At 52.8% G+C, this 67,754-nt stretch overlaps 1 protein-coding gene across 2 annotated transcripts; it reads left to right on the top strand.

Annotated features, from left to right (window-relative positions):
• Positions 1-24,100: 24,100 nt before the first annotated feature.
• PMP22 (peripheral myelin protein 22) lies at positions 24,101-41,293 on the top strand. 2 transcript variants are annotated; one of them, XM_008499772.2, is made up of 5 exons: positions 24,101-24,187; positions 25,061-25,161; positions 26,390-26,489; positions 37,861-38,001; positions 41,008-41,290. In XM_008499772.2, the coding sequence occupies exons 2-5, from the start codon at positions 25,084-25,086 to the stop codon at positions 41,172-41,174; spliced, it is 486 nt and encodes a 161-aa protein (XP_008497994.1). In that variant the 5' UTR covers positions 24,101-24,187; positions 25,061-25,083; the 3' UTR covers positions 41,175-41,290. The 2 variants fall into 2 exon arrangements, with proteins under 2 accessions (XP_008497994.1, XP_030317552.1); XM_030461692.1 differs by lacking the exon at positions 24,101-24,187 and adding an exon at positions 24,212-24,249 and having other exon boundaries at positions 41,008-41,293.
• The last annotated feature ends 26,461 nt before the right edge of the window (positions 41,294-67,754 follow it).

The following is a 67,754-nucleotide window of genomic DNA, read 5'->3' as shown; positions in this document are numbered from 1 at the left end:
GCCCTGTCCTCCTTGCATTCCCAGAATTTTTCCACTGGCAGAGGCAGCATCCCAACAGGATGCCATCCATCATCCCCCCCTGGGCTGTGTGTCTGGGCAGGAGCATGGGGCTGGAGGTTGGGATAAGGGATGCCTCTGCTCCTGGACTCTGCAGGAATGCACTCATGGCTGCTGGAACAAAAGCTGCTGCTGGAATGGGCTGGACTGAGCCCCCCTGAATCCCCTGAATCCCCCTGAGCCCCCTGAGTGCTCCCAGCCCCTTCTGCCCTCTGCTCTGCACACACTCCTGGCATGTTTGCCAAGGACTTCAATCTCACTTTCCTTGTGCTGTTCTACTTAAAGTGCAGATTTGGGGTGTGCTGAGAGCTCACCTGGAAAATGCATTTCCTCCTCCTCCTCCTCCTCCTCCTCCTTTTCCTCCTCCTAATCCTCCTCCTCCTCTTTTCCAAGCCAGCGAGTTGGTGGCTGGCATCAGCCTTGAATAACACCCCCTAAAATGTCAAGAGCAGCAACCCCCCTGCTCCCCAGCTATTTCCTGCTGGTTTCCAGGCTCCTGGTGGCTGATGATTCAGCAGCACCCTGCTCTTTGATACACGGTGGCTGTTTGTGGGTTTTTTTTGCTGAAGCAGCGTTTCTGCCCTTATCTCTTTGCTGCTGAGGTTGGGTGTGTTGGCTGAGCCTCTCCTCCCAGCTCCGTGGGATCAGCTCTGCTGGGAATGGCTGGAGGTGCCCTGAGGAATGGCATGAGCATCTCCCAGACCTGTGCTGGGATTTTCCCAGCACCCTGGTTTGATGCCCAAGCCACCCCTGGGGTGACTTTCTGGAAATAAAAGGATGTGAAGGGAAGTGAGGGCATTGCAGGGGCTTTTCCTGGAGGGGAAAAGTAAAATTGTTGTGGCCAGAGGACAGTTTAAGTTACCCTGGGAAGTTCATGGTGAGAATGTTGGCTGTGGCTCCCTTCCCCAAACACTCTGATTATTGCACTGGGGTTCAGAAAGTTGGGGGTACCTGTTGCAGAAAGCTTTGTCCATGGAAATAAAGGGAGTGTGAAGGAATCAGAGCTGGGTAGGTGGGCTCAGGGCTCAGCTGGGTGCCCCCCATGTTGTGCAGGAAGGGCTCAGAGAAGCCCCAGCTGAGCCATCTCTGCCATCCCAGGGCTCTCTGACTCCTCCAGCTGCTCCTTCAGCTATGAAATAAACACCCCAGCACAGAGCTGGGCTGCTGGGCTTGGGACCTGCTCACCACTGTCCCCTTTGCCAGCACCTTGGGACAGGGTGATGCTCTGCTTTGGGGCTGGGTTTAAAAAACCTCAGAGCTCAAGCCAGGAGCAGGCAGCAAGGTGGAGAGGGGGCAAAACTCCTCTGCACAAGAGGCAAAAGTGACACTGGCTCTGGCATTGCTCCCGAGCCCTTACAGGGGTTTTTTTACATCTCCTGGCACTTTATGAGCCCTCCAAGTAAGTTGTGCCCAGCCCTGAGCTCAGACTTTATTGCAGGTTGGGCTCATAGCAACGTTTCTGGCTGTGTTTGCCTAACAGTGTCTATCAACTTTTTATTTGATGGTAATCTCACTGAAGCAGGGCCATTAGCTTCTACATTTTTCACGGTGTGTGTCAGCTCCCTTTTCTCTTTTTGGAAGCTTTCCAAGGCAGGGTTTAACTGTTGAGAAGAGCAGGGCTGGGACACTGCCCCTCGTACACCCAACCACGTCTGCTTTCAGCAAGGTCTGACTGTGTTTGAGGGAACAGAATCACCCAGGGAACAGAACCAATTCATGCCAGGATTTCTATCTCCCCAGGCTCCTTAGAGAATCCCTGGGCATGGTGCTGCTCCTCACCAGGTCTGGGTCCCCAGGGTCATTCCCCTCGTGCCCTGCTGGGGCTGTGCTCTTGGTGGCTTTGGGGGATGCAGGCAGAAAGGCAGAGGATGCTTTTATTCTGTTTTTGCTGCAAAATGGGATTTCCCTAGAGGCAGCTCAGGGTTAGGGCTGCATCCTGCTCCAGCCTTGGCTCTGTTCTCAGGTTGCCTGCTCAACAAACTCTGTCCCTTGCACCCTCATCAGCCCAGCCTTGGAGAGTGGCTCCTGCTTCTCCTTTCCCTAGGATTAATGCAGGAATGCCTGGGATGAGCTGCAGAAACCCAAATCTGCCTGGTTCCTGCAGAAGGGAAAGCTTTAGGCACTGACTGACAAGAAAGGTTGTGTGGAACCAGGGAAGAGGCAGAGTGGACACACCAGTGGGATGGATGGATGGATGGATTATCCAGGAGAGCTGTTCCTGGAAGGCACCAGCCTGCCTTGGCTTCACTCAACCTGACCCTGATAAAACCAGCCTGAAGTCATTTATTTTTTCAGGTGCAGTGTCTGGATCTTGCTATTGGGGAGCTCTACAAATGCCTGGGACTGGCAGCCAAAGCCCAGGGGAGGGATGGAGCACATTGGCTGGGGAGAGGGCCCCATGCTGAGGGGGCTGTGCTGAGCTTGGGGATGCTCTGAGCAGGGATCAGCAGCTGCATCCTCTGGTAAAATCCATCTGCCCAGCCCAGGGGAGGTGAGGAGCTGCCTTCTGGCTTCCCCCATCCCACACGTGTAGATGTAGGAAATGTCATCTGGGGCTCTTATGGGAAGTTGGGGCTCTCATTGCTGATGAGCCCCATGTTGTGTTGTGCCCAACAGGCTCTGGGTAGCTCTGCAGGAGCTCTCTGAGTGCCAAACATCAATAATTGCTGGAAGGAGGGACCTTGGTGTTGGTGCCAAGTGGCCTGGAACCCACAGGGCAGTGGAGGGGCCAGAAGGAGACACTGAGGAACCTCCTGGTGTCCTGAAAATATTCACTTTTCCTTGTGGAAGCTTCACCCTGTGTGTCCAGGGGGTGATACCCACCAAGCAGCCTCTGCTACCGAAACCCCTGTGGAGGCAGAGAAAGCAGTGGGTGCTGCAGAGCAGCCAAAAGGGGCATTTTCAGTCCCTGCAAGTCCTCAGTCTGCAGTCCCGTGCTGTGCAGAGGTGGCTTTCATCAGCTTTGTGCCCTCAGCAATCCCAACAGACAGCAAATCCCCCTCCCTCTCTGCACTCCCCTTTTTTTTCCCGTGTCTCCTTGTGACATCAAAGTATTCAAAAGACCCTGTGGGTGTGGATATCTATTTATATATCTATGTATACAAATTTCTCATCACGTTGCAGCCAGCAGAGTCAAGTCACATCAAAGACCTGCTGCACATTTTGTTGGTATAGAGGAGGAGAGGTTTTGCTTGTCTAACCTAGCAGGAGTTGGTTATTTAATCCAGAGTAGCCCATGGAGAACTGAATAGGAATGAAATTCCTCTAAGCTTCCCAGTTTTCTGCCAACTTTTTCAGGATTTGGAATACCAGGGTGGAAAAAATGGGGTCTCTGTTCCTGTCTTCATTGCTTGTCTGTTGGCACAGAACCTCAGCAAACAAAAAAAAAAAAAAATGGGTGAGAGTGTTTTGGGGATGAGTAGGATGGGAGGATCTGAGTTCTTAAAGCCACTGAACAATTATTCTCAGTGTAGCTTTCTGTATGAAAAAGCAGGTTAATTGAACTTGAGCCAGGCAGCAGAAATGTGCTGATTCCACCAAGATTTTTTAGCAGCAAAGAAGGTGTAGAAATATTTTGCTTGGACAGGATCAAAACTCCAGCAGAAGGCAGAACATTTCTGATGGGTCACTGGAATTAATTCCGTGTAATGTAGGTTGTAAATTTTCCTATTATATTGTCTGGAGACTGTATAAGGGCTCATGAAAAGAGTTAATGAAGTGAGACTCTGTGATGGCCCTGAACTGGTGGCTGGGAGGAAATGTTGGTTCTTGGCAGACTCAGGATTTTTAGCTTTTTATGCAGAATCAGAAGCAATCTCTCCCTTCATGTCAGGATTTCCCAAGTAATGGAAATTGCAGCTCCCAGCCAGCTTGGCTCAGGATGCAGCCTCTGGTAATTATTCATTGGACTCAGATATGATAGGAGAGAACTTAGAGGAAACCTGGGATAAGAGCACTGCTCCCAAGCTGTGTCACATTCCAGGGCTGTTGGGGACAGGGGCTGAGGGGGTGGCAGTCCCTGGGGAGGGAAGGGCTCCTCTGATGGGTCCCCTGGCCTGCTGGGGGGCAGCGGGTGTGCCAGGACCCTGGGGATGGGGGGTTCCACATGTCCTCTGAGACCTGGTTCCAATGCTACAACACCTTGAATAGAATCATAGAATACTTTGGGTTGGAAAGGACCTCTCCAGGTCACCCAGTCCAAGCCCTGCAGCCTCAGGGACACCCTCACCCAGATCAGGGTGCTCAGAGCATCCTCAACCTCACCTTGAACATCTCCAGGGATGAGGCCTCAACCCCCTCCCTGGGCACCCTGTGCCATTGCCCCACTGCCCTCCTGGGACACAACTTGTTCCTAACATCCCATCCAAATCTCCTCTTCTCTCATGTAAACCCAGTGCTCTCATCCAGTCCCTCTCCATCCTCCTGGAGCCTCTCCAGGCACTGGAATGTCACTCTTAGGATCAGGCTGAAGAGCACAGGGGTTCCCTGTGGCTCTTGGCTTGGCAAACCAACCCTGCACAGGTTCAGCTTGGGGCTGCTAAAGCAATCAGAGGAGTGATGGTTGTATGAAAGCTTTTCTGATAACACCACAATAAACTTGTGCTCATCTTGAGACAAGAGCAGCTTTTCCATCAGCAGTACCCTCCCAAAAAGCTTCCACAGAGGGAGACAACTCTGGGTTTCTAGTAAAGGTCTCCAACATCAGCTGAGCAGATTTTATTTTCATTTTTTCTTCTCCACAAAAGTTTCCATTGTGTCCAAACCCCATTTTCTGTCAAGACAGGGCCTCGGTGGAAAATATTTTATTAAATCTAGTTGAAACTGATCCAAAGTGTTGCCAAGAAAGAGAGAATGAATAAACCCTGTGGCAGCTGCTCAGCACCTATCACCCAAACTCCCAGAGTCTCAGGAGGGTGGTTGGGTGGTCCTGGCCCTGGGGCAGTGGGGTTGGGCACATCCCAGCCCCTGCTGAACAGTAACAAATAAATCTGCTTTGCTCAGCAGCCAGAATGGAGTCTTCAAACCGGGGTGAAGCTTTCTAAATATCATTTGGCATGTTTTCTGTAAAGGAAGGAAGGAGCTTAATGCCAGCATTCCAGCCCAAAATAGACATCTCTAAGAATAGCCCTTCCCCATTGCAGGGCAGGATGCTGTCAGGAGGAAAAAAAAAGGGTTGAGGGAAAGGAGAAAGGAGAAGTGCTGCTCCTAAACAGCCAGGCTGGGGCTGCAAAAGTGCTGGGCTTTGATCTGCCCACAGGGGTGATGCCCCCCAGAGCATTCAACCCCAGAGCTGCTGACAGCCCCTTGGACCAGAGGGGCTCCAGGGATGCCCTGGTTTGATGGAGCTGCTCCTGCTGGCAGTGGGGTTCTCCATCCCACAGCTCCTCAGGGCTGGGGGGGATGCAAATCATAGAATCATAGAATGGGCTGGGTTGGAAGGGACCTCAGAGATCATCAAGTCCAACCCTTGATCCACTCCCCCCGTGGTTCCCAGCCCATGGCACTCAGTGCCACATCCAGGCTCTTTGGACAGATCTCCAGACACGGAGAATCCACTACTTCCCTGGGCAGCCCATTCCAATGCCTGATCACCCTCTCCAGAAAGAAATTCTTTCTCATCTCCAACCTAAACCTCCCCTGGCACAACTTGAGACCCTTTGTGCCCTCTTGTCTTGCTGAGAGTTGCCTGGGAAAAGAGCCCAACCCCCCCCTGGCTCCAACCTCCTTTCAGGGAGTTGGAGAGAGTGATGAGGTCTCCCCTGAGCCTCCTCTTCTCCAGCCTCAACACCCCCAGCTCCCTCAGCCCTTCCTCACAGCAATTCTGCTGGATCCCTTCACAGCCTCCTTGCTCTTCTCTGGACCTGCTCCAGCACCTCAATCTCCTTCCTGAGCTGAGGGGCCCAGAACTGGACACAGGACTCAAGCTGTGGCCTCACCAGGGCTGAGCACAGGGGCAAATCAACACGGCTGCAGCAAGGAGCCTGTCCCAGGAGTGCTCTGTGTGTCCCTTGGGGAAAATGAGGTTGGGTGAGGTGACCCGGTGCAGAATTCCTCCTGTGATCAGGTTCTGCCAGGCTGGAAAGCTTTGGTGCAGGGCTGGAAGTGTCTGGGGTGGGGAAGGGTTTGGTTCCTGACTCAGTTAGAAAGTGCAGTGCTGGAGTGTGCCAGGTCCCTGAGGCTCAGGAAGGGATTGGATGGATGGATCCTGTATCCACCCCCTTTCCCTAGAAAACAGAGATCTGTTTCACTTGAACAGTTTGACTGTAATTTACCCCTTTTAGGGCCACATTTTCTATGTGTGTCTGAGGTTTAGAGAGGAAATCTTGGAGCAGGAGTTGAGTTTCCCAGCTAGCCTGATGGCCCCAGGAACTGTGACTTTAAGACAGACACTGATTTGCATGGAAGTGCTCATGAAACAATAAAACCTGACAGCACAGGCAGGTCCTTCCTTCCTCATTTCCTTTCTTTCAATGCTGGCAATGGAATTTCAGTCTCACCACTTTATAAACACCCCCAGATGCTGAGAGCTCAGCATCTCCTGGAGGTGCAAGCTGTTTCTTCCCACCTCCTATGTTGGACCTGGTCCTGGTCCATCCCTCCCAGAGCTGTGTTCGAAGGTTGGTGTCACATTGGAATTGAGATTTCTTTTCCCCTTGCAGTCACTCCCTGGGCTCAGGTGCCACTCAGCACTGATACACCATAATCCCAAGGTTTTCAGGAGCATTTGTTAGACCTTAAGCAGGATGGTATTTGCTTTGCAGAACTGCATCTTTGGGTTCAAAACCACCCTGGGGGGGCTGCTGGAGGGGTTCATCCATCCCAGTTGGTGTCTCTAGGAAAGTGGCTCCTTGGGAGGGGGTTGTGCAGGTTCCCTGGGCTATCAGGGGGCTGAAAGAGGCAATTTTGGGGCAGAATCTGCTGTGATGGTGTTCAACTTATAAGAAAGTGAATGAGCTGCCTCTGCTTTTATAGCCCAGCTTTACAGCTGAGCTGATTTATGTATTCAGGTGGGTTGAAAAATGTTGGCCAAAACCCAGGCAAAACCTATTGGGTTTGAGCAATTCCTCACTTCGTATTTTGGGCCCTTCTCAAATAAAACTCGAGGTGGGTGTAACAAAACCACAAAACCCCAAATCTGAAAGATAGCTTGCACAGGGGGTTCAGGGGAGCTGAATCTCACCCTCTGGAGAGAGAGGAAAAAAAAATAATAAGGTGGAAAAAATGTGAGTTCCACCAGGCTGCAAACCTGAAACCCTTTGGAGGTCGTTTGCAAAAAGTCAAGCCAAGCAGCCAAGCTCTTGACAACATTTCCAGCCCAAGCTGCCTCACACACACAGAGGGATGAATCCTCCACAGAGATGAGAGGAAAAAGAAAAATTCCTGCTGATAAGGCTTCCAATGTTCCTCCATGCACCCAGGCTGGGTGTCCATCAGAGGAGGGGAAGGGGAAGGTCCTGGCCTCAGCTCCACTTTGTGGGGATGTGGAAGTCTCATTTATTGTCTCAATTATGGCCCTTTTGGGGTATCTTTGCTCAGGATGCCCGTGGTGACAGTGACACAAGTCAAGGTGTGCTGTGCCAGTTGCTCTCTGAGAAGCAGCCAAAGGTCTCTGAGCCACGCAGGGCTCCTGCCTGTGTTTCAACTCAAGTGTGCTTGGGAAAGCAAGGACATGGAAGTGCCAGGTTCTCTCCTTTGATTATTTTCCCCCCTTCTTTTCTGGTTTTTTTTTTTTTTTTTTTTTTTTTGCTTAAATTGCTTGAATATGTTTGTCACTTGCAGGGGAAGAATCCTGTGGATCCAGCCCTGCTCTGCTGGGTTCTTTAGCAGGCACCAGGGGCTCCATGTGGCTAAGAGGACAACAGTGTTCCAAGGATAAAAAGGACATTTAACAGGAGATAAAGGATCAGCCAAAATACTTGGGAAATGAAATCTTAATGATAGTTCTGAAGGTCTGTGGTAAGGCACAGCAGGAAAGAAATGCTCCTGGTGCTGCCTTGTCACAGGGCAGGGACAGAGGGACAGTGAAAGACACTTACAGGGTAGGGGAAAAGGGGTTTTATTAGGGAACTTTGCCTTTTCTAGCAAAAAAAAAAAAAGATCTCAAATGATACCAAGTCATGTACAGGATCTAATCAGATCACAGCTGTCTTATTAGTTGTCAGCTTTCCATGGAAATGGTTTCCCATTGTTTTGAAGCAGTAAATGTCCTCTGGAATCCTCAGCCTCCTCTGGGTGCTGATGTGTGTAAAGCAAAGATCCACTCTGAGCTGAGCCCCCCAGCCCCAGTATCCCCCCTGCAGCTCCAGCACATCCCAATCCATCCAGATCCATCCCTCCCACCCTCTCTTGGGCTGCCACAGCTATGGGGCCAGTGACCACCCTGGTCAGAAAGCCCAATTTGCTGGAAGGACAAGATGGTTCAGATTCAGGATGCAGTTTGGGCAGGAGAAGTCGGCTGCTTCCTTGTCAGGACCCAGGAGTGACACATGGGGGGAGTTTTTCATATCCTGGATCAAAGGGGCTCTTAACCCCCCACCCTTTGTGGTTATCTTTGTGTCCCAGGGACAAGAGGAGGGGCAATGGGCACCTCCTGGGGAGGTTCTGGTTGAACATCAGGACAATTTTCCCCTCATGGGGACAGGCAGACCTTGGAATGGTCTCCCAGGGGAAGGGCTGGATATACCTTGAGTATTTCCTGAGTCTTTCCTGAGGTTACTGGGCACTGGGAGATAGTTTTCTCCCCCCTGAGCTGGATGGGTGGGATAGCAGTGGGGATGGGCACTACAGCCCTCTCCAGCACCCTGCTGGAGTCATGGATGTGTTGGAGCTCCAGCAGTCCCAGGGAGCTGCTCTCTTGGGATTATTTGGTGTTATTTCCCCATGTTCCCCCATTCCCTACAGCCTGGGAATCTGGGGTTTTCCCACCTGGCTCAAGGTGAGTGGGGAGCAAAGGCTCCTCCTGCCTCGTGTCCTGCCCTGGAGGGTTTGTGCCCTGGGATGGTGCAGGGGCATCCAACTTCCCAAACCTTCCTGCCACAGGGAAGAGTGGTGTTGTGACCATGGCAAGAGTATCCTGGGAGGGATGATGCCAGGGGAGCTGAAAAGTGAGAAGACAGAGATATTTTTTTTCTTTCTTCAAAGCAATTTCCGTGAAGGCTGTTTGGGTTTTTTTATTATTTTTTTTTTTTTTCCATCCGAGCTTTCTGGGCACTTCCACAACAAGGCTGTATTCATCCCTTGCTATTTCCCGTGGAGGCAGAAGCTGAGGTTGTTCCTATCAGCTCTGCAGACTTTGTGATCCTCTTGCTGTCTGTGAAAGAGGAGCCCGAACACAATGACAGAGGGGGAAAAAAAAATTACAGTAATTCTCCCCTCCCCTTTTCAACCCAAGCCCTTGCCAAAGCAATAAAAAATTTTAAACAATGGCCAGTCAGGACATAAACCAGTCCTGGAGCAGCCTGCCAAGATCCACCTCAAGAAAGTAGGTCTGAAAATAAACACTAACCTATAAAAAGCCCTAAAGACTTCAAGAGAGTCTTCTGGTGGAGCTCATTGCTTTCACATCTGGCTCAGCAATCAGGAGCATGGAGGGGCCACCAATAACCCCAGCAAAGCTCAAACGATGTGTGGGGCACCCATCACCTGAGCTGCTGCCTTCTCCTCAGCAGAACCCAGATGCTGGGGCTCAGTTTGGGGCTGTGGTGTGCAAATTGCAGTGAGATGATGGGGCTGGTGACCAGCAGCACCTGGTGGGATGGTTTCATGGGTGGGATGTTCCAAGGCACACACAGAGGAACTTGGGTTTGGGTTCCCCCTTCCAGCACTTATCAGGCCAGAGTGCTGGGGGTTCTGGAGTGGATTTCACCTGGCCTCCTCCTTAGAAAAAAAGGTGGTGGGGAGGTGCTGCCTTTGGTAAATCAAGGGCATCAAAATGGGATGTGCAGTGGCAACCAAGCTGGGGATGGTTTCCTGTAGAGAAACAAGATAAACCAGGTGCCTCGAGTTGCCAATGAGTGGGTGTGAGTCCACCTGTGCCTGGTTAGGGCAGGCCCCCTATTACCAGGGGGCCAATAAAGGTGGGACACACACCCACAGAGCTCAGCTCACTCTGGTGTGAGGCAATGGAGAGGCCAGCAGCTCATCGAGCCTCTGGAGCAAGAAAGGCTCCTCCTGCTTCAGTTTCCTAAGGTTTTCCTGTGTGCTGAGGGTGACCAAGGAGATGAGCTGGGAAGCCAGGCTGAGAGTTGGGGGTGTTCAGCCTCGAGAAGAGAAGGATGCAATGGGGAGACCTTAGAGCAGTCTCCAGTCCATGAAGGGGCTCCAGGAAAGCTGGGGAGGGACTTGTCACCAGAGAGGGCAGTGACAGCACAAAGGGTTATGGTTTTAAACTGAAAGAAGGGAGATATAGGTTAAATAGTAGGAAAAAAATCTTCACCATGAGGATAAGTAAGACTCTGGAATAGGTTTCCTGGGGAGGTTGTTGATGTCCCATCCCTGGCAGTGTCTCAGCCCAGGTTGGATGGAGCTTGGAGCACCCTGGGCTGTGGGAGGTGTCCCTGACCATGGCAGGGGGTTGGATCTTGATGATCTTTAGGGTCCCTTCTGATCCAAACCATTCTGTGATTCTATGTGATCTTGTGAGAACATGGCTGGAAGAAAAAACTCCTGTCAGGCTTGCAGCAGACTCCAAGGAGCTGGAGATGTGGTGGGATGCTCTGCATCCTCTGCTCTGGGCTTGTGTTCCTTGTTCTCCTGCCAGCATCCAAGCTCCTGATGCCAGGGATGCAGTGTGTAGGGCTGGCTCCTGCTTCCTCACACACTGGTGCAGCTGGTTGAATTCTAAACCAGTTTGGCACTGGTTTGAGCAACCCTATTGCTTGGTGGATGCAATTGAAACCTCACTTTTCCCCCAGCCTTGGGTTTTGCAGCAAGTAAGACCCAGATCCCCCCATTGGGTATTGAAGCAGCTACGAGGACACTCTGCCCAGAATCACTGGTTTGGATTTCTGATAGTCCTTGGGCAGTGCTGAGAACACCACCAGTAAATTATTACATTTTCTGAGCTCATGATTGCTGTGATTATGTGAGTGGTCTGGGTCTTAACCTTGTGGATGTGCAGCATGGCCTGCCCTGAGCATCTGTGGTTTGGTGGTTGTGACTCATCAGGAGGGCTCAAGGAGGGATTTGTAATGATTTATTCATGCCACATTTATTGCTTGGAAAGCTCAATCAAAGACTGCTATGGTCGGGCTAAATAATTCATCTACCAGTCCTCTTTCTGATCTTGGTTTCTCTCTTTCTTAAAAGCATCATGTTTGGAGGTGCAGATCCCCGAAGTCTAGAGGCATGTTTCCATGCTTGATGTCCTTGGAAACTGAAGTGTTGAGGTTAGATTTTCAGTCAGTTTGGCACTGCTGAAGGACTGAGGATGTTTTCAACAGAGTGTGGGGGTTCCTCTGCCCTGGGTCACGTAGATGTCTGGCTCTGGCTCTTGCTTGCTGTGTCTCTCATAGCCAGCTGCAGAGGTGCCTGCCAGCAGATGGAGGACCTGGATTTCTAGGAAGCCCAACCAGGAGGATTGTGGCATTTCCAGGTGCTGCACAGGGCTGTGGAGGAGCCAGCACAAACACTGGGGCTTCTCCAGCCATGCCAAAAGGACACAGACCCTCCATGGGGCTGTTGGCAGAGGAAGAGAGAGCCCTAGGTGATCTCCAGTGGTTGCCCGTGTCCAAAGCTGGCTCCTCTTCCTTCCCAATGCCCTCAACCTCCTCTCCCTCTCCTCCAGGTTTGGTCTCCAACCTCCCAATCCTCTGCCTCCAGTCCCAGCTCCTGCGCAGCAGCTGGGGGAGGACACGGTGATGGCCACAACCATCTATTGCCATGAGCCACGGGCAAAGATCAGAGTAAGCCAAGGACTTGAAGGTCCTTGGGCCTCTGTATTTTATGGTATTTTTCAGCAGAAGGCAGGAAATCCAAAAAAACCTTGGAAAATCTCAGAGGTTTCCCAGCCTCACGAAGGCTCCTGCAGGACAGTGCCAGCGGCTGGAGCTGAACGTGCAGCTCCTTGTCCCTGGGAGCCAGGCTTGGCTTCACAGAGAGAGAAAATCTTGAAGGTCTGAGTCCCTAAATTAGCCCTGGGCCAGACAGGAGTGTGTACTGCCTGGGAGCATCCTTGTCCTTCAGCAGGACAGCACAGTTTAATTTATTTTTTTTAATCCTCAGTGACTTCTGACCAGCATCCAGCTGCTGCCTCTCAGGCAGGTGCAGTGGTCATAGCAGAGAGAGGAACACTGAATATTTTGGGTATGTGTAGATGCTCATGCAGATGCTATAAAAGATCTGGATCTGGGTGTTCTCAGCGTGTGATCCAGCACAATGCTCTGGGGATGGACAGCAGGAATGCAGAGCTGTGCCAGCAATGCTGCCAGCTCCTGGCAGGAGGCTCTGTCCTCAGAATTTACACCTTGAAGGTTCAGTCAGCTAAGCTAAACCTGGGGTGACGTGCTGAAAATCAGCAGCCCTGCTGAACATCAGCCTCACGTTTCCACACTGGTTTTGCTGGTTTGATCCTGAGCTAAAATGATGGAGGTTTCAGGATAAGCCATGTTCTCACCTGCCCATCCAAACTGGCCGTGCCCCACCAGAGCTGGGAGTGGCAGGTTTGGGATGTTCATGGTATGGTGCTGTTGGGCTGGTAGTCATGATTAAACCCCCAGTTTGATTAGCTGAATAAATGGAGGTGATGTGAATATTCTGCTTTATTGGGTGCAGTACCCAGACCAGGAGGGCTTTGGAGACCACTGTCTTGGTGCAGTTGATGCCTTCTTGCTTGAGGCTTGCTTAGCTTGTGAATTTGACTGTTCTTCTGCCAGTTCTTGGCTTTGCAGCTTTTAGGGATGACATTAGCCCTGCACTTGAAAAGCCACTCCAGAGCTTCATCCATTTTGCTCTCCCCTGCTGTCCCTCTGCACCACTCTGCTTGGGGGTAAATCCTGCTCTGTGTGCTTTGCAGAGCACCCTTGGGCCATTTGCAATCCAGTCTGATGATTATTGCTTAATTTAGCAAATACTTCAACCCCCCTGTGGCTGCCTACACCAATTAGTAGTGTCCCTCAGTGATTCATCTGAACCAAATTAACTCTGGGCAGGGAGTGGGTGTGGATGGAAGCTGGAGACACCCAAGGACCAGAGAGGGGCTTGTTCCAGGCTGTGTGCATGCCCTGCCCAGGGCTAGGGGCTGCCTTGCCTTTAATTCAACTTATTTTATCTCATTGAGTTCCGGAAAAGCAACTTGGATGCTGATTAAGTTGATTCTTTACCCACCCGAAGCAAGACAAGAGTTTCAAGTGAAATCAAAGTGTGCTGGTAGATCAAGAGAGGCATTTCTCCCAAAAGAAAGCAGACTGCTCGTCCTGAAAACTGTCTGGAGCAGGGCTTCAAACCAGCAGAGCAGCCCAAATCCCCCAGGCTGCTGGAAGTCTCCAGGGAAGGAACACCAGTGCTGGTTCTGGGGTGCCCAGTGAGGACACTGGTTTGCCCCTGGGTAGCACTCAGTTCCCTGGGAGTGGCACCAGCACGTCCAAGGGCTGTACTGGGTCACCCATTGATGTCACCGGGAGTTTCCCAGTCGGATCAGCAAAGGCATTTGGTTGCCTAAAGGTAGCACTGGGTTCCCCAGCTGAGGCCACTGAGTTCAAAGGACCAAAAAAAAAAAATCTCAGGTTGGAAATGATCCTTAAGGATCATCAAGACATTGCTCCACCTGCAAAGAGCAACAGCATCCCCAGTGCTGTCCCCAGGGATTGGTACCAAAATCCTCCCTGGGGCCATTCCTCCCAGGGCTGCTGCTTATGAGCAGCTCTGAAAAGACACCTGGGGATGTCTCCTGTCCCAGAGCATTTATTTTGCAGCAGGTAAACCCTGGAGATTTCTCTTCCTTTTGTCAGCCAGAAGAGGAGGGAGCTTTGGCCCCTCTTCTGATGGGCCACCCAGAGGCATTCCAGGGCTGAGGAAGTTTCACTGCAGCTCTGTAAGGCCTGGGGAGTTTTTATTAAGTTAAGTCAGTCCTAAACAAATCCCTTGCCATCTGCTGCATCCCCCATCAGCACGTGCTGAGAACAGTGTTTACTTAACCAAATATTTTCATAAATATTCAAAATCCTATCCAGGGGGCCAAAAGCCAATGGCTTACTATGAGGCTCTGGGGAGGAGAGCATCAAGGGTGCCACACGTCCCTGAGTTGAGTTGTGGTGGCACCAGGGACACGTGTGATCCCTGGGGTTGATTTAATGCTGATGTTGCAGCTCAGCTCCTTGGTGTCAGCCAAACCCTGAGGGCTGCTTTCCCTTGCTGCCATCTCTCTGCTTACCTATAATTTCTTTTCTTACGTTACTTGAGGTGGGGACTGTGATGCCAGCACTGATGACATGTCCCCAGTGGGTCCCTCAGGAGTGCTTCTGTCACCAGGAGAAAGAGGATGGGAATCAGCCTTGTCCATGGTGAAGTGGAGGAGCAGCTCTTGGCAGTAACCTGGGCAGCTCAGACCGTGTGTGAAAGTTATTTTTACCTAACCTGCCCTGAACAGGTTTTGCAGCCTTGTTGCCTGTCTGGCACATGTGTCACACCAAGATCATGTGTCCTTCCTCCAAGCAGGTTTTGGGGCTGTCCTGCCTCCCAGAGCCCTGTGGGAACAGGATCTGCAGGTGTCTGTATCATACACCTACATCTCCATCACGTCCAGGGATGGATAGAGCAGGCAGAGAGTGTCCTTGCCTGCATCTCCCAGCTCTGTTCCTTGCTCTCAGGAATGTTATCCCACCTCCCCCAGTTTGCTTTGCTCAGAGTAGGGTGGGCACAGCAGGATTGCTGCTCCATGGGCAGTGTCTGGGATAGAAACCCATCCAGCTATGCTCTCCTGCTGCCTTCAGACAGCTTGCTCTGAACCAGCAAGAGCAAGCAAACAGGACAGGAGCTGGCAGAGCAGATGGGATGCTCAGGCAGGCTCTGGTGACATGGGGTGACAGCAAAGGCATGGGGAAGCTGGGAGGGAAATGGGACTGAACTGTTTTTCTTCAGAGTAACTTCAGCTCCTGGAGCTTGGGTTTGCTGCTGCATCACAGAATCACAGAGTGGCCCAGGTTGGAAGGGAGCTCAGAGCTCATCCCCTCCAACCCCCCTGGGGCTGGGGACTCCTCTCATCCAGAGGATTGCTCAGGATCTCATCCAGCCTGGCCCTGAGCACCTCCAGCTGGGAGCCATTCACCCACAGCTTCCCTGGGCAACCCGGGCCAGGGTCTCACCCCCTTTGTGGTGAAGAACTTCTTCCTAAGATCCAGCCTAAACCTGTTCACTTGAAAACCATTTCCCCTTGTCCTGTTGCTGGACACTTTTAATGAAAGGTCTCTGTCCAGCCTTTCTCTTGGGTCCTTTCAGGTACTGGAAGGCAGCTCTGAGGCATCCCAGCTGAGGGCAGAGGGATTTTCCCAGGAGATGCCAGGTTCTGCTGGGCAGAACCCCAGAGAGGCTGTGCTGGGGTTGGTGCCAAGGGGCTGGCAGGCTCCCTACTCCTCTGGGTTTGCTGCACAGGACCCCGTGGCTTTGCCAGGCATAGGAAGAGGAGGTCAGGGCTGGGCAGCAGGAGCTGGGGGGGGTCTCATGGGAAGCATCCTGCAAAGTGCTCAGCACTGGATTGCTGAGCTGGGGACAGACTGGGCTGGCAGCTCTGCAGGCTGGTGCCACCTCCTTCAATGAGGAGCCATTAAAAACTTCCCCTCTGATTGCTGCTATTGATGGATGGTGCAGTTCCAGGAAGCAGAAGTTTTGGGAAGCTTCTGGGTCAATCGATCCATTGCTGCTCCAAAGCCTCGTCTGCTGTGGCAGCCACAGCCAAGAGAGGCTTTTCCCTGAAGAGGAATTGCTGCAGGAGCTGTGCCTTGATATGTGGCTGAGTGACAGGAGTCTGACCCCAGGGTCTGATTACTGAACTTGTTGGGGTTTTTTTTCTGCAGACAGACAGGAGACAAGGGAAATGTTGTGGTCACTCGAGAATATATTTTTTAATTTCTGCATATGTTTTCTTCTCGTGTCAGACACTGCAGAAAATGTTCCAGCTTAATATGAGCACAAAAGCCAGCACCCAAGTTGTTAGAGAACAAATGTCTGAGCTAAAAGACTTTTGGACCCAGCTGGATGGGCTCACCCAGAGAGCAGTACTGGGAGGTCAGGGAAGGCAGGAGCATGGAGCTGGTGGGCTCCTTCAGGAGTCACTGGTGAGGGGGCTCAGAGGCATCAATGGATGACAAAATTATTATTTTTTGTTTCTAAATACTTCCAAAAATGTGCAGATCTAATCCAAAGCAATGAGCAGATGTCCCCAGCTGTGGGTGCTGGGTACAGCTTGGTGGCACTCCACAAGGGGAGGCATTTTCCCTACTTGGGTGTCAACCTCACCTTTTGTCCTGCCTGCTCCCCAGTGGCAGGGTGTGCAGGGCAAGCCCCTTGCTCTCTGACAGGCTGGCACTGAGGGCTCCCAGCTCCTTCCTTTGGGGATGCTTCCAGCTCCCAGCTCCAGACAGAAATCCTGCCCTCCCAGGGGCAGCTCCCAAGAGCTGTAACCTCTGCTCAGCTCCTGCCCTGACCTCAGAACCATGGCAAGATCATCACAGCAGCAGCCCCTGGCAGGAAATAATTGTCTGTGAAGTGTTTATTGTTTGTTTGTTTGTTTGTTTGTTTTTTTAATTATTTAGTCTCATGGAGACTAAAAATAGGTTTCCTTTTTTTGTGCCTACCTTGGAGCCAGAATCTGTCAGAGACTCCTGACACTCTTACAAAGGAGGATCACAGCATCCCAGACTGGTTTAGATGGGAAGGGACCTTAAAGCTCATCCATTCCCACCCCCTCCCACAGCCCAGGGTGCTCCAAGCCCCATCCAACCTGGATTTCAACACTGCCAGGGATGGGGCAGCCACAGCTTCTCTGGGCAACCTGGGCCAGGGGTTCAGCACCCTCCCAGCAAAGAATTCCTTCCTCAAATCCCATCTCAATCTCCCCTCCTCCAGCTTGAAGCCATTCCCCCTCATCCCTTCACTCCCTGCCCCTGTCCCAAGTCCCTCCCCAGCTTTCCTGGGGCCCTTCAGGCTGCTCTGACTCTCAGCAGAAAAGCTCTCCAGCTCCTCACACCTTCCTTTTCTCCACGTGGCTCCCTCCCCAAAATAAGCCCTTGGGAAGCTGAACCCAGAGGGACTCCCAGTTCCTGGCAGGATCCTGGCAGCCCTGGTGCTGCTCAGGGCTGGGACTCTCCCCGTGCTCCTTCCCTGGAGACTTTCCCCAGCCCGGGGGGTTTGGGCTGCTCTGCTGGGGTGATGCCCTGCTCCAGACAGGCAGTTTTCAGGCCAAGCTGCCCGGGTTCTTTTTGGAGAAATGTCCCCAGGTGAGCCCTGGGAAGCAGAGGCCCCCACAGCCCCTTCCTGAGGGGCTCCCCCTGGGCAGGGAGCTGAGCAGAGTCCTGGCAGCAGCCACAGCTCCATGGGCAGGGCAGGGCCACCTTCCTTTGGGGGTCACAGGAAAACCAGCTGAGCCCTGCTTTGCTCTGAGGGCACACAGGGAACACTCACCCCAAAGCCACCTCTTTCCTCCTCTTCTGAACCCCCCTCCTGCTGGGACTGTTAATGGGGGGCTCCTTCTCTTTCCCAGGATCAATGAAACTGAGGAGAGAATCCAGGACAGGAGCAGCAGGACCCCTGCTAACAGAGGTCTCTTGGTGTCTTCTGTCTCAGTGATGCTGTTGGGGAAGGTGACGTTCACCCTGATGAGCAGATCCCACATCTTGTTGGCTGTCACCTCCAGTGGGTGTTGGATGTTCAGGCTGGAGAAGAGGAGGCTCAGGGGAGACCTCATCACTCTCTCCAACTCCCTGAAAGGAGGTTGGAGCCAGGGGGGGGTTGGGCTCTTTTCCCAGGCAACTCTCAGCAAGACAAGAGGGCAGGGTCTCAAGTTGTGCCAGGGGAGGTTTAGGTTGGAGATGAGAAAGAATTTCTTTCTGGAGAGGGTGATCAGGCATTGGAATGGGCTGCCCAGGGAAGTAGTGGATTCTCCGTGTCTGGAGATCTTTCCAAAGAGCCTGGATGTGGCACTGAGTGCCATGGGCTGGGAACCACGGGGGGAGTGGATCAAGGGTTGGACTTGATGAGCTCTGAGGTCCCTTCCAACCCAGCCCATTCTATGATTCTCTGCTGTCCCACAGGTGGGTGCAGGTTTCCCTTTGCCTTGCTGTTTGGCCAGGTCCCTCCCCAGCTCCTACTGGGACACCTGTGGGACCTCCAGCACACCAAGAGCAGCTGCTACCAGGGATGTCTATTTGGGACCATTTCCTCCCCATCCTGCTCCTTGGCTCCTTCCCAAGGACCCTGTGGGGTTTTACACCTGCGGGCTGTGGGTAGAGGTGGGGTCTGCTGGGGCTTCAGATCACAACTGGAAATGCCCCTTAGCCCCAGGTGTGAGGTGAGGAGCTGCTCCTGACCTGAGCTGGACTTTCACCTTCCCCAGCCTCTGCTGCAGCTTCTCCTGGCTCAGAAGTCTGAGGCTGAGTTCTTGGGGAAAGGGAAACCACCAGCACCCCATCAGTGTCCTGGGCACACTCATCCCCACGGAGCCCTCCAGCCCTGCTCACAGCAAGACCTCCCCTGCTTCTCTTTCTGCCCCTGATACAGAGAGGTGTCTGTGGGTATCCCACCACCTCTTTCCTCCTCTTTTGCTTTCAGAGCAGCCCAGACCCTCATCATTCACGTGGGCTCACAATTACCCAACTTTACATTTTCCCTTCCTGGCTGCCCCTCTCCCTGCCTCTTCCCCCAACACTGCAAGGCATTTTCTTCCCTCCATGTGAGCTGTGACCAGAGGAATTTTCAGTTGCAGCTTCTCCAATTTCCTTCCCAAATTCTTTCTTCTTTTCTGCAGCAGATTTCCCAGCTCCCTTTGGGGTTTCTGTTCTCCACCCCACGTTTCCATCAGCTGGCACTGTTGACGTTGCTTCTTCTGGTACCTCTAAAATCCCCCCTGAGCCCTTCGATCCCCAAATCCTTCCCATGCTTCAGTTTGAGTCTTTCTTTCCCCCTCTCTGGGTGTTTCCTATGCACATCCTATGGCAGGAGCCAACCCAGCCACAAAACTCCTGCAAAAAGGGGCTGTAGGGAGAGGCTTGGGGGTGAAATTCTGGCAGACACGTGGCTTGTGGCAGGGCCTCCCACCCAGGGATGGATTTGCCTCCCATGAAGGAGGTGCTGGTGGATAAAGCTGCTCTCAGGGTTATTTTGCAGCCTCTATCTTTGGTCTGTACCAAGAACTCTCCCACCTTCCTGCTCCTGCTGTGCCAGACACCTTTGCTTTGCTACCATTCCCTGAGTTCCTCTCCTAGATCCTTCCTAAACAGCATCCCTGGCTGCCTTTCTGCACCCATGGGATGGTTCCTTTCTTTCAATGCCCTCGGTCGAAGGAACTACATGCTTGCTTTTGTTGCTGGTTTATTGCTGGCTTTATCAGCCAAGTTACTGAGAAAGTTAGTTAGTGGAAATTCCTTTGATTCCCACAGCCATATTCCCACCCTCCCGCATCATTCCAGCCCTGCAGAGCTGGGTTTGGAAACTCTCAGTTTCCTGACTGGAGGGAAGAAGAGAAATGAGTAAAACCAGGAGAGTGTTCCTTTGTGGAAGATAAACCTCCTGGCAGGCCAGGATCCAGCTGAGCATCAAGGTCAGAAGCTCCTCAGAAAGGAGGCTTTTGGGTGGGTTTGTTGCCTAAGAAAAAAAAAATCCGTGTGTGTCCCAGAGGAGTCTGATACAAATTTGGGTGAAATGGAAGTTTGCCAAAAAAATCATATTAATAGAGTATTGCATAACTGACAGGGATTATGCTCGAGGGAGACAGAATTCCCAAGACAGAATCAGCAGTCAGAAAAAAACAAACCAAAACCAAAACCAAACTAATTGGCATTATGAGAAGAAAAAAAAAAACCCAAACCAACAAATTTGGCAAAAGGCTAAGGAAAATGATTTGGGCAGTGTAGGAGCAGAGCCATGGCTGTCCTGGCTCTAACCAAAGTCCAGTGGGCCCCAGGTCGAGTTCTGACAGAGCTTAGGTAGAAGCACCTCAGAGCAAGACAAGCCCTGTGATACTTTCCCACTCTGCTTTCCCAGCTCCCAGCAATTAGGATCCCCAGGACTTCCTGAGCTGACAGGGCTGCCCTTGAATTTAATATCCCCCCATGGATTTCTTTCACGTGCTCTTCTTCCAGTTGCTCTTGGAGCCCATGCAGATGCTCAGCATGGCCCCCAGCATGGGCAGAGCATCCCTGACCACCCTTGGGACCCTGGAGGAGACTGAAGAAGGGGCCAGACCTGGCCCTGCTGAAGCCAGAAATCTAAAACTCCACAATTTGGTCCAAAAAGTAAGCTCAGAGTGGTTTGGGTCTCTGTAGCTTCACCATGGATGCACAGAGAGGGTTGGCTGCCTTCCTATGCTATAAACATGAGGGAGAGGAGCACAAATCATCTTTGGGTGATTTCTGGAAGCAGCTGAGTGTATTCTGCATCGTGTCCCAGCTGGGAACCTTGGTTGGGTGTTTTGGCTTTTGCAGTCAGTGGGTTAATTCTGGTTTCATTGAAACCTGGGGGGTTTTCTGCAGGAATTTCAGCCTGGCTCTCTCAGTGCTGACAGCTGGCTTGGAGCTGAAAGTAAAAAAACTGGATGGAGTGGGGGTTTGGGCATGAATGCAGACAGGACTAAAGTATTTTTGTGAATTCTTCTTGGTTTGGTGGAAAACAAATGTCAGGAGAAGTAGAGGTCTCCAAGCTGTGTTCAGTACTCTTGTTTTAGAAGTTTGCTGAGCATAAATGTCTCCCTTTCTATTTAAAAAAAAAATTTAAATTTTATTTCATTTTTTTTTTTTTTTGCTCTCGAAACAGCTTTTCAGGTAGCTATGCCACCAGTTTTATCAGCAAAGGCAAAACCCTGTTTGAAAACAGGAGTTTTTGTTGTCCTGTCCCCAGCCCCAGGTGAGCAGTGGGTTTGCTGATAGCACTGCAGGTCCTGTCCCTTCCCCTTGGTGTTTCCAACCCTCTGTTGAAGCAGCAGAGTGGGGAATAACCAACCAGCCCCCAAAAATGGGGTTGACAGAGCAATCTGAGCCCTTTAAAGTGATATAGAAGCCACTTTTCCTCCTAAATTCACATTATTCTAGCAGTTCAGCTCTGTAAGAGTTTTCAGTGATTCCCTGGGATAGATTCAAAGTGAGAAATCCACATTTTTGGTTTCACCCAGGCAATCTGATGGGATTCCCAGCACAGCCTGGGGTGAATCTTGTTTGTAGAGCAAAACGTTTTGCAGATTTATTGTTGGTGCCTGCCTGTATTTAGGCAGTGACCACTGCTGGCCACACTCTGGTGGAGACCAAACTGGGGAAGCCTGGCAGCCCTGGAGCCCTTGCTGGGGAGCAGAGGGTGATTCCCAGTCTGTGCTGGGTGGAGCTGTGATGCCATCCCATCTTCCCAGCAAAACCCCACAGGCTCTGCTGTGAACATTCTCACTTTTTTGCCTCTTCTTCTCCTGGTCTGGATGGAGCACCTCTGGTTGGTGGAAGGTGTAGGGGTGAGCTTTGCTTCCTGTGTTTTTCTGTGAATTCATGGAGCTCCTGGAGCAGAGGAGGAATCTCCCTTTGCCAGAGCTGCCAGGGCAGGACGTGCTCAGCAGTTGTGTTCCCAAAGCTTCCCGATGGACCTTTCCAAGAGGAGAAGTGTCTGAGGAGCACAGGAGTGATGTGTTGTTCCCTCTGGGCTTCCTCCAGAGTTTCTCATCTGCAATTCTTAGCCAAAACAGGCTGCCTCACCTCCAGGTTACTCTTTCCCATCTTTGAGTTTCAGATTATTTCTCCCATGCTTCAAAAGCTGCTTTTGGCACCGTTTTCGGAACTCCAGCCAAGGTGGTTTTTGCTTTCCCACATTTTACAGAGGAGCTTTGGGTGCAGCATGTGACACCCCCACACCCCCCCACACCTCCCAGCACTCTCCCACTGCTGGGCATCCCCCCACTCTGCTGCTGCCTCAGGGAATTGATCCGGAGACAGAGGAGCCGTGATCCCAGATCAATCCAAAGGAGGAGATGATCTCCAAGGACAGGTTTTGGAGGGCAGTGGCCGTCCTGGGAGGCGAGACCCTTCTTCTCTCTCTGTGTTTCCGCAGCCGTGGAGGCGGATCCTGCTCTGAAAGCAGCAGAGCTCAAGCCGGAGAGGCAAGAGAGCCCGAAATAGCCTCATTAGCCAGGAATGTCCTGATGTCGGTCCAGTTGTTTCAGTCCTCTGGGGCTCGCAGTCACGGATGGCACCGGGGCAGCAGCGTCAGAAGGGGGTGGTGGTGGCGGCAGGGAAATGGGTGGGTATTTTTTCAAAGGGAGGGAAAGGCAAACTGCATCCTTTGAAACCAGGCTGGGCAAAACCTGCAGGGGCAGAGCTGGGAGGAGCCGCTGGAGAGGAGTTTGGCCGGGGCAGCATCGCGGAGGGGAGGGAAACAGGGATCTGAGCACGGGGTTCAGGTTGGGGGCCTCGTTTCAACCACGGACCCAGCACCCCCCGACCCTTACGCCCTTCTTCCCCCCCCCCAGCCAGAGTGCTCTGAACTCCCACTTGCTGGCGAGTGCCTGCGATGGGAGCGCTTAGGGGAGTGCGGAGGAGCCAGAGCCCGTGGTGCAGGGAACACGGGTGGGAACACGGCTCTGCTTGCCAGGAGGAGGGAGCCAAGCACGCTGCTCTCCCTCCTTCTCCCAAGCTTTCCAGTTGTGGTGGCTGGGTGCCGGATTCCCTCGTCCCAGCAACAAAGCAGAACCAGTTTAGAGCTGGTGCGGGGTGAGGATGGAGGTGATGGGGAGGTAGGTGTTAGTGCTCAGGGCTCCCAGGGATGTGCAGGGCTCCCGTGGGGCGGTGTGTGTGTGTGTGTGAGGTTTATTTCAGTGGCTCAGCTGTGGCTGAGGACAGTGATTGCTGCTGTGCCAGGCTGCAGCCACCTCCTCCACTCCAAGCATTGAGTGCTCCAGCATTTTGGAAAAATTCCCCAGCTGCTCAGTTCCCCCAGGATTTGGCTTACAAGTGCTAAAAAACACTCCCAAGGGGTAGAACCACGTTGTCACCGTAGGAGCAAATCGCAGAGGTGACACTTCCCTGGACACAGCATCCATCAGACGTGAAGTTCCCCTCGGCTTCAGCACAGTTCCCCAAATCCCGGCCCTCCGGGGCTCCACAAAGTGGCTCCAGCTGGGAGGAGCCACCTGATGCAGCGGAGCAATCTGTCCTCTCCATGGAACCTCCTCGCTGACGACGTTCTCCTCCCCATCCATCCCCGGGAGGGGGAAGCTCCCTGCCAGCCCTCCCCAGCTTAGGGAAACACCCAGCGCTGCAGCCAAGGGACCCGGGCCAGATCCTGCCCAGGGCACGCCCCGGCATCCTGCAGTGTCACACTCCGCTGTGTCACCCTCTCTGGGACACCCATGAGTCCACCCACCCACGCGTTCCACCCACCCACGCGTGGCTGCTTCAGAAAGCGGAGTGGGGCAGAACCCCCCCGTCCCCACCCCTCCCTCTGCCGGGGAGTCACTGTGGGGGGAGGGAGGGCTGAGGAGGGTATCCAGGCAGTGTGTGTGTGGGGGGTGTTCCCCCCAAAAAAGGGTCCCTGCTGCCCGGCGGGGGGTGGGGGTGTATGTGTGTGTGCGGGATGGGGAGTGGGAACATGGAGAGGTGGGGGAGATGGGGAGTGGGAGATCAGCATGGGGAAATGGAGAAAATGAGGAGATGGGGATTATATGGGGAAGTGGGATATCAGGAGGGAGGAGATGGGGAATACGGGGATCGGCAGGCTGGTCTGGAGGGGATGGGGTCTGTGGGGAGCTTGGGGCAGTGAGTGGCTCGGGGGGAGAGGAGGGGGCCCGGGGCGCTGCCTCATTTATGGGAGGAGCGGTCGGGCCGCGCTGGGCCCTCCCTGTCCCGCAGACGCAAGCGGGGCGGTGGCCCCGTTAAAGGGGAAAGTTGTCAGCTCCACCGCCCGATCCGATCCGATCCGCTCCCGCTGCCGAACCGCTCGGCTTCGCCGCGACGTGAGTACGGCCCGACCCGACCTGACCCGGCCCGGCCCGCTCCTCCACCTGGGTTTAGGGGGGTGGGGGATTTTCTGCTGCTTGGGTCTCCCCCTCCCCAGGGAGGGGAACGGGCACCCCTCGGAGGGGGGAGGTGCTGGGGGGACCCCTCTTGAGTTACGGGGAAGAGAGAGTGGGGGACACACACAACCCCCTCCCCATCCCCCTGCTGTGGGGGTTCTTTAGGGAAAGGGCTCAGGGCAGCCCCTCCCTCCTTCTCCGAGGGTCCCGAGAGAGGTGGGCTTGGGAAACCCCCTCCTTCCCTAGCCGGGGGACAGGGTCCAAGAGAGCCCCTGCTGAAGGTCCCGAGGTGGGCCGAAGAGATCCCCTCCCCCTGGAGAAGAGGGACCGAAGGAGCCCCGTTGGGTGAGGTGGGGGGAATTAGGTGCCCCTTTTCTCCCCCTTCCCGGGGGTTTCTCCCCCTTCCCGGGGGTCACCAGGGGAGATGGGCTGAGGAAAGTCTCCCCTGGGGAGAAGGACTGAGGGTCTTGCTTGGTGGTCCCATGGGTGGGGATCCTCCCTCCCTCCCTCCTGGCAGAGAGGGGAAGGGGGAGCCCTTTGGGTGAGATGGTGCTGAGAAGGACCCTCCCCAAGGAGTGCTGAGGAACACGGTCCCCTTGAGGAGAGGGATCAGAGAACCCATCCTTGGAAGAGAGAGGCTGGAGCAGCCCCCTCAGAGAAGCTCTCTCGGGGGTCCCCAGGGGAGGGGGGCCATGGAAGCCCCCTGGCTGAGGGGGCTTGGGGGAAAGGCTTGGAGGGCCCCCCGGGGGGTAGTAGCTGGGAATGGGTCTGGGCAGTGGGCTCGCCCTCAGCAGCATCCCTCTACCCCTCCAGTTCTGCCCTGCACCACCACCAAGATGCTGCTTTTGCTGCTGGGCATCATCGTGCTCCACGTCACCGTCCTGGTGCTCCTCTTCGTCTCCACCATCGTCAGTGTAAGCACAAACTTTCCTCTACGCTGCTGAGCCAGGGAGTGGCTGCAGGAGGGGGGGGTATGCTAGGGGGGGGGTGGGTTATGGCATGGCCAGACCAGGAGGTGACATTTTTTATTTGTGGTTTATTTTCTGGCATGGCTTTTAGGAAATTTTTACTTGCTGATGACGGTCATAACAAACAGTGGGATTTGGGGAGCGTTTTGCCCCGGAAAGCTCTTTTCTGGCTGTGTGCTGTCAGGTGTAGCTGCTGGGTCTCTTGGTTGGGTGCTGCAGTGGGTGCTCAGGGCATCCCTGTTAGCAGGGAGAGCACTGCTGAAGCTTGCCTGGGTGCTGGTTCACACCAGGGAGCAGCCTCAGAGCACCCAAAGCACCCTGGGGGAGCTGCCACTGCACCACCCATCCATGAGGGAGCTCCCCTGCTAACGGGTTCCAGCCTGCAGGACCAGTACAGCCAGTCTGAGCAAAACCCCTTGAAACGGGGCTGGTTTGGGCACTGCTTCCTCAGCACCAGCGGTTTTACCCTCCAGCTCTGCTCCTCTGGGGCTGTGGATCAGGCACAGCCTCTCTGCTAACCCAAATGAGCTCCTCCTGGGGATTTGTGCAGCTTAAGCCTTGGGAGGGAGTCTTGGGAGTGGGAGGACTGAGGGTTGGATGCTGCTCAGAGGGTCCCCAGCACCATTCTCAATCCAGAGCCCAGTTCCCACGTCACCTCCTCAGGCAGAGGTTTGATTTAGTTTCAAGGCAGAAGTTTTATGAAGCTGGCGAGTTGCAGGCTTCCTTCACCAAATTATTCTTCACCTCATTAGTTTTCCTTTTTTTTTTTTTTTTTTGGGGTGGTAATGGTAGTAGAAGGTTACAAAAATCTTCCAAGTTGTTAGAAATCACGTGGAAGCATTCAAATAACCCGGCCAGAGGAGGGGAAGGTGGAGAGGAGGGAAACGTGCGTCCCCTGTGGGACTTGGTCCATGTTTGGAGAGAAGAAAGAGCTTCTGTTTTTCTGCCGTTGAGGCAAAAGCAGCTAAAAGCAAATATCAGTATTTACATTCCATAAAAAAAAATAAAATAATAATAATAATTAAAAAAAAAATGCCAAACTCTTTTACTCTTGTCAAGCAAAGCACATGCCTGGGAGCTCCCCAAGGGGCAGACCCGTGCTGGTGGGTGCTAAAGGCTGCTGGGGGCAGAAGTTTGGGGCCAGGGCTCTGCTCATGGGGCTGTTTCTTGACAGCAATGGCTGGTGAGTGACAAGCACACGGCAGACCTCTGGCAGAACTGCAGCAAGGTTGAGATGGGTGACATCTTCCACTGCCTGACATCATCCACAAATGGTGAGTGCTCCCCAGCAACCAGCCCCTCCTTTCTCTTCTCCTCCCCAGCCTTTGGAGATCCAGGAGGATTTGCCTGTGCAGGTAGATTGTGACTCCCTCTTGTTTCCCCCCTGATGCTGCTCCCTCCCACCCCTTCCCCTCCTCTGCTCTGTCCCCAGATGGAGGAACAGGAGTCCCCTCGTAAATCCTGGGGGGATTGTGCCCCAAGCTGCCATGGGTCTCAGGATGGGTACCAGACCCAATGCCCATTGCTTTGCCCTGTGGGGCAGCTCCTGGCAGGGGGCTTGGCACACTCAGCCTCAGCAGACATGAGCTGCTCCACTGCTTTTAGGTGGTCTCTTGTCATTTGCCCATTTTGGTCACCTTCCAGCCCTTAACATTCGGTGATTGGGATGGATAGATATGGGGCATCCCTTAGAGTGGGGTTTGCTGGGTGCCTGTGGTCCTGCTGGCAGCTTAGGGGATGCTTTGGCCATTCCCCCCTCTTGCTGTGCTTCTGAGAGTGCTGTAAAGGTGGCCTGAGGACACCCTATCACCAGAGGACACCCTGTCCCCTGCCCTGCTGTGACAGGGGGAGGTTCAGGGCACAAAACTCACCCTCTGCTTCACTGTCAAGCCCTGGGTGTGGGATGTTCTGAGCACTCAGGCCCTTCCTTGTCCTGCTGCTGGGATGGTCCCCGTGGCACCTGCAGAGCTGGGGTGGCCACAGAGCCACCTCTGGCCTGAGCTGGGTGAAGGCTGATGTGACACTGAGTGACAGCACCCAGCGAGCTGTTTGCTGAGGTCAGCAGGGGTGGGGTGCTTGCTAAGTCACTGTGGGGATGAATTTGCACAGCCCCTTGTGGTACCAGTAACACACAAGTGGTGCTCAGGGGTTCAGTGGTGCCTCAGTTTCCCCAGAAGATAAGCCTGACACCAGTGGTGCTGTGGCCAGCACTTCACAGAATCATCATCTGGGTTGGAAAGGACCTCTGAGATCCTCAATTCCAACCCTTGATCCACTCCCCCTGTGGTTCCCAGCCCGTGGCACTCAGTGCCACATTCAATCTCTTCTTAAAAACCTCCAGGGATGGAGAATCCATCCCCACCCTGGGCAGCCCATTCCAATGCCTGAGCACCCTCTCTGCAAAGAATTTCTTCCTAATATCCAACCTAAACCTCCCCTGGCAGAGCTTAGGCTCTGCCAGGGGAGGTTTAGGTTGGATATTAGGAAGAAATTCTTAAGCCCATGGCCTCTTGTCTTACTGATGGAGCAGAGCCCGACCCCCCCCTGGCTCCAACCTCCTTTCAGGGAGTTGCAGAGAGTGATGAGGTCTCCCCTGAGCCTCCTCTTCTCCAGCCTCAACACCCCCAGCTCCCTCAGCCCTTCCTCACAGGAATTCTGCTGGATCCCTTCACAGCCTCCTTGCTCTGCTTGTTTTCAGCTCTCCTGCTTTTTTGCTTTCCCGTGGAAACCTCCTCCTGGGGTAACCCCTGGTGAAACCAGCTGTGAATCCCACCGAGGACACTGGGAGCAAACCAGTGCCACGTGGGCTTGGCAAAGAGGGAGCAGCCACTCAGGAGAGCTCTGAATGCTTCCAGGAATTCTTGTGGTGCTGGGAAGCAGTCAGTGGGGGCTCCAGTCCATCCCATGCTGGGCACAAACCTCCTGGGTGCTGCCGTGGGGAGGTGGGTGCTGGTGCTCAGCCTCCTTTTCCTCTTCCCCATGCTGGAGCCAGCAGTTTGTATCCCTGCTTGGGCTCAGCTTCTGCTTTGTGTGGGATTTGGAGGCATCACCACTGATCTCTGCTGACTCCTGGTGGTGTCCAGCCCGGCCGGGAAGCTGCTGGATCCCAGCCCAGCCAAGAGGAGGTTTCTGGAGCCACGGGCTCCATCAGCAGTTGGCTGGTGCTGGTGATCTGCAGCGTAGGCTGCTTCCCCCATTCACTCGTGCTCCAAAACTGCTGGCCTTGCACTTGGAAATAAAAGGCAGCGATTTTCCTCTTCCCCCCCCCCCCTTCCCCAGCCCAGAGTCCCGAGGGCTCTAAAGCCTCCCCAAATCTTTTTGCTTTGCAAACCTCCGGTGCTTTTTCTGGGTGTTTATGTGCCGGGGGTGTTGGCAGTGTGGAGAGGGGCTTGTCTGAAAGGGGTCAGGGATGCTTCTCTCCATGCTGGAGTGTCCTGCTGGGTGCTGTGAGTCAGTATTGCCCTGGTCCCAGAAGCTGCTCAGAGAGGGGCTTCCTTCTGGATCCCTTCCAGTGATGATTTTTTTTAATGTTCAAGGGGCTACAGTCGAGCCCTGCTAAAAATATGGTCGAGCCTCTGAGTTGGGTTGATAAGGTTTCCCTGTGGGCAGAGAGACATCATGCTCAGGTCTTACAGACCTCTCTACCAGCTCTTATTTATACCAAGATTCTGCCTTGGCATCAGAAAAAGGGGGATCTGGCTTGGGAAAGAGCTTCTGTTCCTGTGGCAGGGGTGTGGGAGCTGGGTGCAGGATCCAGAGCTCACCAGTGTGGGAGGAACACCAAATCCAAAGAGAATTCCCAGGTTTAGGCAAGGCTTTTACAATCTCTCCATTAAAAAAAAAAATCCCCTGTGCCCTCCTTCCTGCACCCTCCTCCTTGCTCCCACTGCCAGGCGGTCACTTTTCAGGTGATGCTGAGGACACAGGGCAAGGGTGCTGTGGCAGTGCCACCTCTGAGGCCCACGCTTGTCCCCTGCCCCCATCTTGCTGTGCTCCTCAGATACTCTTTGCTAGGAATGTGCTTACTTTCAAAAAATAGGGAAGATCCTATTCCAAATCCCCCAAAAACCCTCCCGGTGGAAACCTCCCTGAGGACGAGGGCTGTGCTGGGCTGCTGAGAGGCTTAGGGCTGTGCCAAGGATGGTGCTTAATGGTTAATCACAGGGTGCCAAGGGCTGCTCTGGGCTAAGAGCAAGAAATCCTCATTGGGAGGGAAGTTTTGCAGGACCCAGGCTTTATGGAGAGGCTTTTTTTCCCCCTCTGGCCATGGCGGTGGCCGCTGTGGTGCATTTCTTTCTTTTCCTCTCATTTTGAAGAAGTGGGGTACTCTGTACCTGGAATGTGGGGAGGTTTTAGGGCTGCTATTGTGTCTTTGGGATGGCTGAGGGCTGGGGAGAGGGTTGTTGTGCTGGGGAGCTCCTCTTGGTCTCAGCAGGGAAAGGATGGAGGAGCCTCCCCCTGTAAGGGACCCTTTTGTTTAGTGGGCCATGTTTTATTGAAGAAAAACAGAACTTCACAAAATCAGCTCCCACCAAGGTTTGCTTGCATTTAACAAGGTTTCAAGCCTGAGTTTCTGACCTTAGAGATTATCCTGTGGGGATGGAATATGCAGCATTACAACCCAAGGGTCAAGCACTGAAGGAGCCCTGGGCTGTGGTTCCCTGGGCTGTTCCATCCCTTGGGCACGGGATGGAGTTGGCTTGGCTGGAGGCTGAGCTCCCACCTCCCAAATTCCTCTGGGAGGAATCCTCAGGGGTTTGAACCCCCTGTCTGTGCCAGGGCTGAGCCACCCTGATGGGAAGGAGGAGGAAATGCCACCCACTTCTATCCCTTGGACAACTGCCTGCTTGTTGCTCCCATTCCTGAGTTTTCCCCCATTAGGGAATGATGTGGGGTTTGTTGGTTTGGTTGGTTGGTTTTGGGTTTGGTTTTTTTTGTGTTTGGGTTTTATTTATTTATTTGTTTGTTTATTTATTTATTTACTTGAATTCAAGAGGCCGAGAACTATGGAAAAAATGTTGCTGCAATCTTTGCTTCATTTGCCCTGTCAGACATTCCTGGAAAAAACTTATCTGAGGAATTCAGCTCTGAAGCCTGGGGCAGAGCTGTGTTCCAGCCCCCTGCAGCCATGGGCCCCAGTGCTCCTTGGGAGATTCCCCTCCAAATTTCCAGACAGAGATATTTTCTCCCTCCTTTTTCTTTCCACGACTGAAATTTTTATTTCAGACAAAAAAGATGTGGTGGGTTTTTGTTGTTTGTTTTTTTTTTTTTCCCTGCTACTTTCTAACTCTCTTCCTGATTTTGCTGGGAATGCAGGGACCTCCGTGGAGATTCCTACATCCTCCTGCACCACCAGGAGACATTTTCCCTCTTGTCCTCTTATTATTTCTCCTGTGGCTTTCACCCAACTGGTTTGTTCACTGGCAAGCTGCTGGGCTTTGGTTTGTTGAAAGGGAAGAGAAAACCTCAAAGGTTGGGAAACGTGCAGGCTGGCAGTCCATGGGGTGCACGATGCACCCAGTCATTCCCTGATGGGATGGCTACAAAAGTCCTGGTGGGTCACCCAGTGTGGGGATCTGTCCTGGGAGGACAGGGATGGACCTCCCATCACTGCCATGCTCAGGGGGATGACCCTACTCTGCTGGGCCTCCCTCTTCCAGACCCCCTTCCCCAGCACTGCTGGGCCTTCAAATGCTTTTTTTTGGGGGTTTTTTTATTTTTGCACTTGAGGAGGCTGGAAACATCTGCATCCCTGGCACAAGAAAGGGACATCTGTGACCTGACCTACCAGCTCTTTCCAGGAGGAGCTGTGCTGCTGCTTCACTTTAAAATGCATAAACCCCATTGGGTTTGCTCTGCTGACCCCCTGGAGGAACTTTGCTGTCTTGAGGCTTCCAAACTTTTTCTTCCAGCAATGCTGGACTTGGGTAACCTGGAAAAAGGGATGAAGAGCTGGAGGTGCCACTTAACTCACTGTAATCCTTTTTTGCAGCTGGACAGGATGAAAATTTACTGAGGTGAAGTAGTTGTCAATGCCAAATTCCATTCTTAATAGTGAGGATAAAATATCTTAAGACCAGAGATGGAGGCAAATTCCCCTCCAGCCCCCTGGAAGAGTTAAGACTCCACCAACTGGATCAAGACTGGGAGAATTGGTTACAGGTGAGGGAGCACCTCCCAGCACAGGAGGGGGAGGAGGTTTTGCCCCTGCAAATTAGAGATTAAAAACATTTCAAGATGAAAAATTTTCAAGATGAAGACTTTGAAATGGTTTCATCTGTTTATTCCCTGCTGAAATTCCCTTCTGCCCCATTTGTTGCTTGGGCTGCTGCAGCCTGTTGCTTTATTGCTGCTGGGCAGCTGCAAAGTGGCAAGAAATGGCCCAGGTTTAAAGATGCTGAGGCTGTTGTAATGAAGCTGGGCAGTAAATCAGGTGTAGTTTGTGTGTGTGGTAGCACAGAACCTTTGTAAGTGGTTCTGTGATCCCATTCAGACTGCAGAACCCATGGAGAGAGATCCTGGTTTGGGGACATCTCTGGTCCTTCAGGGTCTTTGCAGTTTGCAGCTTTGAGCCTTGGCAGTTTGGGGGTCCCAGGCACCCACTTGGCCATCAGTAACATTTGCCTAAGCCAGGTGGGGTTGCAGCCCTGTCGTGCCCTTTAGTTGCCTAAAATAAACCCTGGGGTATTCCAGGGAAATGTTTAGGATCAGTCTCTGCCACAACCCTGGTGCCCCGTGATAGGAAAGGGATTTCCTCTGCTTCAGACCAGGTTTTTTTTGTTGCTGCTCGTTCTTCTGACAAAGAGCATCTGATAAGGAGAGGTAGGAACCTGGTGCTGATTTTTATCAGCTGCCCCAGAGCTTTTTGGCTCCCATTTTTCTGTGTCAGGGGGAGGTCAGTGGGCCTTCCCTGCTGCAGGGGAGGGGGCTTTGGCCCCCAGAAAAGGAGCAAAAGGGAGGAAGAAGGCAAAATGTAGGTACACGGTGACTGCAAAACCAGAAGATTGAGACTTGGGTGTCCCCATGGCCACAGGCTGGGTGTACCCCAGGGGTGTGGCTTGTGGCACCCTGGCTCCCCATCCCTGCTTCTGGTGCCTGGGCTGCAGCAGGAGCTGTTACCTAAGCCCTTGGAGGACTTCTAATGATGTATTTACCACCTGTGCCTCCTCTCACCTGCAAACAAAAAGGAAGTCAGAGCCATCACACCAAGGGCCTTGGAGAGGAGCTGGCTTGGACATCGTGGAGCTGTTGGAATGTGTTTTCCTGGTGCCAACAACTTTCTGCTCCCTTGGCAGCATCAGAGGTTGCCCCTGTGGGATGTGAGCTTCAGTGGGGCAGCTGCTGCATCATGGCTGGACCAGAGGGATGCAGGGGCCAGGCCATGCTCCAGAACCTGCTCTGTTTGAATGTGGCAGCTCTGGAGAGCTCTGGACCTTCCTGGCCGCACAGACTTCTTGGATGGAGCTTTGAGGGGAAAGCAGAAGGGAGGACAGAAAAGAGGACAAGAAGAGAAAAGAGGGCTGTGAGGGTTTCATCTTCTGAAGGAGCTACAGAAGAGGACCAGCAAATCTTGGGCACAACTCCAGCACTGTGTTCATTCACCATCTCCTCACATGCTCCCACCTGCTCATCCCCTGATCCTTACAAACATCTTGGGAGCTCTTGAAAATCCCCTTTTTCTGGTGGACTTTCCAGGAATACATTGATCCAGCATCCTGTGGTCCTCTGCAGGGACTGGATGTGGGAAGGTTGGGAAGGAGCCACTTTTGAGTGAAAAACCTGCTTTTCCCAGCTCAAACATCCAGCAGCCCAGAGCAGGGCCAGGGTAGGTCTGACCTGCTGCTGCTGGGAGGTCTGGGACTGAAGGAGAAGAAAGTTGGAATGTCAGGGAGCTGGTTTTTGGTTTTTGCCCGGGAGAACCCAGCAGCTCTGCTGGGTGTGGCTGCTCTCCCCAGGGACAGGGATGTTCCCTTGGAGTCCTGGGGGCTCCCCAGGGCTCTGAGCTTTTCTGCCTTGCTGGGGGGCTCCAGCGAGTTGCCGGGGGGCAGGGGCTGATGTTGAGCTCCATCAGCAGTGAGCTGGTGATTCTGCAGCCTCAAGTCACACTCCTGCAACCTTCCTGAGGGGTCTGTCGAGGTTTAACCTCACCAGCACTCGTGATGTGACCTGTCCTCTTCCCAGGGAAGAGTGCAAGTTGGGTTCGGCTTTCTAACCGGACCTTGAAGCCTGAGATTCTGCTTGGGCAAAACGGCCCAAACCCCCCAGGTTTTCCTGGCAGATCCAGGCTGGACACGGTGCCAGCAGCTGTGTGAGCTCCTCCCGACCTTACTGATCACACCGAGTTTGCAGCATCGAAGGGCGGGTTCTTACCATGCCGATGGGGAATGAATTCCCCCTCCCTCTGCTTTGGTCTGGATTCCGTGCCCCAGTTAAGCTCCTTAGGGGATGTTTTCTTCCCCAAAAGTGGTTGATTTTTGGAAAGGGGAAGCTGTAGGTGCAGGACGCTCCCATCAGCTGCAGGGTGCAGCTCTTAAGGGTGATTAGTGCTAATCACTCATTTCCTGATAGCTTTCAGCAAGGGTCTAAGTGCTCCAAGTGGTCGCCACTTCATTCTATCTTCTTGGCTGGGTCAAAGGAGGGTAAGGTGTCTAGGAGAGAGCCGTGAACCAAAAAACCCTGGAGAGACAATCCCTTGCCTTTAGGATCTCCTCTTGGCCATGGGCACCTTTCTGCCTGCCCCAGCAATCCTGTTCAGCTGCATCCCTTGCCCGGCTCCAAAACCACCGTGGAGGAAGGGCTGGGGCTTTGCTGGAAGGGGTTGGGTTTGCTGCAGTCTTTCTGGGGGTTTCAGCTGCAAATTCTGCTCCAGGTTTCAATTTCTGCCCTGCGTTTTTATTTTTTATTTATTTTTTTTTCTTTCCTCTTAAGACTTTAGGGCAGTGAAACGTGGTTTTGAGCACGGCAGGGGCGAAGCCTTTTCCCTGCTGTTACAAGCAGTGCTGGGAATGCATCAGGGCTTGCAAAACTTAGGGAAAGTTTCGATTTTGTTTTGGAAAAAAAAATAACCAAAAAAAAACCCCACCAAAAACCAAAACGAAAACCAACGACAAAAACTTCTTTACTTCAACTCTGCCCGCCTGAAACGGCTCTAAAAGCGGTCCCGATGGGTCCTCTCCGGAAGCGGCGGGCAGGCTGTTATCTGCCCCTTCCACTCCGTTTCCTTTTCTTCCTCCTCCTGAAGAACAAAGATATAAACAGGGAGGTGAAGAGATGCAAGAGAGAGAAAAAAAAATAAAATGGAAGGACCGTCTGGCTGCCCAGGGGAAACCACAAATAACAGCCTGGGAGTAAACAGTGCTGACAGCCCCCGGCACAGCTCCGGGGGCCCAGACCTCCCGGTAGGAAATGTGTTTGGGTTTTTTTTTTTTTAATTTTAAAAAGCGTCGAGGTAGGGGCAAAGGAGCTGAAAGGCTCGGGAGTTGAGGAGGTGGCAATCCGAGCTGCAGTTTTAGTGGGGGTTTCAAGTGAATTCGAGGCGATTTGTGGTCCTGAGAGAGCTGAAGGCAACGGGAAGCTTGGGCTGGGGTTAAGGGGACACAGCAGCTGGCAGGGCTGGGGTGCTGAGCTGGGGATCCTGCCCCTCGGTGTCCTGAAGGAGGGCAATAAAAGGCAGGGAAAAGCAGGATGTAAGCAGAAGCAAAGCTCTGAGATCATCTCATGGTTTCCCAATTGTAAGTGATGCTCTCTGGCTGCTGAAACCCCTCCGGTCATGGGGGGCTTTCCTTTCCCCCCCACCTCTGTTCCTGCCTTTATGTTCCTCTGACATGGCTCCCTATTACAATGGGATTTTGAAAAGCCCAGATAAATCATTCACATTCAGAACCAAAAAAGAGGCACGGGGAGGCGGATGCAATTAAAAGGGCAGCTCGGCTCAGCTTTCCGTCTAGACAGCCTTCTCCTAAAATAACCAGGACTTGGAGCATCCACCTCAGAGCAAAAAGTTCTCCTCTCCGGCCCGGATCCTGTGGCCTTTGAAATCACAAAGGACTTGGCTGCCTGGGTCCTGGCCCGGAGTGCAAGGCTCAGGGTAGGCTTTGGCTCTGCTGGTGCATGGAGCTGGACCCCCCTTTAGGGCTTGGGAAAGGGTGAGCCAAGAGCTCAACATCCCAGCCCTGGGATGAGAGCCCTTTCTGGGGAAGGAAATTGCAATCTGGCAGCTGGACACGCTCTAACTGTGCTTCTCCAGCCCCATCTGAGGGATGATCTATGGCTTGAGTTTTAGCAGCGCTCGGAGCTGGTTCATCCCCTCTGTCATCCCCTGGTTTAGCAGGGTGGGAGCTGAGGAGGGGTCAGCTCTGGTCAGGGCAGGGGGGGGTTTCCTGCCTGGCCAGCTGAGAGAGATGAAATACATGGGAGATTTTGTGTGTACATGAGGGTGAAAGCCATGCTGGGCTCTCCTGAGCAATCAGAGCTGTTCCTGCCTAAGGAATGGCAGCAGAAGGTGGATGTAAAGGTGGCAGTGAAAGGAGTGAAGCTCAGCAGCTCCTTAGCAGGTCCTGTTAATGCTGCAGAGCAATTTGGGGCTGGAAGGAAAAGCTGTCTGCAGTGAGTAGGGCTGCTCAGGGTGGGTTCTGTCTGCTCTGGTGAGTTTTGGAGTTTGCTCCGTGGTGTGAGTGCTGGGAGCTGAGGTGCAAAGGCAAGAGGTGGAATGGATGGGGTGAAGCCAAACAGGCCAGACATGACTAAACTGCTCAGGATGTTCCCTGCAGGCATGGATTTGCTGGAAGCTCTCTGGCATGGCTGCTGTCCCAGCCCTGCCTCCCTCCAAATTCCTCTCTCGCCTGCACCAGCGCCGCTCCTGAGGATCTGGGGGGGAGGCTGGGTCACCCCTCTGGGAGCAGCTGCTGCTCTGGGCAGTCCCAAATGGGACTCAACGAGTCCCTCATTTGCTGTACCCAGTGTTGAAGGTTGCTGAGCTGAAGTCTGGCTTTATTTTCAAGTTTTGCATCAGTTCTTTGCTGCAGGAAGTTGATGGGAGCAAAACTGGGGCAGGAGCATGGATCTGAGACTTAGTTCTGCCTCTTGCCCCATCCCTAGCAGTGTCTCAGGTCAGGTTGGATGGGGCTTGGAGCAGCCTGGTCTAGTGGAAGGTGTCTTTGCCCATGCAGGGGGTTTGGAACTGGGTGATCTTTAAGGTCTCTTCCAACCCAAACCATTCTGAGATTCTCTATGTCTCTGATACTGTTTCTCCCCTGTCTGAGGATCCAGCCCAAAACATGAGTTTTCTGCCTTTCACTGGGCACTTCATGCCTCAGTTTACCTGCACAGAGTCCTGCTTGGCTTTCATGTGGGTTAACCAATGCTGCATCCTTCAAGACCTTCCAGGCAGGCTGCAGATCCTCATTTTGAGCTCAGGCTTTATAAGGCAAGGCAAAGGCAGAGAGCTTAGGGAGGAGAGCCCCAGCCTGGCAAGGCACTGCCTGTTTCTGTCGAGCTGCTCAGAGGCTGGAGATGCACTTTGCTTGCTTATTTTTTTTAATTTTTTTTTTTTTTTTTACGTGGGGAGTTACACACCCACGGAGCCTAGAAATAACTGGGCAGTGACTCAGGCAGGGGCTGGTTCAGCTGGTTTGATCTGGGAGGTCACTGCCTTTGGCAGCTGGGGAAAGTTCTTCCCAAACGGTCTGGCTGGCCAAGGACAGAGGGTGTTTTCACTTGCCCTGTGTTTATTTTCCCTCTCAGCTCGTTGCACATGGCTGTGGTGTTTCTAGTACAGCTGAATCCCCAGGGCCTGATGTGAAGCTGGGGAGAAGCTTTTGTCTTGATTCCTGCAGGCTTCAGGTCGAGGCTAAAATCTCTACTTGGCTTACAGATCATGGATTGGTTTGGGTTGGAAGCGACCTTAAAGCTCACCCAGTGCCACCCCTGCCATGGGCAGGGACACCTCCCACAGCCCAGGGTGCTCCAAGCCCCATCCAACCTGGGCTGGGACACTGCCAGGGATGGGGCAGCCACAGCTTCTCTGGGCAACCTGGGGCTCAGCACCCTCAAATTAAAGAATTTCTTCCCCATGTCCAACCTCAATCTCCCCTCTCCAAGTTTTAACTCGTTTCCCTTGTCCTCTCCCTACCTCCCCATGTCCAAAGCCCTTCCCCAGCTTTCTTGGAGCCCCTGCAGATATTGGAAGGTTGCTCTGAGCTCACCTGGGAGCCTCCTCTTCTCCAGGCTGAACAACCCCAATCCCTCAGCCTAGCTTCCCAGGAGGTGCTCAGCCCTCTGAGCATTTCAGTGGCTCTGCTCTGGAGCTCTGTGTGTGTCCTTCTGATGCTGGGGACTCCAGAGCTGAGCAGAGTCCTCCTTGTATTCTGCTGTTGTGTTGTTTATGTTATTGTTGATGTTATTTTGTTATCAATGCTCCCTGAGAATGCCCATGACCCTGCAATATGTTTTACCCCAGCACCTTGGTCCATGCACACCCAGGTCCTAACCCATCAGGCTGGTGCTGAGGATCCAGCCCTGGATGTGACCACATCTCCCCCAGCTCTTAAGAAACTGAAGGGGACCCAGGGGTGGGCTGGTGGCAGAGGGAAGGGTGCCAAGGGCTGTGGTGGGGACTCACTGAGGTTTCCATCTGTCTTCCCCCAGAATGGCTGCAGTCTGTCCAGGCCATGATGATCCTCTCCATCATCTTCAGTGTCTTGTCCCTGTTCCTGTTCTTCTGCCAGCTCTTCACCCTCACCAAGGGTGGGAGGTTTTACCTGACTGGAATCTTCCAAATCCTTGCTGGTAAGTGGGGGCTGATGGATGAGGCTGTCACCAGAGGGGGAAGGGGAATGGGGGACATGAGCATGTCCTTGGGTACCAGAGCAGGAGGGACACTGCATGGCCCAGTGAAGGACCAGGGGGTTGAATGGTATGGGTCTGTTGAGGTCTTGCACACCCTGGGGTGGGGTCTGGCTCTCAGATCACATTATTCATCTAAGCCCCTCACATCAGAAATGGCTTTGGAGCAGAGGAGGGGAGATTTAGGTCAGACATGAGCAGGGAATTCTTTAATTTGAGGGTGCTGAGCCCCTGTCCCAGGTTGCCCAGAGAAGCTGTGGCTGCCCCATCCCTGGCAGTGTCCCAGCCCAGGTTGGATGGGGCTTGGAGCACCCTGGGCTGTGGGAGGTGTCCCTGACCATGGCAGGGGTGGCACTGGAGGAGCTTTAAGGTCCTTTCCCACCAGTCTGGGGTTCTGTGCTGCTATGATTATCTGAGGTGCAGGAAGGTTGCTGCCTCAGCTGGGGAGGTTTTGGAGGACTGGGTGCAGACCCAGGGAGCCAGAGCTGTGGCAGTGGTCTGGGGTGGGGGGACAGGCAGGGTTGGGGGGTGCAGACCCAGAGGGAAGGTCCCCAGAGCTCTGTCCTATGGCTGGGGGTGGGATGCTGCTGGGTGACTCTGGGGGTCTGGGCTCCACCTCTGCTGAGCTGGGCAAGGTTTCCCCAGTGCTGGGGGTGGGGATGTAGTGATGAGCCTCTTTTGGCAAGGAAGAGGAACCAATGATTATTTATAGACTTGCCATGAGGGGGCCTGGTCCTTTCCACATCATTGAAGAGCTGCTGGAGCAGGGTGAGCCAGCTGGCTTGGCACTGTCAGCTCCTATTTTTAACTCTTCAAGAGCTGGCTGCTGGCAAGGAGCCCATAGTTCATGTCCTGTGTTGGAGTTCTCCAAATATAGATGCTGTAAAGCCATGGGCTTCATTTGTGTTTCCATGTGTGAAACCATGGGAGAAGATTTCCAAGTGTTCACCACAGACTTTAAAAAAATTAACTTGTGCAGTGAGGCTGCAGCTAAGTGGTGGCAGAATCTGGGAAGGAGACTGCTGGGTGACTGGAGCTGTAGACACGAAACTGAAAACCACCCTGGGTCAACTAGATCAGTGGAAAAACCTCACCCACTGACCTTCAGGCAAAGTTCTTGAGCATCCTCTAAGATTTTGCAAACTCTGGAAAAGTTGAGGACCACTTTTTGTTAGCAAGTGTGGCATGAAGGCTGGGATAAGTGTGTCTGCTTGGGCATGGTGCAGGTGGTGGGTTCATATCAGCTGAGTGTCTCTGGAGAAGGAGATGGGTAGGAACCCATTACAGGCACGGAGATGAGGAGGGGAAATGGGAATTAATAATGCAGTGTCTGCTGGAAAGCTTGTCTGTTAGGTCTGGGAGCAGAAAGCTTCTCTTTCTGATGGATCCTGCTTCTCAGAAGAGGAGAAAATGGGATTATAGCCCCTCCTGTCCATGCTGTGCTGGGTGTGCTAAGGAGCTGTGTGATTGGGCTCATTCCTTGAAGGGCCAAACCACTCCCCAGCCCACTTAAAGGACAGAAGAGGTGTGAGCTGTTTGCCATGAAGCTTTCCCATGGCCTGAGGGACCCGTAGCAGACGTCTGGGTCTGGGTGGACCATGCAGAAGTGGGCATGGGACCATCCTTTGGGTGCTTTCCCCAGCCAGGGCTGCAGGAGGGGGTTTGGGGCTCTGTGGTCTTTGTGACCTGAAATTTTAGAGGTGTTGGTGGGCAGCAGGACACGGCCATGCCCGTGCTGCCAGGAGGTCCATGGATGTGCAGATGGCACGGACCTGCTGGAGCAGATTTCAGGTGGTGTTTGCCCTCCTGGCTTCTCACAGCAAGACTAAAAGCATCCTCTTAAAATCAGGCTCCAGCAGGGAGCCAGCAGCATTCCTGCTTGCATGGGTGTGAGCAGCAGGGTGCAGGTGCCCTGCACTTCCCCAGCACCTTCTGCAGGGGCAGAATCAGTGCAGATGCTGCAGAAACCATCGCCTGCGTTTGGCCAGATGCCTCAGGAGGACAATGGCCCCTGTGTGTCCTGCTGCCTGTAGGTGACAGGCGTGGCTGCACGCCTGTTCTCTGCCCCACCACCATCTGCAGACCATTGTTGTGGCCTCTGGGCAGGGGCAGGGGCTGTGGGTGTTGGCTCTGGGGCCGGGGGATGGGAACTGCCCCAGCGGCGCCGTCACGGACCCCGTTCCCACGTGTGCACTTTCCCAGAACAAAGGAGCAGTGTCCAGTGGAATTGCAGCTCAAAGAGCAGGGTGGTTAAATGTAGGTGGTCCTGAGGTCTGGGCAGGGGTTTTGGAACTCGGCTCCAACAACAGCCCCGTAACTGAACTGCAGGGATTGACTGAAAGAGCTTCTTTTTTGGGGGCAGGAATAGAAGGGGCTTTGTGTTCAGCCCCAACACTGATGGGTTGTTTGGCCAACAAAGCTAAACTGCTGCCCACCAGAGCTAGGCTCAGCCAGAGACCCCTCGGGGAGCCTTGGCTAGCAAGGGGGGGATACTGGGAAGAGGGACAAGCCATGGGTGCGGCGGGGTTGGCAGGGATAACTGAGATGATAGGGCACAGGTCTGAGCAGCCAGAGCATCCCCACTGCACGGGCATGGACAGGGGATAAAATGGATTCAGTGGATTCAAATGGATTCAAACTAGAGGAGAGCAGGCTCAGACTGGATGTTAGGAAGAAGTTAGGAAGAGTCCCTGTCCCTGGTTGCCCAGAGAAGCTGTGGCTGCCTCATCCCTGGCAGTGTCCCAGCCCAGGTTGGATGGGGCTTGGAGCACCCTGGGCTGTGGGAGGTGTCCCTGCCCATGGCAGGGGTGGCACTGGAGGAGCTTTAAGGTCCATTCCAACCCAAACCAGTCTGGGATTCTCTGAAGGGTCAAAAGTTTCCCGTCCTCTCCAGCACTGCCCCAAGTTCCCTGCATCCCTAACCCTTTCCTACCTCTGCTCTCCTGGCAGGGCTGTGTGTGATGAGCGGGGCAGCCATCTTCACAGTGAGGCACACGGACTGGCACCAAGCCTCGGAAAACATTCCCTATGGCTTCGCCTACATCCTGGCCTGGTTGGCCTTTCCCTTGGCCCTGGCCAGTGGCATCATCTACGTCATCCTACGGAAGCGGGAGTGAGGCGAGGGGCCTGGGACAGGACAAGGGCACTCCTGGAGTCCACAGGGGAGATGAAGGCGGGGGGAAAAAAAAAATAAGATGAGAAAACAGGGAAAAAAAAAAAAAAAAAAAAGCGCCAAGAAAGGGAGAAAAAAAAAAAGGAAATTAAAAAAAAAAAAAAGAGAAGAAAAAGGAATAAACCCTCCCACCAAAACCAAAGCCAAACCCAACCGACCCCAAAAGGAAACACTCAAAAGGGTTACTTGTTAATTGAAGATGTATATAGTATCTGTGGTTTAAAAAAACCCTATTTATAACACTTTTTACATATATGTACATAGTATTGTTTGCTTTTGTTGACCATATGCTATGTTTTGAAGCCTAAAGCAAGTGCCTAAGGAACTACTCTCCTAACAGTGTAACGAGAACGCGGTGACTTCCCTCTGATGCAGAAATCCTCCTTGACCTGACCTCTCCTTCCCCATCCCACATCCCAGCCCCTCTCCACCCACCAGAACATCCCAACCTCTGACTGGTTTGAGGCTGGTGTCAGCTTTGAGTTCTGCCCCTTGACACCAGCCGGGGGGGGGGGGTCTGTCCCCACTCCTGCCACATGCTGTGATCCTGGGAACTGAAATGCACGTCCAGATCTGACGGGAGACGCTTCCGAAAGGTTTGAAGGATTTCGGAGCAAAGGGTTTGAGTTGCCCCAAGTGCCTAAATGACTTATGTGCCCGAGTCCCTTTGCCTTGCCACCACACCCACGGGGAATTTGGGCTTTTAAATCACTTAGGTGGAGTTGCAGACCAAGGTGGGTTTTTCCTCCTTGGCCCGGGGGGGCTGGGGTGTGTGCCGTGCCGGGGCACTGATGCTCCCCACTGTGAAACCTGCTTAATCCTTTGCTGTGGAGAAAGAAGCAAAACCCAGTATAGCTATGAAATCAAATACCAGATGTATGAAATGGTGCTATCTATTTACCATTCCTTATATTGCTAGCCATTTAACCTTATTCACTGGAAATTCAGTTAACAATCCTGAGGTAAACGATGAAGCTAGAGACGAGAAATAATTCTGTGTAATATAAGTGAGCTATAACTGCTTTTGTACTTAGATTTGCTCTTACTATTATTTTTAATAAAGCATTTATAATTGAGGTTCCTTTTTTTTCTCCTCCCCGTGGTCAAGAGGAACAGAAGCAGCTCTGGCTGGAGCTCTGTCAGCCTTTGCTGCCAGAGGGAGGTATCTGTCCTCTGTCTGCATCAGCCACGTGTCTGGCCATGAAAGGGGCACCTGCACCAACCCCAGGCTGCCTTCTGAGGACTCCAGACACTGTGTTGTCTGTTTGCTTTTTTTTTCTTTTTTTTTTTTTTCTGTGTCTTTTTTTTTTTTCAATTTTTTTTTTTTTTTTTGCTTTGCTTTTCTGATTTTATACCAACTGTGTGGACTAAGACGCAATGAAATAAAAGTCAGAATAACTCAGTTCCTTCTGCTCTTTGGTGGCTGTGGGGGTTAGAGCTGGGCTGTGCTCTACTTAGGGTCAAGGTGATGGCACACAGCAGATTTGTGGGTGACTTCCTGCTGCTGAGAGAGGCTCTCATCTGGCTAGGCTGCCTGGCAGATGTACCAGGGGTGAGTGTTGGAGCTCCTGCCCCTGTCCCCTTTCTGCTTCTCCTGTGACGTGACCCCAGGTCCCCAGAGCCAGGGGAGCAGATGGCAGGACCACACTTGTCCCAGTCTCCTGGGTCAGCTCAGCATCCTCTGCCCCGAGGCATCTGGTGGGTGCTGTCACCCAGCCCTGGCAGCAGGAACCCTTCAGTCCTCTCTGCCAAACCCCCCTGGGGCTGGGGGGATTAGCACACTGCACATTGTCCTGCACTTTGGGCACAACAACCCCATGGGGAGCTCCAGGCTGGGCACAGAGTGGCAGAAAGGGACCTGGGAGTCTGGATTGCCAGGAAGCTGAAGAGCCAGCAGTGTGCCCAGGTGGCCAAGAAGGCCAATGGCATCCTGGGCTGGCTCAGGAACAGCGTGGCCAGCAGGTCCAGGGAAGGGATTCTGCCCCTGTGCTCAGCCCTGGTGAGGCCACAGCTTGAGTCCTGTGTCCAGTTCTGGGCCCCTCAGCCCCTCAGGAAGGAGCTTGAGGTGCTGGAGCAGGTCCAGAGAAGAGCAAGGAGGCTGTGAAGGGATCCAGCAGAATTCCTGTGAGGAAGGGCTGAGGGAGCTGGGGGTGTTGAGGCTGGAGAAGAGGAGGCTCAGGGGAGACCTCATCACTCTCTGCAACTCCCTGAAAGGAGGTTGGAGCCAGGGGGGGGGTTGGGCTCTTTTCCCAGGCAACTCTCAGCAAGACAAGAGGGCAGGGTCTCAAGTTGTGCCAGGGGAGGTTTAGGTTGGAGCTGAGAAAGAATTTCTTTCTGGAGAGGGTGATCAGGCATTGGAATGGGCTGCCCAGGGAAGTAGTGGATTCTCCGTGTCTGGAGATCTTTCCAAAGAGCCTGGATGTGGCACTGAGTGCCATGGGCTGGGAACCACGGGGGGAGTGGATCAAGGGTTGGACTTGATGATCTCTGAGGTCCCTTCCAACCCAGCCCATTCTATGATTCTGTGATTGTGCACACTCTGGGCACCTTTAATGGCTGGCATGGGAGAGGCCACACTTCCCTCAGTCCTCTGGCTATTTTACACTGAGCTGATGGAGCAACTCATGCTGGCACCAGCACAATGGCTCTTGCAGGGTGTCCTGCTGAGGTTGCCAACATCAGGCCAGGTCCCTACCCCTCACCACAGCCACATCTCAAAGGAGAGTGGTTAAACACAAACAGGTGACCCACGGAAAGGAGCAGGAGCTGCCTTGCACTTCCTTGGCTGCTCAGGCCCATTGGGACCACCCCAGCATCAACCTTGACCATGACAGCTCCTGGGTCTGGTTTCCCAGCTGGGAGGATTTCCCTGGGTGATTTTTTTCAGCTGTTTTGCTGAGCTGCAGTGAAGCCCAGGAGGGTCTGAGGCAGCATTCAGACCTCTGTGAGCTGCAGCACTGACACGAGGTCATCCTGGGACCATGGACCTGGCAAAGGGGACACAGATTTCCCAGCTGAGGAGCAGGTAGGAAACCAGGTGGCTTTTCTTTTCCCCACCTACGGGAAAATGAAAGCTGCTCTCTCTCTCTCTCTCTCTTTTTTTTTTTTTTTTTTTTTTTTGGAAAGGGCACGAAGGGGAAGTGCCATCCGTGTGACATCCATGTCCCTCCCCCTGTCCCCTGCAATCTGTCTCCTTGGGTTGGAAAACTCCAGATCCTGTAACCCTGGCTCTCAACCACGGTTGCTTGGTGGCCTGTGGGGACGGGAGCTGCTGGACCAGACCTGGCACCTCTTGCTGCTCCTTCCACCAGGGTCCCTTTTGCTGACCTCCAACGGGCTCTTCTGGACTTTTTGTTTTAAACTTTTTGGTTTGGTTTGGTTTGGTTTGGTTTGGTGTTTTTTTTGTTGTTTGTTTGTTTGTTTAGATTTTTTGTCCTTAATTCAGCCAACCCGCCCCTCCGGTGCCAGCCGGGACACAGGGGAGCATCGGCGGCTCCGGTTCCGGTCCGTCTCCGATCGCGGTCTGCGGCCGCCGCCCCGTGGCTGCATCCGGTACTGCGGGAGCCGGAGAGACCTCTGCGGGAACCCCCTCCTCCTGGGGACACCATCGTCCTGGGGAGCACCATCCTCTTGGGGACACCACTCTCTTGGGGATCCCTCTCCTCCTGGGGACACCATCCTTCTGGGGACACCATCCTCTTGGGGACCCCTCTCTTCTTGGGGACACCACTCTCTTGGGGACACCCCCCTCCAGGGGACACCACCCTCCTGGGGACACCACCCTCCTGGGGACACTGCCCTCCGGGGGACACCATCCTCCTGGGGACACTACTGTCTTGGGGACACCACTCTCTTGGCAACCCCTCTCCTCCTGGGGACACCATCCTCTTGGGTACCCCCCTTCTCTTGGGGTCACCACCTTCCCGGGACCCCTCCCTCCTCCTGGGGACACCGAGAACGACTGGGATGAAATGCAAATAATGCAGGGAGCTCCAGAGCTCCTGCTTGGGCTGGGCCCACCACCAGTGCTGGGCTGGGCTTTGTTTAGCCAAGCCTTGGAAACCTCCAGGTGTGGAGAATCCCTGGTCACTCCTTTCGCAGTGAAAAAAGCCTTTCCTGACCGAACCAGTCTTAAGTCTGCCCCTCCTTACACCCCATGGCCCCAGGGAGCATCCTCTAAACCCCAGCCCAGGATCCCAGCTCCAGGAGGACTGCAGGAACCACCTTGGGCTGGCGGTACATCCCCCCCATGGGCTGTTCAGTGCCCACAGGCGGCTCTGCCAGCTCAAGATGCCAGAAAACATTAAGGCAGGATCCGGGGTTTCTGCCCGATCAGCTGTAAGGACGTTTAGAGCTAAATGAGACTCAATTTTCAGTGGAGCCTGGGGCTACAGCTCAGTTAAAGCCAGGACAGCCCAGCAAGCAGCTAGCTGAGCAGAACAGCAGCAGCGTGCTACCCAGTGGCTGAGAGGGTGAAAAATAAACCCCAAAACCCCAAATATGTATCAGGGAAGTTTCTTTAATGTGTGTTGTATCATAAAAAGCAATTGTTTCACTGGCTGCTCGGGTGCTCTCAGCAGTAAATGCTGCTGGGAAAAGGCGCTGAGCGAATCTCTTTCATTTACTGCCCTGTAAACTGAAAAAAAAAACCCATCCAAACAAACAAACAAAAAACCCCAAACCAACATTAGGGCAGGAATAAAGCTCCCGCCCACCCACCCACCCCTCCCCCCATCAGCCCCCGGTTCCCGGAGCAGCTCTGCGGGTCCCGGTCCCGCTGCTGCCGGGCGGGGGCAGCCCCGACCCGCAGGAGCCCGGGACCCCCCAGCACCGAGTCCGGGGCGTGCCAGGGATCCCTCCCCCCCAGATCTGAGGGACGTGGGACCCCCGGGGGTGGAGCGAGGGGGGGTCTCTGTGCAGCACCCAGCGCTGAGGAAGGAGCAGGGAGAGGCTGGGAGGTTTGCGGTGGGTTCCTCCGGGTTTACTCGGGCTCTGCAGCTGCCAGCAAAGGAGGATGGAGCCAGGGGGGGTCGTGCTCTTCTCCTAAGAGATAGGACATGAGGAAACGGCCTTAAGTTGCCCATGAGAGGTTTAGGTTGGATATTAGGAACAGTTTCTTCCACCAAAAGGTTGTCAGGGCTTGGCCCAGGCTGCCCAGGGCAGGGCTGGAGTCTCCATCATCTCTGGAGGGGTTTCAGAGCCTGGGGATGTGGGGATGAGGGACATGGGGTGGGGGTGGCCTGGGCAGGGATGAGGGAAGGGTTCTGGATGATCTGAAAGGGCTTTTCCAACCCAAACGATTCAGTGATTCCCTGCAGCCCTGAGCAGACAGAAGGTGTTTGGCTTGGGCTTGGCCACACCACAGCCCCAGGTGGGAATGGCTGGGGCACTACTTTGTAATCAAGTTAATTACACTGAATGTTATTACACCAGCACCACTGTGACTGGGCCTGGAGTCAAACCTGTCACCCCCAGCCAAACTCTGCCAAGCACAGGGGTGCAGAGGGCTGGACTTTCCCCAAAGGGGTTCGAGGTTGGAGCTGGGATATTAGTGAGTGGTATTTAGATCCATTCAGGACTTGGCTGCAGCAGTTTCAGCCTTCTGGCAGTGTCTAGCAATGCTTTTTTTTTTTCATTGCTCCCTCCTGTCCCTCTGCCTGCCCTCAAACCTCCCCCTCCCATCTCTGCCCTCCAGCACTGACCCTGCAACCTTCCTATTCTCCCTTGGTCAACTTTTCCCCCTGTAATTATTTAATGTGATTACTGATGCTTCCCTGGACACAGCCTCTTTCTGCAGTGATTTATGGAGGGCTTCCTCCTTCCTGATGCCTCTGTCCCTTCCCAGGAAGCTGCAGTCAGGAGATGCCACCTTAGCCCATGTGCTCAGCACCCAGCTGGTGTGTGGAAGCCCTGAAGATCCCTGCCTTGAAGTCAGGAGGTGCCTGAGGTGTTGCAGAGTAACATGAAGGATCTTCAGTGGGTGAGACCCTGATTCCAGGTAGGGATGGTTTGGGCTGGTGCTGGCAGTGTACAGCTCTGGGGATGCTCCTGCAGGGTCTGTCCTTGGGGTGGTTTCACACCCCCATCACCCTCCCTGTGCCTGGCATCTCCCCCTCCCTAGGAATTTCTGCCCCTTCCCTGGAGTAGGATGCAGGAGGGGGGTGGCTGGGATAGCTCAAAGTTGCAGAAAGATGCTCAGAGCAGGGCTGGGAGCCCTTGGAGCTCCTGGGCTCTGGTCTTCCCAGGAGGAAATCAGGTGAGGTAACACCTTGATGATAATGGCAAACTGCAGCAGAGCAGGGGATTCAGTGTGATCAACCCTCTCCCTCATCCTTTGTTTTGTGGCCTTTTGATAAATAGCAGCTTGGGCAGGCAGGGGGTGAAGCAAGAGGGGAAGGGACTTGCCCAGGGTGGCACTGGTTCATTGTTTTCCATTTTTATTCCATTGGTTCCCTGTTTGGAGCACCCCAGTGTCCTCAGTTTGCATCCCAGGGGCCAGGGCATCCCCTGCTGCCTCTTGGGGATGGTTGGATCCCTGCAGCATCCTCTGAGAGCCAAAAAGGGATGCTGAGGTGGTGGGGAAAAACCTGGGGAAGCCCAAGAGGTTGAACATTCTAATCACTCAATCTTCTGGGAGGTAATACTTTTAATTTTCATCACACAAAGAATATGTCCTGAACCAGAAGGGGTTTGCCTAATTCATCATGCTTGCTCTCCACACAATACCAGGGCTGACAAGCATAACATTTTAAAATGAGAGAAGTGGACATAATTAATGCTCATGAATTGCAAACGCTTCTTTATTAAAGGGCTTCTGCTTGCCCCTGGGCCATCTGCTTCATATCACTGGCCCGGGGTCCTGAGGCTATAATAACTTGCAGCTTTAATAATTTTACCTCTTAATTAAAGCTCATCACAAAGTGCAGGCTCCCAGCCACGGCCCCAGCCCAGATTTGATTTTTAATGGAAGAAACCTTGAGGGATGGGTAATAGAATTTGCATCCTCTCCTTTGAAACCTCTCTCCAAGGAGGCTGAGGGGAGCTGCTGCCGGGGAGGACCACGGGACGAGTGTCCTGCAAGATGTGGGCTTGGTAGGGACCTCTGCTCCTCCTGTGGTGCTCATGGGTGCAGCAGCATGGTGGGGAGCACTGGGGGGTGGGATTGGCATGGGCTGGGAGACCTCTGAGGAGGACCCTGGGTCCTGCAGGGCTTTGGAGAGGCCAGGATCTAAGGGAATCTCCTGCCTCAGGGAAGCTCCTGCCTTGGCAATAGGAGATCTGGTGGCATTTTCACCCTGCAAGGAGATCCCTGCCCTGGTGTGGAGTTAACAAAACCCAGGGCTGTGCAGGGGAAATAGTCCTGGGCTTTGCCTGGTGCCATTGGAGCCTTGGGGAACCCCATGCAGGGATCCCTGAACCTTCCCAAGGGCTGCAATAAATCTGACACCATCCCCATCTGCTCTGCCCCCACCCTGGGGTGACCTCTTGGGGAGCTGAGCTCTGGTGGGATGGGATGAGTTGACAGCCCATGAAAAAAAGGGGGGGGATTAATTCCCACTTCATTGTTGCCAGGCAGGAGGCTGAAGGTCAAAGCCCATCAAGGTCTGAATTAATGCCCTGTAATTCACACATCTCAGGCCTTCTGAAGGAGCAGGGCAGAGCCTAAAACCTGGGGTTTCATTATTCATGTGTTAACTGATGGCTGGAGAACTTGCAAAGGTGCATTAATGAGGAAGAGTTTGGGGTTTGAGTGACACTTTGTTTGTCCAAACTGAAAAAAAAATAAATCAAGAAGTAACCCAAGAACCAGAGAGGCAGCTGGGGTTATTTAGTTTGGGGTTGTTGGTTTGGTTTTTCTTCTCTTCCTAGTGGCTGAAATGCCCCCTGGAAGGCAGAGATGAGGCTGCTGGGGTGAGCCAGGTTCAAGAGGAGGGGGGGGAGATGGAAACACAGGTCCAAGGAGCTGAGAAAATGCAAACTTATTGCAAACAGGCACTGCACAACCTCTGCCCCAAGGAGCTTTGCCAGGTGGGAGGCTCCAAGGGTCCCCTCTGCCCCCAGCAGCACCGTGGGGACAATTCCTGTCCCTGGGTGGCTTTGGTCCTTTACAGCTCAGGCAGAGGGATTTCTGTTGTTAGCCAGCAGAGCAGGGATGGGCTGGGAGGTCTGGGATGCTCCAGGCACCAAACACTCCTCCTCTGCAGGGCTGTGAAGAGGTTCCAGCACTGACTGCAGGCGCTTGAATTACATTTATTTTTTTTTTATGTTCTTGGAAGTTGGGAGAAAAAACATTTGTTTTAGTCCTTGCAAGAGTTTCCTTTTGTTTTTGCTTTCCTGACCAAACCAGCTGCTTTTCAAAAACTTTTTCAAGCCCAGTCTTCTGGATTTGGTTACAGAAAACAAAACAAGCAGCTCTTGGCTGTAACCAACACTAACTTTAAGGCAAATTCTTGCTTTTAACGAAAAATGAGAACAAATGATTTACCATAGTTTTGTTGCTTGATTCTTTCTTTTCATTTATTTTTTTTTTTCCCTGCAAAAAAATGTTAATTCCCAGGGATGTGCCTCCAGCCAGATTTCTGTGTTGATGGTGAGGGTGCAGCCCCTGAGTTTCTGCCTGCTTGGGCTCCCCGAGGAGCTGGGGCCAGGGGTGGCTTTGAGCAGGGATGCTGCAGGTTGCTGGGCTTGGCAGGGTGCAGGATGTGACCCCAGGGGATGCCTGTGCCTGCTTGCTCCAGTTCAAACCCTCAGCCCATGAGGGAAGCATGGCTTGGACCAGGCTGCATTTCAGAAATCCATTGATTTATTAATTTTTATTTTTTTTTTTACTCCCTCCAAGTTAATTCTCCTTGAAAAGAGATGCACAAACGTAGAGAAACAAGATAAACCAGGTGCCTCGAATTGCCAAAGAGTGGGTGTGAGTCCACCTGTGCCTGGTTAGGGCAGGCCCCTATTACCAGGGGGCCAATAAAAGTGGGACACACACCCACAGAGCTTAGCTCACTCTTGTGCAAGGCAAGGGAGAGGCCAGCAGCTCAAGGAGCAAGAAAGGCTCCTCCTGCTACATTTGGTGGAGAATGCGGGCAACATACAGACGTCTAAAGAAGCAGCAGTGTGAGGAGCTGGCAACAGGAACATTCTCCCTGATTTGAAAAAGTGCCTGGGCTAACACTCTCCCTGAAAGGTATGACCAGCAAGCTCTTTGGATTGGAAACCCCTGAGCAGAGGGAAGCCAGGAGGATGGAATCCCATGAGGAAGGGTTAAAACCCGTGTATGGAATCCCATGAGGAAGGGTTAAATCCCGTAATCCCATGAGGAACCAGAAACCCATGAGGAACCAGCAAGCTCTTTGGAAACCCCTGAGCAGAGGGAAGCCAAGAGAAGAGCAGATACAGGAGGGAGAAGAACAACTCAAGTTGGAAAGGCAGAGACTTTGTGAAAAGTGCCTGGGCTGACATTGAACGGTTTGCCTGGGCTGCAGCAGTGTGAGAAGCTAGGGTTAAATCCTGTAAGCTAGGGCAAACCGGGAAAGCTTTGCTGTAAGAGAAAAAAAAAAAGGGGGGGGGGGGGGAAACATAGAGAAACAAGATAAACCAGGTGCCTCGAGTTGCCAAAGAGTGGGTGTGAGTCCACCTGTGCCTGGTTAGGGCAGGCCCCCTATTACCAGGGGGCCAATAAAGGTGGGACACACACCCACAGAGGGAGCTCACTCTGGTGTGAAGCAATGGAGAGGCTGGCAGCTTGTTGAGCCTCAGGAGCAAGAAAGGCTCTTCCCGCTACACACAAAGGGTCAGGTTTCTTCTCTGCTTGGATGGCTGGGTTCCTTCTGCAGTGGTGCAGGAGCAGGGCTTCCCAGCACCTTTGTCCTGGGCTCCTCGTGGACTTTTGAAGCTTCACCCTTTAGGGATGGAACTGGGAGAATCCCTCCCCAGCTCTAAAGAAGCCCTGATGGGTTCCTCTGCCTGCAATCAGGAGAAACCTTCCCGTGGCATCTATTTGTGAGGTTTTTTTACCCCCAGTGCCTGTGTGGGAACTTTTGGTGGCTTTGGGACAGAAACCTCCCTGAAATAGGGGGTGCCAGGCCCTGTCCCTAGGGCAGGAGGAGGGTGTCCCATGGGGAAAGGCAGTGGGACACAGGAACAAGCACCTGGCAGGGAATCAGGCTCCAGGGCTGGCATTTGGAGTCTTCCCTCTGCTCATCCCCTGTGCCATCGGGCTCACCCTGCTGTCCCCAAGCTGAGGGGACCCCCCAGCCCCCCCAGGAGGGTTGGCTCCATCCCCTCTATGCCAGCCAGCAGCAGGTATCCGAGGCTTCTTTGGGATCTGCCTTGTTGGGTTGTGTTTTCCAAGAACTGGGAGGACTAAAAATGAGTTTTGTGTCTTTCTGGAGAGCTGAGGCTCTGGAGGAGTTGCCTCTTCCTGGAACACTTCTTAGGAAACCTGTGTTAAACCCACGGTGCTGGGCATAGCAGTGAGGAAGGAAGCATCCCCCAAACCCCTCCAGCTCAGGAGATCCCCAGAGGAACCATTCCCAGGAGCTGCAAGAATCTCTCCCCCCTCATCTTGCAAAGATCTGGGGGGGCAGGGGAGAGGATGAGGCCAGGTTTGTCCCTCCCTGGTGCCTTGATTCCCCGAGAGCATCCCGGGGGTGACACTGCTGCCACCAGAGGGTGCGTGTGGCCTTCAGAGCAGCTCCCAGGGAGCGTGGAAAGGATCCAGTGCCCGCTCCTTGGGAATGCTGCGTGTCCTGAGGAGCTGGGAGGGAATTCCAGACCTCGCCCCTCTCTGCCGCCTCTTTGCACTCTGCAGGGGAGGGCAGCTCGTGGGCAAAAGGAAAAAAAAAAACACCCCAAAATAATTAAACAAAAAAGCAAATTAACTCCCCCTCCCCAACCCAAAAATTAAACAAAAACAAACAAACAAAAAACCCAAGCGACCCCTCCCCCCCAAAAAACCCCAAAACAAACAAACCAACCCCAAAACAAACAAAAAACCCAAAATAAACCCCACCCAACAAAAAAAATCACTGCACCCCTCTCAGCCTGCTCTAACCCAGGGAACTGGAGTGAAGCCGGAGCAGGGATCCCCTGAGCCCAACCCCTGCTCTGCCCTGAGGGGCTCCCTGGGGAGGTTTTATCCCAACAACAAGGAAAAAGAGTGTGAGTGAAGGGGGTGACTGTCACCTGCTGCCAGATGGGGCAAAACACTGAATAAAGAGGGGAGCTGGAGCAGAGCCAGGCAGAGGTGCTGCCATCTCCATCCTGGGTACCACTGCTGCTGCTCAGAGGGGTTCAGCATCTTGGGCATCACTGAAGGACTTTGCAGAGTCCTGTCCCCTGCTCTGCCACATCCCAGTGTCCTGCCCCCTCCCCCCCCCAAAAAAAATGGGTTTTGCTGGTTCTACCAACTCTGGGCTGTGGAGGAAGCTCAGGTTTGTGTGACCCCAGGGATCAGTGCTGGGCCCAGTTCTGTTCAATATGTTCATTGATGATTTAGATGAGGGGATTGAGTCCATCATCAGCAAATTCACAGATGACACCAAGCTGGGGGGGGAGTGTGGATCAGCTGGAAGGCAGGAGGGCTCTGCAGAGGGACCTGGACAGACTGGAGAGTTGGGATGATCCCAAGGGGATGAGGTTCAACAGAACAACCCCATGGGGAGCTCCAGGTTGGGTGCAGAGTGGCAGAAAGGGACCTGGGAGTCTGGATTGCCAGGAAGCTGAACAGGAGGCAGCAGTGTGCCCAGGTGGCCAAGAAGGCCAATGGCATCCTGGGCTGGCTCAGGAACAGCGTGGCCAACAGGTCCAGGGAAGGGATTCTGCCCCTGTGCTCAGCTCTGGTGAGGCCACAGCTTGAGTCCTGTGTCCAGTTCTGGGCCCCTCAGCTCAGGCAGGAGCTTGAGGTGCTGGAGCAGGTCCAGAGAAGAGCAAGGAGGCTGTGAAGGGATCCAGCAGAATTCCTGTGAGGAAGGGCTGAGGGAGCTGGGGGTGTTGAGGCTGGAGAAGAGGAGGCTCAGGGGAGACCTCATCACTCTCTGCAACTCCCTGAAAGGAGGTTGGAGCCAGGGGGGGGTTGGGCTCTTTTCCCAGGCAACTCTCAGCAAGACAAGAGGGCAGGGTCTCAAGTTGTGCCAGGGGAGGTTTAGGTTGGAGATGAGAAAGAATTTCTTTCTGGAGAGGGTGATCAGGCATTGGAATGGGCTGCCCAGGGAAGTAGTGGATTCTCCGTGTCTGGAGATCTTTCCAAAGAGCCTGGATGTGGCACTGAGTGCCATGGGCTGGGAACCACGAGGGGAGTGGATCAAGGGTTGGACTTGATGAGCTCTGAGGTCCCTTCCAACCCAGCCCATTCTATGATTCTGTGATTCCTGCTCCCCCTGATGACTCCTGGTAGATTCCTGGTAGAATTTTGGGGCTGAGTGCATCTGGATGATGCTGGTTCTCCTGTCTGGTTGTGTCCAAGGGATCCTGTTCAGGCACTAAAGGAGCTGGAATGACATGGAACAGAGGATGGGAAGCCCAGAGGAATTACAGAAGGTAAATGAATCTTTGCACTTCTCTGCAAATGAGTTCTTAATCACCTCTCATTTACATATTTGTTAACCAGAACACACACCATATTTCTATTAATGTGGCAAAGAAACAATTACGGGTGAAAAATGGGTTTGTGTGTTTATCCTAATACATGGAGCTTGTTCCTTATTTGCATGATTTTAAAAAATGATGTTTCTTCTTGCCATGCAGAAGAGAAACTGGCTGCTCAGGACAAGTTGCAGCCTGAGAACATGGAAAAGGACTGGGAAACAAGAAGTTGCCTGGCATCAGGGGATGTTTTTGTTATTATTTTAGTCCAGAAACAGGGTATATTGAGTGAATTCTGGGCTGGGACTGGTTCAGTTTGGTGGTTCTTGGCTATCTCTTGGTCTTAGGGTTTCAGAAGAAATTTTGTGAAGAAACTGCAAATCGACCCAGAAGTCCTCTCTGTGCATTTCCATCGAAGCAAGGGAGATGTGGGGAGCAGAAAAAACAACTGAATATTCAAAGCCAAACTCTGAATCGATTGCAAAGGGAACCACCAAATAATCAAAAGTTTCTTTTAATCTCATGGAAATGATGTGAAGCTTTGGTTTGCAGTGCCTGAGGAATGATAGCCCCAAGTTCCTTCCCCTTTTCTTTCTGCAGTTTCATGATGAATATTACTGGATTTCAATACATTTTTTGGTAAGCCAGGCACCAGTTTTAAGGGGAACCTTTGCTTTACCCACTGCCATTTCTTTTGGTCAAGAAGGTTAAGCTAGACTTAAGGAAAATGATGCTGCAAAGAAAATAAATACATTGTCAATTAAAAGGTTCCTCTGCTGCCCCAGGCCTGCAGGCTGCTGTCTGGGGGGGCAGCAGGTCCCTGATTTCATATTGTGGAGCTCAGGAGGGAGTTTCAGGTGACATCCCCATGTCCCTACAGAAACAGGCTGGGAACAAGGCAATGGAAACCACTCACATCTGTAAATAACATTACTGAGGCATTTTGCAGGGTGAGGCTGCAAAGCCTTTGTGGGGAAGGTTCTGTTGCCACCAGGTGGGGAAACGTGGGCTTGGGTTGGGAAGCTCCTTGCTAGAAATCCCAGGAAAGCCAGGTGAAGGTCTTTGTTCATCAGCCCATGGTACCTCATTGGGGGTCATTAGGGGCGCGTGTTGGCTCCTGGGGAAGATGAAGACTTTAAAAACCAGGAGCAGAGGGAAGCTCTCCCATTTTCCCCCAGGCCAGAGCCAAGGAGCTGTTAAACTGGGAGGTGATGCTCAGAGGGATGGTGTCCCGGGAGCTCCCCCTTGGCCAGGCTGGGGAGGGTCCATGGGGAGTAGGTGGGTTCAGCAGTGATGATGGGGATGGGTCCTCCCTAACCCAGTCTCAATCCTGCCCGGGCAAAAGCCCCCAGAGACCCCTGGAGGAGAGAGAACCCTGGAGGAGAATATCCCAGGCAGAAGGTAGCTTGAAAGTTTTCACTGAAGTAATTTATTTTTTTTAAATAAGAAATTAATTATGGGCTAATGAGAAGCTCAGGCTTGAAAATTATTTGGTTTTGGTTTACAGAATGATAGAGTGGTTTGGGTTGGAAGGGACCTTAAAGATCATCCAGCTCCAACCCCTCTGCATGGGGGGAGTGTGGATCAGCTGGAAGGCAGGAGGGCTGTGCAGAGGGACCTGGACAGACGGGAGAGTTGGGATGATCCCAACGGGATGAGGTTCAACATTCCAAGTGCTGGGTCCTGCACTTTGGCCACAACAACCCCATGGGGAGCTCCAGGCTGGGCACAGAGTGGTTGCAGAAAGGGACCTGGGAGTCTGGATTGCCAGGAAGCTGAAGAGGAGCCAGCAGTGTGCTCAGGTGGCCAAGAAGGCCAATGGCATCCTGGGCTGGCTCAGGAACAGCGTGGCCAGCAGGTCCAGGGAAGGGATTCTGCTCCTGTGCTCAGCTCTGGGGAGGCCACAGCTTGAGTCCTGTGTCCAGTTCTGGGCCCCTCAGCTCAGGAAGGAGCTTGAGGTGCTGGAGCAGGTCCAGAGAAGAGCAAGGAGGCTGTGAAGGGATCCAGCAGAATTCCTGTGAGGAAGGGCTGAGGGAGCTGGGGGTGTTGAGGGTGGAGAAGAGGAGGCTCAGGGGAGACCTCATCACTCTCTCCAACTCCCTGAAAGGAGGTTGGAGCCAGGGGGGGGTTGGGCTCTTTTCCCAGGCAACTCTCAGCAAGACAAGAGGGCAGGGTCTCAAGTTGTGCCAGGGGAGGTTTAGGTTGGAGATGAGAAAGAATTTCTTTCTGGAGAGGGTGATCAGGCATTGGAATGGGCTGCCCAGGGAAGTAGTGGATTCTCCGTGTCTGGAGATATTTCCAAAGAGCCTGGATGTGGCACTGAGTGCCATGGGCTGGGAACCACGGGGGGAGTGGATCAAGGGCTGGACTTGATGAGCTCTGAGGTCCCTTCCAACCCAGCCCATTCTATGATTCTATGATTCTATAATCCCCAAAGCTCTGCAGAAACTTGGTGCTGCCATGTGTAATGCCAAGAGAAGGCTCTTCCTCTCCTGCCTCCCCAGCTGAATGAAACACACTGCACTGATGCTTTCCTTTAGGAAAAATCCTTTAGGATCTGCATAGGTCTGAGCAGATCATCAGAGCAAAATGCAAAGTTGCCCCCAGCTGGGCTGGCAGTTTCTTTATGTGAGTGGAGCTTTGATGCCCTGTGTCTGAGGACAGGGCTCAGGGCTCAGCCCCAGGCTCAGGACCATTTCTCTGGGCTGGGAGCAGGGCTGGGGTGATGGGCACGGACTTGGTCCCCCTTGGTGGCCATCCCTGGGGCCAGCAGGGTGTTGTTGTTGAGGGGATTTCTGGCAGGTGAGTGCAGTGCCTTGGGATGTGTTGTTTTAATTTGCATTATTAAAAGGTTTCCCCCCACATCTTAGGCTGAGGATGTAATTTGGTAAATAGCCTTGTAATTGAGGGCCAAATATTCCCTGGCACAGGGGCTCCTCTGTGACAACGGGGGCTGATGGGGACACCACGGTGCCTTCTCCTTGCTCCTCCCCCCAGGTGCTGGCAATATTCATGCCTGAGCACATAAAACCCCATTAATGGCCACAGGAATGAGCCCAGCTCATCAAACCAAATATGAGCAGTGTCAGAACGATTCCAGGGGAACTGGGCAAAAATTGCTTAAGCACAGAGCCCTCCTCATGAAAAGCTTGTTATTGGCACAGCTGATGTGGATTGCCATCACCCACTGCACCCATCAGTACAGAAATGTTTTCTTTAGCATATTTTTAATGCTGCTAATTTATCTGTTAGTGTCACAGCGGGGCTGTTAGCTTTGAACAAATGGCTGTTATTAATCACTGGAGAGCTGTTAGACACCCCAGCCCTGGTGTTAAATCAACTCAGGAGTGGCACTCGTAGCAATATCCAAACAGAAATGTAAAATTGCCTGGGTCCTGGCTGGCTGGTTCTTGCCTCTGGGATCAGAGCCATCCAGTGCCTCCAAATATTGCTCCTGCTTGTCCAACTTGGCCACTGGAAATGCCTTTCTTTGAAGAGTCATTTCAGTTTGAGGCCTTATTTATGGTGAAGTTTTGGTGGAAGGGAAAAGGAAGAGAAAGGGAAGGGGAGAGGGAGAGGAAAGGGGGAAGGAGGAAGGGGAGGGAAGAAGGGCAGGAAAGGAAAATCTGGAGCTGCTGGAGTTCAGCAGCAGGGTGTGTGTTGTGTGTCCAGGTGGGATTTGTGTTCCCCAGGGTAGATTTGGGGCTCTGGTTTGCTTTTCCCCTGCAGGGCTCTGGGATCTGCAGGGAGGAGGTCAGGATGCCCAGGATCTGTCTGGAGGATGAGGAGGGGGTTAATGCTTTGCCAAGTCCCAGAGCTCCCAGGCTCCACATCCCTCCTGGGCACAGCTCACTCAGATGTCTGAAAGGGAAAGATCTCTGGTGCAGTTTAGGCTGCAGGAGAATTTGGCTGAAGTTTTTCCTGGTTTCAGCTTTCTTCTCCTGAGGGAAAACCAAGCTACAGAGAGATCAAGATTTTTAAGCAGCACTAAGCTAGTGTCAAACCCTGATGTGTCCCTTTCAGCCCCTCACCAGTGGGATGCCCTGGGCTGCCCAGCCTCCTGCACAGGCAGCTTCTCCTTGAGATAGTGACAAAAAAAAAAAAAAAAATTTTGGTTAGAGCTACCCAGGGTTGGTTAGACCTGAGGAGCATCCCTTGGGTTCAGACACTTCCCAGGGCTGAATGGAGATGAAAGAAAGATGAAAGAAAAAAGATGGATGTGAATGGAAGGAGAGAAACCTCAACAAGAGCTCCTTCAAAGGAGGGATGTTTTAGCCAAAAAAACATCTGGGGGCTTAATGAACTCGTGTGTTGCAGTAGGAGGCTGATTCAGGAGAAGCCTTTGATTCATGAGACCTGCTGGACTCATAGATCCATGGGATGCAGGGATGTGGAGCTGCCAAAAAGCAGCTGTGAGTGGGAGGTCTCTGGTGGTCACCTACGAGGCTCACCAAATGTTTCTTCAAATGAAAACAAACCTAATTTGGAACAATTTTACTGCCCTTCTGGCAGGGCTGCTGTAATTCATATTTTCTCTGTGATTTATTTAAGTGAAGCCACCACAGGTCTGAGAGCAGAACTCTGGGTAGCAGAGTGGTCTCTTCATTAGTGGTCTCTTCATTAGGAGGGGGTTGGCTCCAGAGGGAAACTTGGGAAGGATTCTTGGATCCCCAGGAAAACACATCAGCTTGGATCTTCTGTCAGTGGCTTTGCAGCTTTCTGTGGCTTCCTCTAAGAACTGCTGCTTCCATGCACCTTCTCAGAGCATTCCAAGGGTGGAATTCCAGAGAAACATCACGGAGACCTCATAATTAATGGCAGTGCCAGGTTTAGAACTGCCCTGATGTGCACCCAGTGGGATTTTTTTCTCCTTTTTATTGTTCTTACAGTCTTATTCCACACTTTCCATGGCCTGGCCAAACATGGGAGGCTGAGAAGGTTCTGGAAGGTTCTTTGTTCCAAGTGGACAGATGTTCTTACTGGGCTGTCATTAATGCTGAGCAGTCAGGTGGATGGAGGTATTGCCCATGGCTTTCTATTGCCTCTCACTTCCAGATATTTGCCTTGTGCCTCGGTCACTGCTGGGTGACCCTACAGCTGGGTTCTGACATTTGGAATAAACCTGATAAGGTGTTTTTTGCAAAAACCCACCCTGCAAAGGCAGAACAGCCCCTGGGGACCCAGCCTGACCTGCTGCTTCGTTCATAATTCAGTATTAAATTCAGGTCCAAGGTTTCCACAGATTATTTCTGTCAAGGTGCTCGTGCAGGACTGAACACATAGGTAGAGACAGCCAAGATTTCTGCATTTGCACTCATTTCCAGACAGTTTTGTTTAACTTTTGGCTGATGGCCACCCAACTTTCTTTGCCTCTTGGTTCTTGGAGGTTTTGTGATCAAGCCAGAGGAGAAGTTCAGTAAGTAGATCACCCTGAGCCTCTCCGTGCTGGTCCTTTCCTCTCCTCTCTGTTTCCCATCACAAAGCTTCCTACACTGGACCTACCACACCCTCAGCTGGCCATGCAATTAGTGGCAGAAGATGGTGGCTTTGGTTTGGGTTTTTTTTCCTTAATACATAGCACAAATTTCCCCCCCTGAGAAATTTATTCTGTGTTGGCTACAACTGGGTGGTCCCAAAGTCTGCAACCTTCCACTAAACTGAATCTCCTGGTGTTCTGCCTCCAACAAACCCTTTTCCAGGCTGCTGGATCAGCATGCTGCTGGCTTGATCCTACAGCAGAAGAGGAGCAGGGTCAGTCCCCCTTGGTGGCTAGGCTGCTTCTGAGCAGATTTAATGCTGGTACTGACCTATATCAGGTATCCAGAGAGGAGAGGGCTGTACTTGTTCCTTAAAAAAAAGGAAAAAAATTAAAAATGAAATACAGCAGCTGAGCTCATGGGCTCTGTGTTCCCCTGGGACCTGCAGCTCCCCAGCACCTTCATTTTTGGGACCAGCATCAATGTAAGGAGCTTTGGCAGTGGGGACTTCCATTCTTTCCCTCTCTGGGACTATTTCTAACTTGCACTGAAGATCCAAAAGTGGTAATTTATTTATGTATTTATTTATTATTCTTATTTTTCCTGGCTGGTGAGCTGTGAAGCTGCAGGCAGGTGAGACACAGGCAGAACAGATCAGCTGCCTCCTTCCTCTCTGCTCAAGCTCTTCTCTGGTTTGTAATAGAAACCTGAAGCCTGCCTTTCCATTTAACTCAGCTCTAAACAGTAGCTGCTATAAAGTATTAGGTTGGAATATGAACTCGGCATGAAAGATGAAGGGGGAATGATGTATTTTAAAAAGGATCTTTTGGCCCCTAACTTAAAAGCGTCAGTATAAATCCACGGCGAGTAATAGGCTCTTAATTATTCATTTGCCTTGGCACCAGTTAAAGAGCCAAGTAACGGCTCCTGTCTCTTTATATTTAGTCTATTATTGTTTGAAAAAGGCCAGGGGGAGGCCAGGACTGTACAGAAATGATATTCCCCCTTATATATACACATACATATTACCAGCAGCCGGAGTAAAGGGGAATATAATCACCAGCAGCTGAGAGACAATGACATTTTTATTGCCCTTCTGGCAAATCTGCAGTGGGAGAGAGCCTGACAGCTCCCTGGCTTTCCCCCACATTCCTCTGCAAGCTCTGTGCAGGGAGCCTGGGGGAGCCCCAGCTCCTTCCCCTCCCCAGGAACCATCTCCCAGCTGCCTCCCCAGGCAGGACCATCCCTGGAGGAGAAGGAAGAGCTTTGGGTGCAGGAAAGGTCTTGCTGCTGAGACAAGGGGCTTGCAGGGCTGAGTTTTAGAAAGCTGGCTGGGTGCTGCAGAGCTTGTTTGGAGGAGTCATGATAGAATCATAGAATCATAGAATTGGCTGGGTTGGAAGGGACCTCAGAGCTCATCAAGTCCAACCCTTGATCCACTCCCCCCGTGGTTCCCAGCCCATGGCACTCAGTGCCACATCCAGGCTCTTTGGAAAGATCTCCAGACACGGAGAATCCACTACTTCCCTGGGCAGCCCATTCCAATGCCTGATCACCCTCTCCAGAAAGAAATTCTTTCTCAGCTCCAACCTAAACCTCCCCTGGCACAACTTGAGACCCTTTGTGCCCTCTTGTCTTGCTGAGAGTTGCCTGGGAAAAGAGCCCAACCCCCCCTGGCTCCAACCTCCTTTCAGGGAGTTGGAGAGAGTGATGAGGTCTCCCCTGAGCCTCCTCTTCTCCAGCCTCAACACCCCCAGCTCCCTCAGCCCTTCCTCACAGCAATTCTGCTGGATCCCTTCACAGCCTCCTTGCTCTTCTCTGGACCTGCTCCAGCACCTCAATCTCCTTCCTGAGCTGAGGGGCCCAGAACCAGACACAGGACTCAAGCTGTGGCCTCCCCAGAGCTGAGCACAGGGGCAGAATCCCTTCCCTGGACCTGCTGGCCACGCTGTTCCTGAGCCAGCCCAGGATGCCATTGGCCTTCTTGGCCACCTGGGCACACTGCTGGCTCCTGTTCAGCTTCCTGGCAATCCAGACTCCCAGGTCCCTTTCTGCAACCACTCTGTGCCCAGCCTGGAGTTCCCCATGGGGTTGTTGTGGCCAAAGTGCAGGACCCGGCACTTGGAATGTTGAACCTCATCCCCTTGGGCTCATCCCAACTCTCCAGTCTGTCCAGGTCCCTCTGCAGAGCCCTCCTGCCTTTTCCCTGCAGAACTCCCCAGGAGGGTCCATGGTGAAGGGTCTGGCCCTTGGTGTTCTCCATCAGCCCAAGCTGGGGCAGCAGGAGGTTCCTGTTGGTTCCTGCTGGCTCCTGCTGGCTCCAAAGGACCCGGGGGTGACAAGGTGGCCCAAGTGTTTTGTAAAAGAGGCCCAGGACAGAAGCTGTGAAGCTGCTTTTTAGCTGAAGCAGCAGTGGGAATTCTGATGGATTTTGCTTGAAGAGACTTCCCTGGAGCTGACCAGGTGAGGAACCTTCTGGGATGTGAGAGGATCAACTCAGCTCCTCCCCAGCCTGGTTTGGGCTCTGGGTTTGATGCTGGGTCTCTCAGCAGTGGTAGAAGGTTCCAGGTCAGTAGTTCCATCTCTGAACTGAAAACCAGGGATCCATCCTCATCTGCTCAGCAGCTTCCCAAGGTCCATGCCCAGGATCTGCTCCCTGCTGAGCTTTGCCATCCAGGGAGATGCAGTTACCCCAGCTCAGTTCAGACCAGATGAGATGGAGACAATTTCTTCTGGGAAAAGTGTTGGTCAGTTGTGAATGGAATTAGCTGAGTTTTGCTAGAGATGAAACATTCCTGGGGTTTTGGCAGCTGACAAGTTAAACGTTTCAAACATTTCTTTGGCAATTCAAATAGAAGAGAATGAGCTGCGTGGTCTAAATAAATGGGTTTTAGTGAGTTTTGCCTTTGATTGGCAGGCAGATTTCATTTTACAGCTGTCAAAAGCCCTGAAAGATCTGTGCTTTGATAGAACCCCTCAGAATAGCAGCAGGATGAGCATTGCCTTTGGGTCGAATGAATCTGGTTGAAAAAAAAACCAAACTCTTAAACTGGAAGTTTGGACTTGGTCCAGCTAAGGGGACCGAGTGCTGAGTTTCCCATCATTGTTGCTGGAAATCCTGATTTCTCCCAGGTTTGCTCAGTCCTTTTCCCTGAGAGGAGTTTGTGTACCTGGGGCAGCTGGGGTTGGGTTGAAAGCTCTGCTGAAAGCAGGCAGGCAAGTTGGGACAGCTTAGAGGGTGTTTGGGGCTGGATTTTTATTTTTATTTTTTTTTCTCAAGTGCAGCCCTGGGAGGTGGTGCCAAACCATTGAACACTGACACTGTTTTTCCCAGCCAGTGCAAGGGAAATGTGGGGGCACTTCATGTTCACACTTAATATTTAGTGTGACTCCAGTCCTGCTGTCTGACAGCTCTGTTTACCCATTGCAAAACCCCAGGCAAGGTGTGAGAGCAACACCTTGGGGCCCTTTCACCAGGGTGCTTTGCAGAGAGACACCAGGGCAGAGCCTGGGGGAGATGCCAACACCTCCCCCTCTCCTGCTGAATGCACTGATTAACAAAATGCATTTTCCCAGGATGCTGAGCCCAAAGACTTCCTCACACACCATGCTTCCCACACCTATTCCCACTCATGCAAGACTTGGACCCCCTGCCACCCTCCCACCCACTCCCCCTGGATCTTCCTTATGTCCTCAGACTTTGGTTTTCTCCACACAGGGGTTCTTGGCAGCCTTCCTGTTATTTTCTGTTCCACCCCATCATGTTTAGGGTCACACTTCATCCTAGGGTTCCCACCCACATCTGTCCCCTTCCCAAGGCACAGAAGTAGCTCTGGTAGCTGAAGAAGGACCCCAGAGTTCTCTCTCACCAGCTCCATCCAGCCCTTACCTTTGGTGACCTCTTGTCCTGAACAGGTCATGGTGCACTAAATCCTAGACTCATGGAATGGTTTGGGTTGGAAGGGACCTTAAAGCTCCTCCAGTGCCACCCCTGCCATGGTCAGGGACACCTCCCACAGCCCAGGGTGCTCCAAGCCCCATCCAACCTGGGCTGGGACACTCATGTATACATTTTACATATGGAATTTATAGGGGCAACATTTCCTGACCTGCATGGGTTCTGAACACTGCTTTATAGAATTCTCTAGTAAGGATGTAATTGTCTCCTCCAATGAATTCCCCTTCCATTTCCCTCCGTTCTTTAGGATGTCCTGATTCCCTGAGAGCCTGGGAATTATTCCCTATGAATTCTTTTTCAAAGAAGGTAGAAAATGTCTTCAGGGACTGTTCAATGAAGCACTGCTGGCATTTCATAACTCGCTGAGTGTCACAAGGTATGAAACGAAAGCATTTAAGAAATCCACCGTTAGTGAGGCCAGTAGAAAAACGACATTTTCTTTCAAATCATTTGCAAATCCTCCCTGTTTCTCATTTCTTTCTGCCTTTGGTGTGCACTGGGACCAGTGTCCCTTGTCCTGCTGCTCACAGTGCCCCTTTCATGCAGGGGGGTAATGGCCACGGTCACAATTTTCGCAGCAGACCTGGCAGCAAAGCTCAAGAATGATCTGGTACTCAGAGATTTCAGAGAAATGAAAAGAAAGAAGAAGAGAAGGGGAAATCTCAGCAGACCCAGGGCAGCCTCCAGTGCCTGGTTTTCTTCAGGAGGCACAGGGCAGGTCCTGGTGTTAGCCAGGAACACCAGCATGGGAAGGGGCAAACAAAACCTTATTTTCTGTAGTGTCTGAGACCTGGGGACACTGGGTTGTTTCCTTTTAATGGGTGTAGCTGTGAGGGTTGGAGATCTTGGTCTCAGTCTTTAAGAATAATTGAATAATTTGGGTTGGAAAGGACCTGTGAAGGTCATCTACTCCAACCCACTCCTTGTGTTTGGGAGCCAGGTCCAGACATTTGGAATTTTGGAGCCAAATTTGGCCAGAATGGGAGAGTGACCAAGGGGCTGAATGTTTGAGGTTTTAGGTGGTAAAGTAAAGCTGGAGCCCAATTGGTGGTGATGCTGTGGGTACCACAGGGATACAGTCAGCATGGACACCCTCACCCAGATCAGGGTGCTCAGAGCATCCTCAACCTCACCTTGAACATCTTCAGGGATGAGGCCTCAACCCCCTCCCTGGGCACCCTGTGCCATTGTCCCACCACCTTGTGGTACAGAACTTGTTCCTCACATCCAATCTAAATTTCCTTTTCTCTAATTTAAACCCATTGCCCCATCCTCTTCACTCCAGGCCCTTGCACACACTCCAGCTCCAGCCCTCCTCCAGGTTCCCAAAGGTGACTTTAGGTCTCCCTGGAGCCTTCTTCTCTCCACGCTAAACACCCCCAGCTCCCTCAGCCTGGCTTCCTGGGAGAGGTGTTCCAGCTGGCAACCTATCCAAGAGCTCCTGGTGCTCCTGGGGTTGGGAAGGAGCATGAGCAATGTGTATCCACATCCCCAGGAGACCCTTTGGCAGTTGTGGTGGAGCTGCTGGTGGGTGAGCTCTTGACTCCACCTGGCACCCCTCTGCCCAGGTATGGCCCATGTGGACATTTAATAGAGACCAAAGCCTTCCCCAGCACAGGAGGATGATCAAGGAAGGTGCATGGAGTAGATGTGAGTTGCCCTGCTGAACCAGTTGCTGGGAGGTGCTCAGCATCCTCATGAAGATGAAAACCACCAGAATGTGTAGGCACAATTTACCACTGGAGTGGAGCAAGGTCTTGTGGTGGGCTCTCCACGCCAGAAAGTGTCACCTGCAGGTGAGTGGCTACATGCAGGCCTGATCTGTCAGATCCCACGGGTGAAATATTGAGTCCACTCAGCCCTCAAATGCCTCCCTCACTCCTTCCTCCTCCTCTGCTGGGGTGCAGAGCATCTGGGAAGGAGCCAGAGGAAGCAGCTCCCAGAAGAGCATCTCCATGTGGCAGCTCCTGGTGCTTCCCAGGCTGGAAGGCTCCTTCCAAAGGAGCAGAGGGAATCATCCCATAAATCTTCTGCCTCTTCTCCATCTCCAGCTGAGGGCAGCTCCTCAGCTCCTGATACCATCTCCAAACGGATGGGAGCAGTTCTGCCACTCCTGTTAATTGCAATCGGCTGCTGAACGCCTCTGAGCTCTTAATAACTTTGTAATTAAAGTGCAATTAACAAATTAACTTGTACATATCCAATGGAATGCTAACGTTGTTGTTAATGAGGAGATAATTAGCTGGTGGCACGGAGAGACTCCAGGGGTATCTTGAAGACTGGGGGCCCCTTTTAGCTCCTGCAGGAGGTTAATGAATTTGTGGGGAATGAAGAGGGAAGGAATGAAGGAATGAATAAAGGAATAGATGAGTGAAGGGTGAATTGTCCCTCGATGACAGGAGGTGGAGCAGTCGAGGACAGCCAGGTAACCAAGAGCCAGGAGCCAGAGCTTTCTCATTGAGGCATTTCCTAGGCAGCTGGCCAGTGCTTCACAAAGCTCTGCTCCAAGTGGAAAGCTCATTAAACTGCCTGGCCAGGCTTTGAGAAGGGCTTCACAGGGGATGAAACCCCTCAGCACCATCCAGACCTAGAGAATATATTCCCAATCCCCCCCAAAAAAGAAAAAACCCAGTGCATCTTGTGCCTGCTTCACTCCAGCATCACCAGGAGAGGTGAAACCCAGAGGACACAGAGGGTCCCTCCAGGTGCTGTCAGACCTCGGGGCTCTGCCCTGGCAGAACTGTCCAGAGTTGGTAAAATGGGCTCCAAAGGAGCCAAAGCCAACTGGAAATTGGGCATGGGCTGTTGCCTTATAACCAAAGTTTGGTAGGAAAGGGTGTGAAGGCCAGGGAAGCTCCAGGGCTCCCCAGGAAGCTGTGGTGGTGGCTGTGGGGTGAAGGAACCTGAGGAGGAGAAGTCAGTGGGTAGGAGAGCAGGATCTGAAGTTGTTCATGGGTCTGCCTGGGTATAATGTGCTGCTTTGGAGCTGGAAGCAGAAATTGGCCATTCCTGTTCTTGAATCCTGAGGGTTGGACCCATCAGGTCTAAATGGGTGAGGTTGGACGTGCAGGCTGCAGGATGGGGCTGGCTCCTCATGGTCCAATGGTCCTCCAAGTACTGGTAAAGAGAAGAGAAGCCCTGTAACTGGTTTGCTGGTGTTTCTGCATCTTCTTTTGAGTTACTTTCCAGTCAGACACGATTGATCTCCCTCAGTCCTCCCCAGCCCTCCTCCAGCACCCCCAGCAGCTGCAGAGCCCCTGGCCTCTGGTTTGCAGCCATGAACTGGGGCTCAGGAGAGCTTCCAGTGAAATCCCAGGGATACAGCTTATCCCAGGGTGTTGTTCTCAGCCAGCTTCAGGCTTGTGGTGGGATTGAGGTCCCCCCAGGTCGGGACTGTGGGTGCTGTGATCCCTGAGCATCCATTTATCCTCCTGGCTGCTCAGCTCTCCAGCATGGCTGGGGTCTGGGAATGGGAGATCTCATTCTTGAGGAATTTGCTCCTGTTATTTGGCCTTCATTTTTCCTTTGCTCAATTTCATCTCATTACCCATGGTCACACCCTGCTGGGCCATGTGGCAGCACTCTCACAGGTATTTAAAGCTTTCCTGAGTGAGCCAGTTGGTGCACTTAAAATCCATTCCCTGCCATGACATAATAGAGTTTTCAATATGCTCAAATTTGTCAAGATGCATTGGAACTGAAATTTCCTTTTGCCTCTGGTCTGACAGATGCTGTGCCCCCCTCCCTGCTCCATCCCCTCTGTCCTGGGGCTCCTGGGGCTCCTCCAGCCATCACCCATCTCTGCAAAACCCCTGTGGATCTGGGGCTATTGCAGCCATTTGGTACTCCTGGGGTAAACACTTTTGGTTTCATCCCAGTTTAATGATATTAAACATGATTTCTGCTCATTAGAACTGCAAGAAATTTTTCTTGCTCCCATTTTCCTTTTCTCTCCATTTATACAGCAACAACTCTGAGTCAGGAACTACCAGGAGGAAAAAGCACAGGAGAAACTGCAGGAGGAGAAGAATAACCAAAACCTGGACCTTTTTTCCCCCTTAAGCTGGACAAGGACCTTCTGCCACATGAAGATGATGGAGATTCCTATTCCTGCTGAAGCAGGAGGTGCAATTTCTGCCCCTGGGGCAGGTTCCAGCATCCCCCAGTCCCTGCCCTGCTCAGCAGCATCCTTCTCCTCCAGGGACATCCCCAGCAGCCCCCCAGCATTTCCCTCCCTCCACCTCCCCAGCCCCTTCTTGTTTTGCTGGAATCTGCCCTGCACACCCCTCCCAAGTCCCTCAGAACCCCAAACTGGGCTGGGCTGGCTCAGAACCCCCCCCCCCAGAAGATGTCCCAGTGCCACGGTGCTGTCCCCAGAACCCTTCGTGCAGCACACTGATTTTCAGGCACCTTTCCATCACTTTAGTGTTAAAAAATAAACCCCCTCATCCTGAATTCCTATATCAGGGAGGGAAATCAGCATGGTCTGCTGAACCAAGTGACGGGG

The sequence above is a fragment of the Calypte anna genome, chromosome 18, assembly GCF_003957555.1.
Source record: "Calypte anna isolate BGI_N300 chromosome 18, bCalAnn1_v1.p, whole genome shotgun sequence".
NCBI classification, from domain to species: domain Eukaryota; kingdom Metazoa; phylum Chordata; class Aves; order Apodiformes; family Trochilidae; genus Calypte; species Calypte anna.
The sequence above is the reverse complement of the archived record's forward strand: the minus strand, read 5'-3'. Positions and strand labels throughout refer to the sequence as shown.

What these genes read in the sequence shown, in the direction of transcription:
- PMP22 (XM_030461692.1), top strand. Translation starts at nt 25,084, where the DNA reads ATGCTGCTTTTGCTGCTGGGCATCATCGTGCTCCACGTCACCGTCCTG. An exon ending in TCGTCTCCACCATCGTCAGT is followed by an intron (nt 25,162 to 26,389) that starts GTAAGCACAAAC and finishes GTTTCTTGACAG; the next exon opens with CAATGGCTGGTGAGTGACAA. An exon ending in AATCTTCCAAATCCTTGCTG is followed by an intron (nt 38,002 to 41,007) that starts GTAAGTGGGGGC and finishes CTCTCCTGGCAG; the next exon opens with GGCTGTGTGTGATGAGCGGG.